Here is a 59246-nt window from a genome sequence, read left to right on the forward strand (position 1 = left end):
ACAAAGCATACTAGAGTTTTATGATACCTCTCTGTCAGTGGGCACATAATTGATAAGCGGTGCAGCCTCCCTCACACTTGAGTGGGCTACTTCAGGGCTGTCCGTGGTCGCTGTGGTGGTTCCAGCGTGGCAGCACATAGTGTTGGCAAAGGTGCAAGTCATTTCTGTTTTTGAGGCTTGCGGCTGCAACACCCGCAAAGGGCAAGGTTCTTTGCTGCAATGAAAAAGTAGAGTGTGCAGAAATAAAGTATATTGCACCCTTGATTGTCACAGTAGCATCCTCCGTGGTGGTCTTGAACAACTCTCGACTGACGCGCCCCTTGGCCCGCAGCAGATGAAAAACGCTTAGCTGGTACCGCCCGTCGCCGTAATGATAGATGGATGGATGGATATGGCTGTGCCCTTTAGATCGGGCGGTGGCTAGCGCCACCAAGCCGTAATACTTAATGAACTTAAAATTATATTTATTTTTTCCCTTAAAAAGTGAGTTTGAGGATTCGTACTTTGCAGTGAAGAGTTTAATTTTCACTCGTGCCTGGACTTTAGCCACCAATCAGATAACCTCCTTCTAGTTAAGTCTACCCGCTTAAAGTTTATTTTGCCCTCTCGGTCCCTAAACCCCAGTGCTTTGAAAAACTCTGCGCCATCATCCTGAACTATAGGGTGAAGCCCTTTACAGAACATTATCAAGTGTTCGGCAGTTTCTTCTTCCTCTCCACACGCACTGCATACTGTGTATTTGGCCCGATATGTCTTGGTTCGCAGTACTCCCGTCCTGGCCTCAAACAGTAGAGAACTACCCCGAGTATTATCATAGATCCTTTCCTTGGCAATTTCCTGCTTAAAAGTTCGATAGATCTCTAGTGCGGACTTCTTAATCATGCCCATTTTCCACATGTCAGTTTCCGTTTCCTTCACTTTCTTCTTAACCGATAGTTCTTTTTGGTTTGGCCACCTGCTGTTTTCTAAGTATTTACCAGTCAACTTCCTGGTTCGCTTCCTCCATTTAGTATTGACATTCTTCATGTACAAGTAGCTGAAAACCTTCCTAGCCCAACGCTCCTCCTTCATTTCTCTCAATCGCTTCTCAAATTTTATCTTGCTGCCAGCTTCCCTGCCCTCAAATGATGTCCATCCCATATCACCTTGTACTCCCTGATTTGGTGTATTCCCGTGAGCTCCTAAAGCAAGCCTACCTATTCCACGTTGCTTAATTTCTAATCTTGCTTGAACTTCTGATAGTGTTGGTCGCGAGCGCCACCGCGCAGAGCTTGTTTAAAACTGCAGGCAAGCCAACTTTGCTGGGAGCGTGAGCCATTCCTCAGGCATCTTTCTAGAGGAGGCGTTGCTCAAACCGTAGAGTTTCCCACAATACTTACTAGAGGGAACTCTGGCGCTTGTGCTTATGGGAGCTGCAACGCATGGCGCTTCAACGAGCATGGGAATGATGGGTAGTACTATAGTGTACTAGATTAGGGGTAGTGGTCCGAGGAGCGGCCCCGCGGTGAAGCGTTTCTCCCAGACATACACAGGTGGCGCCACTGCGCCTTTCAACTGGGCACTTCTGCGCGCATTCGCGTCGGATGAATTCTTTCGCACGCCTGAGAAACAGCGTGTTCTCTAACAGAAAAGATTAGAAGGACGGGGAAATGAACAGAATCGCTTCCTTTTTTTTTCGTTCCGCAAGAACGCAAATTCTAATTAATCTGTTAAGTACACCCGTGAGCAAAAGTATACGGACCATGGGAGCGCGTGCCGAAATCGCTGTCTACGCCATTTGTTCGCGAGCCGTCTGCTGTCGAGAGTATTTCTCTGGCGAATTCCGTTAGAGTAATGCTCTCGAAAGCAAACTGCTCGCAAATAAACGGCTTAGACAGTGTCTATTAAACAACAAAACAAAACGAGTGCGGCAGGCGCTCCCGTGGTCCGTATTCTTTTGCTCACGGGTACAGTGTCTGAACTAGCGCCGGTGGTGCAGCTGGATGATCGAAACTTCCATTAAAAATAACGCACGTAATGCGCGCGCACTCTTTGTGACAATATAAGCGTGGTTTGACAGAAAGCAGTTTATTTACATACATATACACAAAAATTCAATGATTTAAGGGTCCTGAACCAAACATCTCAGGAGAAATGAACTATGTACTCCTGCTCAGTTTCAGGTGTTTTGCCCTTTGCCTTTTTGTGGCATTGGAGCTGTTGATGCCTTTCACTAGGAAATGGAGGCGCGTGAGAATGTAGAATGACACAATTTTCTCACTCACTTCTTTACCATGCTCAACGCAGCCTACAGAATTCCTGGGTAAAAAGTTTGCCTTCACTTGCGAGAGAACATCACAAACACTGTTCGCGTGCAATTCGCTCAAGCTAAAGCATTCAGTGAAAATGTTCTCTAGACAGGTGATGAAGTTGTGCAGCTCTCCGGAGGGGTACAACAACCCACCCCAGTCACAGTGCTCAGTGTAGCTAGAAGGAAGGCTCTCAGCAGCAGCTTTTACAGATTCCACAAGTAGATTATCCCTGCACAATGTACATTTCAGCTGAAGCACACATTTTCTAGCCACGTATCCGGCAACATAATATATCAACCTTTCATCACTCTTTTCAACAACAAAGGAGAAATGTTGCGAGCTACCTTTAGCTTTCTCCAGAGATACTTCGGCTTCATCGAGCCTACCCTCCGAAAGCATCTCATCAATTCTTTTGGGCTTCACGGGCACATTTTCTTTGTCATTAACACTCATGAGAGCACTTATCACATCCGGATTTGCATTCGCTCCATTCACACTCCTTGCTAAGTTGTAAAAAGAAAGCAAGTTTACAGTCACAAGAAATTGTTCTGGAGAGGGATGGGCGTTGCAACCACTAGATTGGCGAACAATGCCAAAAAAGTTTTCCAGAGGGTCAGTGCTGAGCCTTGAGGTCATCAGGTACCTATAGCCGATAGACTTGGTGAGGTACTTGAGCAGAAAAAGTGTGCTTGCGATGGTTACTCGGAGACCTGTAGCTGTTGAGTTGCTGAGAAATGCCCCTCCACATGCCTCCCACTTGTTGATATAATCAAGAAAACTGACAAGAGTGGCTTCAGCTGCGGAGTCTGGCCTCAGTGCTTGCGCTGTGAATCGTGAGGTCATGGCAGTGATGAGCTTGTTGATCCTCCTGCAAAAAAAATCAGAACAGCTAATTGTTGCAGCATTCGTTTTAGTTGCGAATAAACTGAACTAAGAAACAACAACTTACGAAAAGAACTCCTGTGTTGCAGTGATGCTGCCGCATACTTTTTCAATGTCTGCTTTATAGAATGTCATTCCTCTCAAAACAGACGTCCCAAACAGTTGGAAGGCCAGACAGACCCTCATCTTCTCGAAGGAGTTGGGATCTAGGTGTGCCTCAGTTAAACCGGGCATCACCTTGAGCGTGCGCACGCTGCAGTCGCGCAAAAATGCTTCACGCACAGCCCGAATGGACACCTGTAAAGCGAATAAAAGAGGGAACATGTGAGTTATGTAAGGCATGGTCGTAATTTCAGCAGCCCTAAACATTTGACTTACATGACCATCTGGTGTTGTGAAGCCAGTCTTGTGTAGTCCGTTTCTGAGGCATTTGATGAGATGGGGAAAATCCGACACAAAATGCAAGGCTCTTTTGCTGTCGACAGGATGCTCCGTCTTGCACACAACCTTTTTTGCAGAAGCACACACTCCAGCCAATTGCCACATCTTTCGATTCCATGCGGCCCCGTCACATGAAATGTGGTCCACAAACAAGCCAGCCTTTTCAGACACTATCACTGCTTCGATGATTATCTTGAAAAGTAAATCTCCTTTTATGTTGCCTTTGGTGGCGAAAACTCCTATTATTTGACTCCATTTTCCTGTGAAGGGGACGAACATGATTACCATGCCATGGTCACATGCCTGGTGTTTGTGCTCAGGTCTCGTGAAGGTCCCAAGGTCCACAAATCCTTGTATGTGGCCTGATGACATGACATTGAAGTGCTGCGATAGCTTGAGCTCGTCAACAAGCAGGCCGCCATGCCTTTGGAATGGAGACATAGTGCTGGTTTTCTTTTTTAATATGTCCATTGATCTGATATTAAAACCGAATGATGACCTGTACGTCTTTGTATATTTCTGCAGTGTTGTCTTACATGGCAGAACTAATATATTGTGCTTCCTAATATGCTCATAGAGTATAGGACTTTTCATCTTCATCAAAATGCACTCCAGAATCCATTCTTGACTGTAAATCATCCCCTTTCGGCTGGCCCTTTTCGACGCTGCAAAGCATTGGCGCACACTTTCTTGCTGTTTAGGTGGCAAGCGAGATATGCTTTCCTCGAGCACTTCAGCTCTTATACTTGCACACTGGGCCCTCATGTCATTCAGGCTGGCAGTAAGGCTGATTAGCCTAGCACGAGCACGGCGGTTCTTCTGACTCAGAAGTCGAAGCTTCTTGGCAGGCGTGACCTGCAGCGTTTTTCGTTTCAGCTCGCTCCGCCTCGTCAGTAGCGCCTTCCTAAGGTACTTGCACGATATGCATGGAGTTCCTGTGAAGTAAAACACTTGCATGAAACCAGGTGCGAGGGAAAAAAGTTCTGGCATTGCTACCTTTAGTGAAAGGCTCTTTACAATTACTACCTGTTTCACAACAGCAAGCACAGGTGCGGGTATTATGCAATCGAGGACCCGAAAATAGTAAACGAAAACAACTGTGCTTATTAACTTATGGGGCTTTATGTTCCAAAATCAGTACAGGCAATCCGTAGGGGAGGGCGCCGCAAATTTGACCTCCTGGGGTGTACCATGCATATTCATAATATTTCAAAGTATAAAATTAGTTTCTTACCTTCTTTAGGCACACTTCCTCTGCATTTGACACTGAAGACAATTCCATCCAAGTTGACTATCTGTTGCTTTAGCCGACTCGTAAGCGGCAAAGAAGAAAACTCCGGTGGTTCGCCTGCTCCTTTACAAATGTGCAGCAAGTCAGCATCACGTAACACCTGCTGCGCTTCTTCCACGGTGCGCGAGAACGATTCCGATGTTAGTGTGCGGCGTACATACGTCCGGCACACAACGTCGCCTTGCGTACTTCCAGAGTTCATGAAAACAGTCTTTTCTACCACGACAGCATGAGATTCGCTGTTGAAAGACGCCTGAACATAAGCAGCACCATCGTAATTGGCAAACTTGTGGGCAGCCCAGTGCTCCGTCGGTGGAGGCACATTCCATAAATCAAACGGCGTGACCTGTACGTCGATAGCCGGTCCGTCTGTTTGAAGCTCATTCTCTTCCAAGAATGGTTTCTTAGATGAGCCACAATTTGCTGGTTCTGCGGATGCCCGTTTCCGCGGGGGTCTTTCGCGTACTGGCGGTTTAGACAGGTATTTGGGAGCATTTGGCAGAATGGTCGGGACTGCGTCCGGTGAGAGCGACGGTTTTCCACGCGGTATTCTTACTTCTCTGCCACCAATGACATGAACATAGTCCCGGAGTATGTACTTTTCTTCAAAATGGAGTTCACACACAGCGTCAGATAGTTCCAGAGGCTTATCAGCACGGTGAAGGTTCCGCTGCCAAACACCACGCCTTTCGTCGTCCTCGGGGACACCAAACAACGACAGCTTCGGCGCGTTCTTCACGCCGCTGTACCCAGTTCTGCAACCGGGGGCGAAGCAGTAGTTCTTCCGACGAGGCTTCGTCATGTCCTTTCAATGGCCAGTGATAAAAGCATCGAACTGAATTTAAAAATGCAGCGACTAAACACAGAAGAAAGACTGAAGTGAGAGCGGCGACAGCCTACAAGCGAACTCGGCGGCGGCGGAGCGGCGGCAGATCCCAGGTGAAAGGCTCTGTGGCGCCACCTCGCGGCCACGAGTTTTTTCTGGATATTCTGCTTCCGACGCGCGCCTTGCCAGCGGCGCTCCTCGGACCACTACCCCTAATCTAGTACACTATAGGTAGTACACACATTTGTCTAGTTTTCGTACTTCTGGCCTGCCTTTGGCTCCGTGTGTGTTCGTGTGGCTTGGAGCTGTTTTCTTACGAAACAAGTATTAGCAAATGTTCAGTGGTTGCGCTTCAAAATTTATTTTTAAGACTTACTTTCCAAATTGGCTCACTAAGTTCAAAAGGGTTCAATCTTTCTTTCAAAACAAACCGAAACACAGCAATAAAGGGAACCGCAAGTATGATTTGCCGCCCGCAAGTACGACGACTAGGCAAATGTGTGTACTACCCATCATTCTCATTGTCACTGAACGATCGCAGCGCCAGAATGCCCTCTAGTTGAACTAAGCGCGGAAGGCAATGGTCGTCTGTTTGTCGTCTGCCGTGGTCGTCTGCTTCTCTCGTAACTACATATGGTCGATACGAACCTTGAACCATTCTATATTAAAGTACTGCTCCAATTTAAACAGTTTAGAATTTGCTTTTTTTATAAACATGTAGTTGTTTTTCAGTGTTTTTATTGAACTATGCTCAAACAAGTTTGACCGGGTTGTGCAGACGACAGCAAAATTATAATCTTTCAGACAGATCGCGATGCGCGAATATCAATAGTCTTGATTCCGATCGCGCATAATTTTGATTAAAAGTGCCCGTGTGTTATCATCCTGAGATTTTTTTTTTATGCACACGAACGGCACGAGTCTAATGATTCAATCCAATCCAAACTTTACGTTCCAATCCAAAGCTGGCACGGCATGGCGGTAGGTGTTCTGTGGCATGGCACGGTAATGTGGTAGTCGGCAGCGTCTGCGGCCGCTTCGTTTTAACAGATATTTTTATTCTAAAGCAACGTAAGCGCCTACCAAGCTCATGTTATCATTTACAGTGTAAGTAAGGCTGTAAGTGTATACTAGGCAAGGCAATGGCCACCCTGGCCGCATTGCTGAAAAGCTTTCGGGCTTTCGGTCGTTTGGAACCAGCATTGTCTCGTTCTGTTCGACTTCGACCGCTGGATAACATGAAGAGTTTGGAAGAAAAGATCAAAGGTAGGCAAAGACTCCGTTTTCTCAATTAATGCATATTTCAAAACAGAAGAGAACAGCTGCTTTTTGAAGTTATAACGGTCATTATGAAAGCAACAAGGAAGCACGTTTCATGGCTTTCGCAATGTGAATGTAAAAGCTGTTCAACGCTTCAACGTTTTGGAAGCAGTACTAAATGCCTTCAGTGCCTATCATGTTGCGCCGATTTGGTATGTGGTGTAGCATCCTTAAAGTTGTGAGCTCTGCTTTTTCTGAACCACTGAGTATCTTTAACGCTGTCAGCGATGTTACAGTTCCTCATCCTGGATGCGGGCGCCCGCAGATTATCCATTAAATACAGTGATAACCGTCTAGTGATAACCATTTCAAACTACAGAAAAATACATTTGAGTGATAACCGTTTCAAACTTTTTTTGTAGGCAGTGTGTTGTATAATGTCTCTTAAACCTTTCATTACTAATATTGTTGCTTCGTCTGTGTGCTAATTAGAAAAATAAAAAAAAAATTGGGGGACCCTTAAACTTCGCTTTTCAGAGTTGAACGCGATAGCGAGATCCGGTTCCTAGTGCGCCCTTCAACTGCTAAGTGCATACTTGTTAATATGTTTTGTTACACACAAACACACACACAAACAAGCGTGCAGTGACTGTGCAGTGTGGCTACTTCCCTCTGCTAGAACGGCGCTCTGCTGTAGTCGAGACATGTTTTTCACAATGTCTCACAGATGGGGCGCACACACAGGCACACAAAATCAGGGAATACAAGGTGATATGGGATGGACATCATTTGAGGGCTGGGAAGCTAGCAGCAAGATAAAATTTGACAAGCGATTGAGAGAAATGGGAAAGGAGCATTGAGCTAGGAAGGTTTTCAGCTACTTCTACATGAAGAATGTCGATACAAAATGGAGTAAGGAAACCAGGAATTTGATTGGTAAATACTTAGAAAACAGCAGGTGGCCAAACCAAAAAGAACTATCGGTTAAGAAGAAAGTGAAGAAAACGGAGACTGACATGTGGAGAATTGGCATGATTAAGAAGTCTGCACTAGAGATCTATCGAACTTTTAAGCAGGAAATTGCCAAGGAAAGGATCTATGATAATACTTGGCGTAGTTCTCTACTGTTTGAGGCCAGGACGGGAGTATTGCCAACCAAGACATATCGGGCCAAATACGAAGGGGTAGACACAGTATGCAGTGCGTGTGGAGAGGAAGAAGAAACTGCCGAACACGTGATAATGTTCTGTAAAGGGCTTCACCCTATAGTTTAGGATGATGGCGCAGAGTTTTTCAAAGCAGTGGGGTTTAGGGACAGGGAGGACAAAATAGACTTTAAGCGGGTAGAATTAACTAGAAGGAGGTTATCTGATTGGTGGCTAAAGTCAAGGCACGAGTGAAAATTAAACCCTTCACTGCAAAGTAGAAATCCTCAACCTCACTATTTAAAGGAAAAAAAAAAGATAAATCTAGTGGTCAGTTCACCAAGTATTACAGCTAGCTGGTGTTAGCCGCCGCCCCATCTAAAGGGTACAGCCACATCCATCCATCCACACGCGCGCGCTCCTGGTACATACGGGCTTTTCATCTAAAGCAAGTGTCGCATGGCCTCCAAGATACACGACGTGCGCTCGCCATCTCGGAGGCCCAAGTCTCACAATGCCTCAGAGATGGCAGCACATTATCTAGCGTTTGCTGTTTGCTTGATGAACGCATCTAGAAAAATGTATGTTTTCTGCTAGATGGACATAGTTATGCATTTTTAGAGCTGTTTGAAAGTTTCTGTGTGTTTTTAGCGGCGATGGCTGCACTATCGCGGCCTTTTTCGATGTAGTTTGATGGCCTCCCAAATGCGCTTACAAATCGCCGAATGGGCTCGTTTTCGTCGTGACACCTGTCGAACAAAATCCGTGAAGGAGACTCAACTACATGGCATTTATGTAGGGCTTTTTCCCGACACAGCTGCAAGTAACATCGTGGCTTTGTGGTAGGACACCTGCTTGCCACGCGAGTGCCCCAGGTTGTATTCTCAGAGGGACCGAGAATTATATTTTTTACTTTATTTGCTTCTTTCTCGATTTTTCGCTCACAGATGATTTTTTGCTCACAACCAACAGTGCCAACGTCGTTGGCGGAATTTCTGTGACACGAGCTCTCTAACGCTATTCTATTAATACAGCTGTGCACGCATCACAGCTCTGTGGGAGATCACACGATTGCGAGTTTAATTATAGCTGTGGCTGTTTTGTTTTGGTCAGGACGAAATGAAGAATTATTTATGTACTTTGACACAGTCATTGTCTATCCGAAGTACCTCACTTGGGCATCGTTCAAGTTTTATTTACTTTGTAGATTTGACACGTAATATTTTTAAATAGTTATTTTAAAACAGATTATATTGCATCTTTTTTATTTTCTCTTAGTTGTAATGTTGTAATATGTCTGTGAAAATTGTGTGCATTACTAGTGTATAACTGTAATTATAAATTGGCCAATTTTATGTTCACCTCAGGACAAAAGCCTGTACTCTCCCAGTGATCAGTAATTTACCTTGACCTGCGCGAGGTGACTCCGCTTTATTTCTGCAAACTTCTTAGTTTCATGATGCCACCTAACTCACTGCCACCCTTGGCGGCATTTCCCACCCGTGGGTATCCATTCTGTTGGCTAACGGACCAACAGTTCTTTCTGCCGTTTATTACAGGATCCACTGTCAGTCCTCTTTTTTTTTCTTTTTTGAATGTCCACTAGAATTCAGCATTTTGCCGATTTTGTGACAACACTGTTTTGCTATGTGTATAATCCATAATTTTTTTATTCTATTGTGCACTGTGTGGTCCTTCACTTTTCCTCCAGTTTCTGCATTATTAAGTTTTAATCCCATATGTTATAACTTGCAATAAACAATGGGTGTAGACCGTTTGCTTTAGAGAGAGTGGTAAATTGCCTGTCATAATTTGTGAATGTCTGCAATGTGTCCTCCGGCCTATCGTTATTTTTGGGTGAATTTCCTGTGTAGCAGTGTACGGACTACAGGATGGTGTGCCAAAATCTGCCTATCATTTTTCTATGCTACCCTTTGCTGTTTTGGTTGGGCTTTTGTAAGAGCCAGGACAAATATCGCCAGAACAAAGGCCTCGTGGGGGGGGGGGGGGAAGGCATTTCACAGCTTTTTCATTTTGGGAATGGCATATGTGCCGTGGCATTGTAGAAAAGGCAGATTGTCATCGAGAGCATTGCTCAGGTGAATGGGTGGCCAAAGTAGTGCTCTGAACAGCAGATGGCTCATCACTTGACAGTGCAGATGGCAATTTCGGCATGTATTACTGTGGTCTGTATACTTTTACTTGCAGGTGTACACACCTGCACAGATTCTAAAGTCTCTTTGGTCATTTTGAGTGCTTCTCAATTTACCACATTGTAAAGCAGCTTTGCGTGTGCCTTAAACCTGCAAGAGAGTTCCAAGGCAGTGTGCATAAACGCTAAGTGCTAAAAGCAGTACCCTTTCTTGACTTCGCTGTATTTCAGCAGTCACTCGACAGATTTTTTATATGTATTGAGCAGGTTCATCCAAGTTCATCAATACCCAACCCAGGAAATTCTGTAATTAACTAAGCGGTCTAACTGTTGGGTGCAGGGCCATGAAACACATGCACAGAAAGACACATTACATGAGAGGGGTGTCTCCTTGCAATTGATTTTTATTGCCTTTGCCAGTGCATATATGTGTGCCATAATCGCCCGAAAATCACTGTGACAATCATGTTTTGCCAGAACTGATGAACAGCGATAAAAACAATTTTAACAGTTTGTTTCACTGGCAGATAAATTCACATGGAGCTTGCTTGCAGGAACAAAAAAGCACTATGAACAACAAATAAAATGTAACAAAACATGGCGACAAAATCAAGACATAAGAGACAGAGATATGCGAGTGAAACCGACGAATGAATAAAACCTTTGAGATAATCAACCTCAGTGTCTGACAAAACAATGGAAGGGCTGCTAGCGGTTGTCCCCAGCTTTATAAATGAGAAAGCTTCTGCTATTTCACATTCAACTTTATTTTACACTTTCTTACGAAGCTGCTAGCAATAGAAATCAGCAGTACAGCTACAATGCTGGCGGTGCTCACCCAGATGTCCTGTTTGATTGCACACATTCAAATCATGTTCTTAAGCTTTCTCGTTAAACATCGGCTGGTCTGACCGATGTATTGGTGGCCACATCTCGGGGGAATGCTGTAAACAATGGGAAAAATGCACACTTTATACTTGTTTTGCTGTTTCATAGTGCATGCAAACACGGCGCTTCTCACTGTCAGTCAAAGCACACAACTTTGACAGTTTGCATGATGCAAAAAATAAAACTTGAACGTTATGTTTTTTGCGGTTCGCTTATAGGAGCACTGATAGAAAGCTTTCTCTTCTTGGATTTTTGGTTGCAATGGGTAGCTTATGACCAACTTATCACAGCTGGGAACTTCATTTGCCAGAGTGCAGAACGGTTATTTTTTAGAGACATTTTTAGAGTGCCCAGTCGCAGTTCCGGTTTCAAAGAGCACCGAGCTGGGCAGGAGCAGTTCTGGTGCGAAGGTAAACACGGCTGTCCATGTGACCACGCATTACTTTGACGTGTGCGCCGTGCGCATAAGTATGTGCGAGGCTGTGTTTCATTGACAGCCAGCACATGCAAAGCCATTGGCAAGCCTAAGGCACGTGCCAAGCAAACAGTCAACTCAAACTTGTAACGTACATTGGTTTACACTCCCGCCACGTTGATGTCGGTGTCATGAGGGCCTCCGCATCTTGCTCAGTTGTGTGGTGTACACTTCAAAATTGATTTTAAATATGTTCAAGGCTACATTTACTTTTGTCTTTTGTAGTGTGTCCCCATAAATGTATCTCACCAATCATCTCGCGTTCGAAATCTTGTGTCAGTGCTCGTTTAAAGGAGCACTGCCATCAAATTTCAAGATCGATATATGCCCATCATTTAATCACTTGGTATGCATAGGTCTTCTTGGCCGAATTTGAATGGCGTCCGTCACGTCAAAGTTATTTTATTTCAGCGTCAAACAGCGTAGAAAAGCTAAATAGAAAAAAAAAAACGAAGAATAGACTGCCCTGCGACATCGACACTAGTGCTACGTGTTCGGTGTGATACATTCCACAAATACCATCCTGAGTGACGATACGCTAGTAACGATGACGTCAACGATCTCTAAGTCTGTTTGGAGCCGACTCCAAGCCATGCTCGCCCTCCTTGCTGTGTTCGAGCGTGCGTGCAATTCGTGTTGCATCGACTGATTTGCATTGTGCTCCACTGCGTGTGAGTATGATCATTCAGAGCGACAATGCGTGCCAGACCAGAATGTCGGGGAACTGCTGCATAGTGAGAACCTGCACGTCGCGGCACAGAAAAAGCGGGAAGTGCATGGCGTTTCATGCCTTTCCAAGCCATGAATCTCATCGCAGCCTGTGGGTTGACTTCGTACGCGCCGTTGGACAGAGGGATTGGACGCCTGTCAACAACAGCCGCAATTGCTCCCTTTGCGGTGAGCTGCTACTGGGTAAATCCTGTGTTGGCGATGCAGGTCATTCTGCGGTTCTTTGGACCCAAGACAGCCTCTCTTTAAAATATGGCGGATAGTACGAAGTCTACAATCTTCTTCACAACAAATTTGGGCATTTCGTGCGGTGGCTCTACATCAGGGTCGGAGTGAATTAGAGGTAGCCAAGGACTACTGTAGCCTTGTCGTTTCCACCGCTCACACTGTGACCCAAACTCTTACCATCACTGTGCCCCCATGTTTCGACGAATGCCTCGAAGTGCCTTTTACAACGCAGGAACTAGACGCTGCAATTTCACTTTCCCGACGCTCATCGGCACCCGGGCCGGACGGAATTACGTATGCTGCACTTCGCCATCTTGATACAGAAGCACGACAGATCCTGTTATCTTACTACAACACCTCCTGGGAGTCGGGAAATGTTCCAGATAAGTGGATGTGCAGCCGCAGAATCGCACTGCTTAAACCGGGGAAGTGCCCTAATGAGCTTTCATCTTACCGGCCGATCGCCTTAAGCAGCTGCGTTGGCAAAGTCATGGAAAGAATGGTATTGTCAAGATTAGAGTAGCTCTTAGAGAGCAATAATTGCTTTCCTGCTTTCATGAATGGCTTTAGGAGAGGTCGATCAGCCATTGACGGGGTCAACTTGGTCTCCGATGTTGAACAGGAAAGATGTCAAGGCAGACTAGTGGCTGCTGTTTTTCTTGACATTAAAGGCGCCTATGACAATGTCTTACATTATGCCATCCTTGATGCGCTTGAGGATCTAGAAATCGGCGGACGACTGTATGCACGGATCGTGAGCTACCTTAGCGACCGTACCATGTATATGTGAACAAGCAATGGAGATACAGACCATTATAACGTTCACCGTGGTGTTCCCCAAGGGAGTGTTCTCAGTCCGACACTTTTTAACATCACCTTGATTGGACTTGCTACTGAACTTCCTGACACGGTGAAGGTGAGCACATATGCGGACGACATCTGCATCTGGGCTTCTGGAGCTACACGCCCTCAACTGCGTGCTCGATTGCAACGTGCAGTGACCATCACAGCAAGGTACCTACGTCGTCAGGGTCTCGCACTGTAAACTGAAAAATGCACAGTGCTTGCATTTACACAAAAACAAATGACAAGATACCCACTAACTGTGAATGGAAGAGAAATTCGTGCTGTTGCGCAACACAAATTCCTGGGTCTTATCCTCGACCGAAATATATCGTGGCAAAACACGTCACAGCCTTGAAGTCGAATCTCAAGAGTTTTGTCCACGTTCTTCGGGTCATGGCTGGAGCAAGATGGGGCCCTTTCGAGGCAGCTCTTCTGCAACTGTACCAATCTTTATTCGTAGGGTACTTACGATACAGCATGCCCGTGCTTTCAAGCATGAAGCCCAGTTGTGCACGCACGCTAGAAAGCATCCAAGCTCAAGTGTTGCGCACATGTTCGGGCTTACCTCAATGCACATCAACCAAGGGAACTCTCGCCGAAGCTCGCGCTTGTCCAATCAAGGTATATGTGCTCTGCGAGCCTCTTCGAGTCCACCTTCGCCTGTTGACTCGACACAGGCAACATCCCCTATCAGCGCTCCCTGCCAGCCACCGAGACGGCAGTTATTCAAGAGCTATATCGCGGCTTGAGAACATCATACTGCCAAGACTCTCTCCCCCTCGTGTTCCTGAGACACCTCCATGGCTCCTGCCTAGACCACTTGTCATACTTCAGATTCCTGGGATTATGAAGAAGTCCCTTGTATCATCGATCGTCCTAAAGCAACTTACACTGCTGCACATTTATACTATGTACGACGGTGTGGCGCACGTATATACTGATGGATCTACCATGTCGCGTACCTCTGCCGCAGCCTTTGTCATCACGCAGATGAAGATAGCTCGACGTTTCAAGATAGACCACAAGACCACATCAACAGCCGCAAAACTTGTTGCTATTCGGGAAGCAATACGTTTTATGTCGACAGAACCCGCTCGTAAATGGACGATAGTGTGTGATGCCAAAGCTGCTCTTCAAACCATCGATGGCTTCATGAGACAAGCTCCATATCATACTTTATCGATTGAAATAGCAGAGCTTCTTGGCATTGCTACAAAAAATGTACATCATGTAACATTTCAATGGATACCTGCTCATTGTGGCATAATGGGCTATAAAGAGGCGGACGCTGAAGCTAAGAGAGCTTTAAATAGTGCCCCGGAAGTGTGCATCGCATTTTCTCGACAAGATACTAACATCCTACTTCGACGCGTAATGCGCAACTCCATCTTAGAGCACTGGCAGAAACCAGAACACCAGCACAAATGGGACCCGGAAATGAAGTTCCGTATGCCTCACAAGTTAAAGCGAAGCATCTCATGCATTATCCACCGCATTCGCCTCGGTGTGGCTTACACGAGACAATACACCCACTTGATTGGCTGTAATAACACAGGTTCCAATCGTGGTCACTGTCAGTTGCCAGAAACGCTCGAACATATATTTTGCGACTGTCCAGCATATGCAAGTGAACGTCAGCAACTGATATCTTTGATTGGCCGCTACATTAGTCGACCATTAACCGATGAGGTTGTGTTAGGTCCTTGGCCTGACGCCAGCAGCACACATGTGGTTATACGAGCCGTCATCGCTTTCTTAGAAGCCACTGGACTGGATGCACGTCTGTAGAGTTACCGAGCCTAATAAGAACATATCATCTCTCTACCTTACCATCGTCATACATCACTCTTTCACTTCACTCCCCAGTCACCTTTCCCCAGTGTAGAGTAGCAGGCCAGAGCAAACTATAGCTCAGGTTGACCTCTCTACCTTTCTGTAAATAAATTCTCTCTCTCTCGCTGTGTTGGCGAACCAGTTGGGTTCCACTGGCCGTACGAAGCCTCTTCTCAAGGCTGGGGCTATTCCTACCGTGTGCCCTGCTGTAGCTGAAAGCAGCGAATCACTGGCCAAACGTCTGCAACATGACGTGCGTAGTTCGTGTTCTTGTGCTCTGACAGTACGGCCGGAACTGATAAATACATTGCATTTAATGCGGAGATTGTTAAGCAAGGATCGGCGCGAATCGCGGCGATACCCAATTCCAGGTCGCTGTCATCATCACTTGCCGATGTTTACTGAGAAGACGGCGGGGACGACGATGTTGGCGAAAGAGGCAGGTCGACGCCTTCAGAGACACAGCTGGACTGACTGTACGTGCGCTCCTAGTAGACGAAACGCCAGTGTGACGTCACCATTTTTTGTGAAAGCGGCATCAGCTGTGCAGGGTAGCGTGCCAGCACTACAATTTGGTGGGCTTTCCACCTATTTTGAACCGCGTTCGATAGCGAATATATTAATCAATATTATAGATACTCATTCGTCACTCAGGTGCGTTTTAGGTCGTGAATCGCTACTAGGGGGTCGATAGCTACTCGTTGAAGCTAAAATCTTGACATGAGTGAATTTGATGTCAGTGCTCCTTTAATATCATGCGACAACTGGTGTATATATGAGATAACCTCCATTGGGGGTGGACAAATGTGAGCCTTGTTAGGCTTGTTGTTTTCGAATGTTTAATATTTTGCTGGAGGGACTTGCATACGGCAGTCATAAGTTTTGGGGGTAACCCACACGCTTTAGTCTCAGAACTTGGCCACAAAAATTTTCTGAAAGAGCGTGACTACAAGTCTTATTGGTTGCTGAGTTCAAACAATTCATAGGGGTACTACGCTGGACAAGTTTTGTCAAAACTTTTCAAATGAAGTTGAGCGCAAAATTGTGGAAGCTTTTTTTCATCCATAAAACAGGGGATAACTGCGTTGGCAGGTCTTCCATCATTTCGTCAGACCCTGTGATTGATTATCTCAAAAAGTTTTTATTCAATCATCGGTTTCACTCTCACATCTCGGTTTCAGATGCCTTTAAATTTTGTCGTCATGTTTGTTTTTCTTTTCTTTTTTTCTCCCAAAGTGCCCATCTGTTATGTTTTCTTTGTTGCTTATCATGCTTTTCCATCCCTGCATGCATTCTCCATGTGAATTTCTCTGCCAGTAAAATGAATTGTTAAGATTGTTTTTATCGCTGTCTGTCGATTCCGGCAAAACAAGATTGTCAGAGTAATTTTTAGCGATCATGTCACACATATATATGTGCACTGGTGAAGGCAATGAAAATCAGTTGTAAGGCAGCACTCGTTACATCTATTGCATGGGTTTCTGTCCATAGGTTTTATAAGCACTGCACCCCGAAAGTTTGCCCCGCCACGGTGGTCTAGTGGCTAAGGTACACAGCTGCTGACCCGCAGGTCATGGGAACGAATTCCGGTAACATTTTCGATGAAGGGGGAAATGCTGTAGGCCCGTGTGCTCAGATTCGGGTGCACATTAAAAAACCAGAGGTGGTCCCTCCACTACGGCATCCCTCATAATCATATGGTGGTTTTGGGGTGTTTTATAAACCCCACATATCAATGAATCATCACCCCAAAAGTTGGACCCAAAATTAACTTGCCCAAACTAAAGTTCTGTTAACTGGACGGCTTGTTCAATCCTAAAAAGGTGCTTGGATCTACAAATGAAACGCTGATGGTTGTGACAGCTGAACTAAATGTAGGCTCAAGGACTGAAGAAACTCAAGACAAAATTTCTTATCCTAAGCCTAATAATTTAAGTTGTGATAACAATGTCGAAAGCTGTTTCTTGGCTCTAAGAGGAAGTAAGTCACCGAGTGATTTAAAAAGGTTTAACATAGCACAAAACCACGTATGATTACGAGGGATGCTGTAGCAGAAAGCTTCTAAGATTTTATTTATTATTTCAAGGAAATCACTATTTTATTGTAATAAAAATAGTGTTATAATATATTTATTAGCATGTTTTAGTGAAATCAATTTTCATTAAGATATAATTGTATATTTATGCTGAGTCACTCATGGTGTGTGTGTATGTATGTATATATATATATATATATATATATATATATATATATATATATATATATATATATATATATATATATATAGATAGATAGATAACCTGCAGTGGGCGGATCCTGCCCACAGCAAGTTATCTTTGCACCCACTTTTCTTCATATTTACATTACAATTTGGTGTAATATCTTCCCCTATACTTTCCTTGGCATTATTGCCTGTTTGATCACACACACACACACACACACACACACACACACACACACACACACGCACACGCACACACACGCACACGCACACACACACATTTTGTGAATTTGTTTTTCCGTTATAATAGAAATTGTACTTTTAATGTGGCTCACAGAAAGTGGCAGATCAGACGACTCGTCAAACACTAGTACCTTTTGCAAAGTGATTGTATGTGACAGTACATTGCAAAATGAAGTTAAATGCAGACATATTTATTACTCACGAGGCTCAGTTCATTCAAATGTCAATATGTCTTGCTCTTTGTCAGCTAGTGACTCAACTAACAAAAACAAGGGACATACACAGTCATGTATGGAGTGTCTCAGAGGGCTCATTCACGTTGAGATAGCTTACTTTCTCAATAGTTGTTATTGGTCATGCCGCTCAACCTGCCGCTTAACCTGCCGCAGTGGTCTAGTGGTTGTAGTGGTCGACTGGTGACCTACAGGTCACGGGATTGAATGCTGACAATGGTAACCTCATTTTTGGTGGAGAAGATGAAGGCCAATGTACCAAGATTTATGTGCACATAGAAAGCACCAGGTGGCCAAAATTTCAAGAGCCCTCCATTATGGCGTCTTTTATAATCATATCGTAGTTTTGAGACATTAAATCGCAACAACAATCGGCAGTCAGTCATTCTTGTGAACTGTTTTGGACTTGTGAATAACGAGACAGTTGCAGTAAAATCACTGATGTCTTCTAAACGTTAAGGCATTTCTTAATCTATTTCTATTCATGTTCGCCTTGACATGTTTACATCTGATCTGAATATGGTGGGTTTGTAACTGTCAATAAACGAATCCTGGGCAGTTTAAACAAAGAAATACAGGAAACATTCGTAGCCATTTATGCATAAAAAACTGATTTTTGAAGCTAAAAAGAGGGCTTCCACAAAGGTTCGACAAGAACGGTGAGTATTGTTCTTTGACGACATACGAATAGTGGAAAGAGTGTAATATGTGCTCTTGAGCTAGTGACTGGTTCAGTACATGCACATGCACTTGGCGTCAATCCCACGCGGCTATAAACAATAACCAAAAATCATGTCAAAATAGGGCAAAAAACCCAAGAAAGTGCACAACACAAGCGCTTGTGTCGTGAAGTTTTTTGTGTTTTTGTACTTTTTGTGCACTGATCCTGATGAGTATGTTCCAACTAGCTCAATTAGCTATTCTTGTTCATGTGTTTTAGCCATTAATATACTAATCTCGGGCAGAGAACAGTGTGCACAAGTTGAAATGAAGCAGTGGCATTCTGCTGCTGGCTGGAAAAACTGGGGCAGTCAGGGAACACTGGCTCTAGGGTAAACTTAGACGAGTGTTGTGATTTGTGTGAATAGTCACAATACCTCTGTGACAACTGTTAATGAGATTGTGTGTTTAGTGGCATATTAAGTCATCTCATATGCCACATTACCATTGTTTTAAGAGATATAAAAACACATTGACTGCTTAATGCTAGTGATAGTATGGTGCCTTCTCATAACTTACTTTATCCTGAATATTACATTTATTAAATAGACCAAACTAATACTGCATAAAACATGCTTAGTAACCGTTACAGCAATATGTTTTAAAAACATGCTGTGATAGGCAAATTACGACGCTCACTCCAACTGTCATAAACATATTTAAGGCCAGTTAAAATATAATTGCATTGAAACACGTAAAGTCTTATACCAAGTTTATACTCAGAGTGCAGGGATAGGGAAGCCAGACATGAAGTATGGTCATAAAAAAGAACATTCACTCCATCTATTTTATGCTCAAGTGGTTTAAAGGTAAATTTTAACAGTTGCATGGGTGTGAGAATATGTCTGGCTAACTTTTTTTTTTTTCAGTGATTTTATACATATATAAATACTTAGAAATTTTGCTTAAAGGAGTTTCTCGTGGTGCCATTCAAGCATCATTCTAGATATGGAAGATCACATGCTGCATTTCCAAGCGTTGCTGGCAAAAACACCAAGTTAACTCTTAGTCTGAATGCAGTGTTTGTCAATGTGAATGATTTGCTGGTAACTAAAGTAAGTATATGCAGCTTCCACAACATTGCATGCATTGTATGAAATGGCATATAACCATTTGATATGCTATTTCGACGGTGGCATATGTATGGCAGTTGTTGTCAGGACAGTGTTTGTCTAAGTTTTTGCCAGTTTACCTAAGTTTTTCATATGACTCATGGGTAAGTCTGCTGGATAGAAGACTATAAAATGGTAAGGCTGCCAGTAGTTTCCTCTGACATGTACCTTTACTTGCTAGCACATAAGGCCATGTAGCCTAGGCACTTAAGAATATTTGAGGGAATCATATTTCTGTATATAGTGTATAAAGTAATCGACCAAACTTTTAAAAAGAAAATGGTGCACATCACTTTTTTTTCCCCATTTAAAAATTTTTTGCTGTATGTTATGTACTGACAATACTTATATTTGTTATCATGCAGCTCTGAATACAAAAGATTCGGTATTTGAAGAACGTGTAAACATTGGTTTTAAGTTCACACCACCGAGCATTAGTAGACAAGAATGGAAAAAGCAGAAAAAGCTGCTTCAGGAAAACAAGAACAATTATGAGCTGGCCGAAAAATCACGTACTGGAACTTGTAAGTACTATTCATTTATAGAGTCACAGTTCAACTTAATTGCTTTGCCTCAGAATAATGCTTGTATTGAAATTATTTTAGTGAAGATACAGTATGACGAAGCCAGGCAAGAGTGGAAAAAAACGCATGCACCAAAACACGTGAAAGAGATTGCAGACCACTACGGTGTCTTCAGAGACCTCTATGAGTTTGGATTTTTTCATCCTGTCATTCCCTTGGATATTTTATATGAGCAGAATGCAGAGTACTTCAGTCCTGTGTACTACGGCAACATCATCCTTCCTTCTGAGGTAAATACTTGAGTTTTGCATCTTTCGTTATTTCTTCTAATTTCATGACTGATTGGCAAGCTAGGACTTTTGTTATGGACTTTTATAAAAATTCAAAGAAGGCAGAAGTTCAGGGGAGGCTGAAAGCTTGAAGTGATGAAAAATACTTGGACATGTGGGCGTCTCTGTAGGCAGTGTCTCGGCAAGTGCCTTCGTCTTCAAGGTAGCAGCTGTTTACGTTAGCATAGTTATGTGTATGCTTTGTAACATATGCAGAATGTACAAAGCATACACATGCAGGCGTTAAGGTAGGCAGTTTCTACTGAAAGGACAAACAAAAGCACTTGTCGAGGCGTTGGCTCCAGAGACGCCCTCCTGTGTCAAGGTTTTTCCAAAGTGTAAATGAACGAACATCACGTCAGGTTTTGTCATTGTTTATTGAGAGAACTCACCTGTCTTCAAAGTCACAGAAATAAGGAGTGGTAAATTTAACTAGATTGTGGTTAGTTTTATTTTTTCCATAAGTGGTAGTTATATTATGGTTTCTCAGGAAAAATTAATTGCTTAGCTATAAATTAAAATGATGCTGCCCTATATTGGTACCAAAGAGGGAACCTTCCTTGTTATGAGAAGCTTTTTTTAATAAAAAGTGATGCGAAAATTGGGGAAATTTTGTCGTAGGGGCTTTTTAACATATGTGTCACTTTTAAGGAGCCTGTATATGTCAATCACTTGTCTAAACCTTACAGCCAGCTTAATTAAACAAAATTGCTTCACTCAGTTAGGTAACTTTAAGGGTTGGTTCCAAACTACTTATTTGCTGTAGTATTTACTATAGTTAGTATAGTACACTTATTTGCTATACTTATTTACCACATTACTTTTTATGTAAAGCTGCCCTTCTGTACTTTTGAATGTCAACAATAACAGCACTGTGATTCATGCAAACCTAAATTTTAAAATTTCAAAGTTGGACTGCCTCTCCCCTCTCCAACAGCTGGTATCTTGCAGAACCTATTAAAACAATCTATCAATGATAGAGTGAGTATTCACACTTGAGTAACAATGCAAAAAGAAAGAGGAGGATGTACTTGTAGGTCAGCTAAGGGCCATAGTAGGGGCTAGTTGGTTGTACATGGTTGACTCTTGCGACGTGTAGAATTGAACACTAAAAGACACCCTGAAGCACAGGTACAGGTAGGACACACACGAGCGTGAACTAACAACTGTTTATTCGATGGAAATATGACAAACATATATAGACGGAGCACATCTATCTCTCACCCAGGCACCTTTGGCGGTATACTCTCTCTCAGAGACGCCATAATTGCCCCGCTGCTGTGGTCTATTGGCTAAGGTACTCGGCTGCTGACCCGCACGTCGCGGGTTCAAATCCCGGCTGCGGCGTCTGCATTTCCGTTGGAGGCGGAAATGTCGTAGGCCCGTGTGCTCAGATTTGGGTTCACGTTAAAGAACCCCAGGTGGTCAAAATTTCTGGAGCCCTCCACTACGACGTCTCTCATAACCACATGGTGGTTTTGGGACGTTAAACCCTACAAATCAATCAGAGACGCCATAATTTGTTTGGAACTGCCAAGGCGCGCCTCGCTAGCAAAGCAAGCAGTTGCTCTGGGAGTTTACAATGCGAAAAAGCGCCTGTTCACGCTGCGCGTGCTTATAAAACGTTATTTAGGTACCACTGCGCTGTCGTCTGATGCGACAACTAGCGCAAGAGAAAGAGATTGCTGAGCACTGCCTGCGAAGTTCACAGTGCATCGGAGGAATCGTGCTGGTGCAGTGTTTTATGATTGCACAGATTTCCGTCCACTGCAAAAAACGCTGAGCTCCGCCGCTTTAGGATATAATCGTAATCAGTAGGAAAGACTACGAGCCCAGTGAACTGTACGAGTAAGTATACTTATGGCGTTTATACAAGCGCAAGTCCAGCTGTTCCACTTTACAGCAGCGATTTGCATGCAGTATGCCTGTAGCATGCGGCACGAAACTTGCCGTACTTTTTGGCAGGCCGCATGTCAATAATAGCATATATGTAATATGACTCACGCGTGAATGCAGGCACAGCGAATGTTTTGTACAACTGTAACGGCCTACTGTCGTGATGCAAAGAGATATGAACGGTGCGGAAAGCATGGCTTTTGACTCGGCTGAGCTGCGACATGCCTTGACTTGTCACTAGGCGAATACACATGTGCTTTCGGCCGGCGTCACCGTAGCATTTTAAGATCCTGTTCTGGCTGGCACTTTCGTATTGCGTGTGTGTTCTGAGTGCCCAGCAGGACTGGCAATTGATACACATAAAGTGCATGAGCATAAGTTCGAGCCATATTCTAGCGCTACGTTGACGCCGGCTTAAATTTTGCCTTGTCACAGCCACGGCACGCTGCAATTCGACTGAGTCGAAAGCAACGCTTTCCAATGTGCGAGTTTCTTTCAATCGCGATAGCACGTCCCTGATGAAGTTGCTTCCGCAGTCTGCAATGCACGTGCTGCAGACATTCTGGACTGTCGTGGAAGGTCTCCTCGACGTTTCACACAAAATCAGCATAAAATTCCAGCACAGGAACAGCGCGAAACATGCTTGCAGCCGTACTCGGGTTGTAAAGTTTCGCATTTGAGTTGCAGCGCGTCTGCTCGCGTGGCAGTTGAGGGTGTTGCTTCGCCGTGCTTGCAACAGATGGGGCCACGCACTTTTCAATATGGCAGCAAGCACTGAGCTCACTGTGTTCTGGTGTATAGAGTGAAAGGAAAAAGAGCGTAAACCTGCGCACTGTATTACAAGAAAGCGCCCATCTGTGTTTGTGGAAACTGTCCTTCGTGTCGCTTCACAGGAAGAGGAGGAAGACACCCAGTGTTACATCAACAGGGCACATGAACGTTTCTGATGTAGAGCTACCGCAAAAGGTACGGTTTATCCTAGACAACGGTCCGAAATTCGCGATACAACTTTATTGGAAACCTTCAAAACTTTTGAGCTTCGTTCACGAAGTGGCACGCAGGGTTTCAGAATATGTAAAAAATGCTTGCATTGTAGAAAACATCAATTGTGTCAACAAACACACTATGCGCAGACAGGGAGGTGAAAATTGGAAAAACGGGTTAAAATTTTTAAAAGACCAGAAACTGACGTTACAATTGTTGTATAAGATGGGAACATTTGTAGTTATGTCGGCAGAACAGCCAGCACTTGGATAAGGCTAGGAAAGCGGTTCAAAAGAGCTTTTCAAAAGTGGATCTCGATGGTGCATCGTTTAACGTTCAAAAGAAAGTCGTCAGCTTGTGTAAACGACTGGGACTGCAGAAACTGGAAAAAGACATTAGGGGTTGCAACGGGACGACATTGAGGCCCTTCTTCACTACTAAAACACACAAGCAAGACAATCCTTTTCGGATTATCGTGTAAGATAAAGGCACTTGGCAGCTCATTCTAGCTAGATTTCTCAAAGGAATGTTGGAACCCATGGCGGTGGAAGACCCTTTCGGTGGGAGCAACTCAAATGGTGTTATTGAATTCCTAAATAACGGACAGTCGGTTACGTGCATATCTATAGACGTCAAGGACATGTATTGCGACATCCCACAAACTGAAGCCATTAGAACGGGGCAGGAATGTATAGATGCTCACGGGGTTATGTTTCAAAATGAGTGTGGGACTAGTGTTCGTGGTTTTTTGGATTTGCTGCGCATTTACCTATAATCGCTGTATGTGGAATTTCATAAATCCATTTTTGTTCAGAGGGACGGTATTTGCATCGGATTGCACCTGGTGCCGATCTTATCGAATTTGTACATGGCGAAAGGAGACAATGCTTTGTAATCCCGATTGCAAGGGTATGGGGCTGTGGCATGTCTCCGTTATGTTGAAGATTTTTTATTATGTTTTCCTATGTCAGCATAAAACCCGACAATATTGTCGCAATGTTTAAAATGACATATTGTGGTCTAGATTTCACTTACGAGCCGCCCACAAGTTCTGGCATAAAATTTTTACGCATCATGATTTCGCAAGGTGAGGGACACACGTGCTGGGAATATGATGGTGAGGGACACACGTGCTGGAATATGAGCTATAGCTCGGGTCACTCCAAGCGTGTGAAAAGACGTGTCGCGTACGCATGCATGTTAAACAGCTGCCAAAAGTCGTGTGACCACGTGGTAGCGCGAAGTTTGATGAAGCAAGTTGATAGATTTAGGGACAGCGATTACCCTGATACCTTGGTCACTGCCTTGGCTGAGAGGCTCTTAAAAACCGTCAGAAATACGTATAAAAGCAACGTAGGATAAAAAAAAGTCAAAAGAGAGGCCTATTGTTATGCCATACATTCACGGCATCTCGCACGGACTGAAAAAAATTTTAAATAGGCATGGTATACCCATGACCTTCACGGTACCTCACAAATTAATTTCACTTTGTCAGCAGGTAAACGGCAACAACCAGAACAATCATACATGTTCTTTTGAACATGTCAACAAGTTTGTACCATGTGAAAAAAATGTGGTATACGATGCTCCTTTGTCATGCGGAAATTAGTACGTTAGGCAAACTGGTAGGTGTCTTAATTCACCTTTATGCAAGCGTGATTACAACTGCAAGCACATTAGTCACCCTGGTAACTTAGCTACTCATTGCATGAAGTGTCATTGTAAACCACATTTCGAAAAAACCGGTGTTTATCATGATCCAAAGACACTAAGGAAAGAGAAATCATTGAAGCTTTCATGATGCGCAGGCTTGGAGAAGACAGCTGTGTTATTGTGCTATCTATTCATTTGTCTATCGATGAATATGCTTTTTTACATAGAAATTTTCGATAGTTTACAAGGCCAGATTTGATTTCGCGCAGATGGGTGCTTTCTTGTGTGCAGTCCGCAGGTTTACGTTCTTTTTTTTATTTCTCTTTCACTCTATATATGTTTGTCATATTTCCATCGAATAAACAGTTGTTAGTTCACGCTCGTGCGTGTCCCTGTACCTGTGCTTCAGAGTGTCTTTTAGTGTTCAATTCTAGTGCATCCCGAGTGTCAATCTTGTAGGTCAGCATTGTGAGGTACAATTATTTTCCTTGCAGGCTGTAAAGGCTCCCAGAGTGCATTTTGATTCTGAACCTGACATGCTTTGGACTTTAGTCTTGACAAGCTTGGATTCTCATTTACAAGAGAATGACAAAGAATATCTGCATTGGTTTATGTAAGTATATATTAATATCTTCTTCCTCCTCTGCAAGTTTGCCACTGTGTTTATCCTGTTTGCCAAGGCCAAGAATGCAGTTGGCGAGGAATGTATTGTGTGTAACTGTATCCAATACACATTTCAGTGAAAATATAACCACAACAACTCTATCTAGAAGTCACTAAGGCTACCTGTGGCTCCTAACTAGAGCTCGTGATTAGTGTGCTACAGCTGTTAATGACTGTGTTTACACCTTACTCAGAGCTGTTTTTCACTGCTGCAAAGACAGTCTTGCTCCTGACATAGCAGAAACTCTTTGTAGTCAAGCGATTGCTGTAACTGTTTCAGGCTTATTTTGATGCTTGCTATTTCAGCACACATGTAAGTATGATTTGACAGGTGTAAATTCTGTGAAAATAAACCCGTACATACCTGTACCCGCCGCGCAACCCGACTACACCGCTCGGTGATCATCCCTGGCGGCGCCGACGTACCACACAAAGACCGATTTACAAGCTACACAGAATGCATGCAACACTACAGAGAAGCAAGGCGTGTCTTTCCAGCACGTCACCCGAGTCTAAACAGGCAAAAAGCATCGGAATACTGACAGCTACAGACAAACTCTTACCCGAACCCTGTGCACCTCCACAGGAGCTACCCACACTTATACCCGGACAATAAATGTAAGCTATGTGTAACAGAAAAAGCGTCTTATAAACATATATTATGGGAATGCCCCAACTTATCAACAAGTTCTTTTGAGGCCCACCGGGAACAGTGGCGACTTGTGCTACTCAGCTCGGAGGTTCAAGACCAAAAATGGGCTATCCAGCGGGCCAGGGAGGCTGTACAGAGATAAGGTCTCCCGGTACCTCCTTGTGCGGTCTAGCCCGGACAACAAACTTGCCGGATATGGAAATAAAATTTATTCATTCATTTATTCATTCATTCATACCTGTACATATCACTAGTATTATAAGTAATGTGTAATTATGTGTAATTTTTACACAGTTTTATATCCTCATGGGATTTATATTGGAGCACTTTCTTTTGACCTGATTATGAGGGGGTTACAGTTAAATTGGTTGTAGCAGTGTTCATTTCCCACTCTGGCATGCCTGATGGGTGTGATGCAAGACCAAGACATTTCTACAGAAGTGCCAGTAAACGGCACTCCCCATATCATGCTCGCTGGTAGGGACAGTACAAAATGTGAGGCCCTGTTGGTGAAAGCAAGGCAGCAAGGTGTACCTGTGTAGTCTCACGTGCACTACGGTGGCAGTTGTAGACAATTTTGTGTATGGCAGCATTTCTAGTGTGCTCTCTGTTGAGAAGGATGTGATGTGTCAAATGCATGCTTTGCACATGAGAAGCGGATGTAAAGTCATCACAGAACCCAATTAGAATATCTACCGGCCTCATGATGGCAAGCAGCAATGGCAAGCTGCATCAGAGCGTATGATTTGCCTGATTCACACTTATTCAGGACCATGAGCCGTAAAGAATGATTGGTCAGCTAAAAAGAAAGAAAGCTCTGAACGCTTCACTATACTGTCTGAGTGTGCCCAGTCCGGCCACTCCTTGTGAGAGTCTCCAGACAAAGACATGTTTATGGGGTATAATGCAACTTTCTGGCCATTAGTAACTCTGTGATCGTGTCTCTCTGGTCTTATTATTCATGCACAGAAACTTTTCTTGTTGAGAATGTGTTGCCAGAATTGTTTAGTTTGTTGTTTATTAGTATAACCATGATACACTTTACAGTGCATCTTCAAACACAAATTCTAATGTAAGTTCCCTCGACTTAATGTTGTAACAAGCTGTCTGTAGAGCACTAATCAGTCTTGTTCTTTTATCCTTTCAGCATCTTATACTAATCATTCTTGTTTCACTTATCCTTTCAGCACTTTATAACACTGTATAGGCTTTAATTGAAGTGTGTGTCGCACACATTCTCTGGGAATTTGAGGTTATAGGCAAAGAAAATGCAGTCTCCCCAAATGAAGCTGCGGTGCGGGGATTGACCGCACTACACAACTCAAGTCTCCCGAGATCCTTTCTACTTGTCTCTTCACTATCTCAAGGGCTTGCTAAATCCAGCAAGCCCGTGAGGTAGTGAGAAGACATGTTCTCCAGACACTTCCTCAGGGGTGGCCTAGGCCCAGGCCATGAATTTGTCGGAGTTCTCAATGAAGTTGTTACCACCATCCCACGATGAAAAATTTCCCCACGTCCTGTAATTTCTTGACCTTGGCAGTTATTAAACAACAATAATGAAAAAACAGTTATACAAAGACTACTGGATCTTCAGCTTTTTGGGTGGTTAGGCAAAGAACAAGGCATGGTATTGACAAGATAAGATGATATTGTTATGTTAGTGTGAGTTAGTACGGAAAACTGTTACTGGTAGCCAGCTAGCTGCAGGGCCCTCCGCCAGGGTGCTGCAAAGTGCAAAGTTCCAGCACATCTAGTTCATGAGGTCGCCTGTTCCAATGATGTAAAGCAACATATGTGGTATTGAAATTTATTCCACTCACTACCAGTGGTCATGCAAAAATATCTGTTGTGTTCACTTGAAATACTAGCAACATTGTGGGCTCTGAGGTATGCCCATCCATCTAATGCACCATGTTCCAGTTGATAATAGCTAGTGATGAATGTGTCTTTGTGCCGCATTACAACTAATATCACAACATTGACAGGTTGGCATGATATGACTGCTCAGTGAGTATTGTTATAGTCAAAGTCATCACCTTCACCTGCGTGTCATTTTCACAACAAGCACTCAGTTTATTCTGTATTGTTATGCGAGGGTTATGAGATAAATGATCTCAATGTTTTCTTTGGTGCAGCCTTGCATTGTTATGCCCACGTTAAGAGCTGAAATTAGGGCTCTCTTGACTTCTGCAGATATAATCATTTGCGAGAATGATTCTGGATCTTGTTCTATCATTGTTACGTACAAAAATGCACTAATCCACTTTTTTGAAATTTCTCGCGGCATCATGACCTGACTTGCTCAGTTATTTCACATTCTGCATGATATAACCAGGCAGTGCAGACCCTTTCATATGCAGAGGTCAAAACTTTGCAGACTGCTATCCCATCTATTCCTAAGCCATCCTTACCTTCAAACTTTTGACCATCACTGTACCAGCCTACCATTGCCAATGCTCAGCTGTCCACAGAATACTGTATGTAATGCAGATCTTGATATTTTCGTTACTCACAGTTGTATTATTTTTCCTATTTGCGATATTGTGACAGTTATGCATTGTTGGAGCTTGTTGCTTCTCCTCTCTTTTCAACTTACCTTGTTCTTTATTGTATGTAAAGTGTCTTCATATTCATTGCCCTTTCATATTTCATGCGTGGTGCTATGGTATTGTGCTCTTTCATAGACTTTTTCTTGTGTAATGCACCTTATTTTTGTATTTATTTACTTCTGTAAACTGTCATTGTTACCTTGTACATTTTTTTAGCTTTATGCAAGTGCCAGTGCTGAGGTTTTAGTTGTTCTTTGGCATGTTGAATAAGCAAATGATTTATTGCTTGGTTATTAATTGGTTGTTTTCCAGTGGCAACATCAAAGGAAGCCAGGTAACAGCCGGTGATGTATTATGTGACTACCTGCAGCCTTTTCTTCCTCGTGGTGCTGGCTATCATCGATTTGTATTTGTCCTGTACAAGCAAGAAAAGTTGATTGACTACTCTAAACGGAAATGGCCTGCAAAAAGGTGAGAGGCTGCCTTATTAGTTGCTAGTAAGTGATATTTGGATTTGGGACAGCTTTTCTGGTATCATCCAACTAAATTCAGCAACTTGCACTCAGTGTCGTACGAACTCTTTCACGAGTTGGGGTAGGGGGGAACGAAGGCAAGCGTGTGTGTGTGTGTATACACACACACACACACCACACACACACACACACACACACACACACACACACACACACACACACACACACACACACACGCACACACACATACACACTCACTCACACACACACATACACACTCACTCACACACACACACACACACACACACACACACACACACACACACACACACACACACACACACACACACACACACACACACACACACACACACACACACACACACACACATACATGCCGCCATGGCTACAGATGGCGCTGACTGACACTCCTGTGCTTAAATTCACATATAAACCCAATCCCGTGCTTAAATTCACATATAAACCCAATAAAGTGGCTGGGAGGATGGAACACGTTATTCGAAGGTCGCAGTTTCGGTTTTGGTTCCTGCCCACGGCAAGTTATCTTTTCACCCACTTTTCTTTCTTCGCATTTACATTAGAAATTCAGTCTAATAACTTTCCCTATACTTTCTTTGGCGTTATTATCTGTTAGACCTCATTAATATTGTGTCAAAACACGGAAAAACGAGCCCTTAAATGTACACTTCTTTCCCTTATATATATATATATATATATATATATATATATATATATCACGAACATCTCGCAGCTCTAGTCGCCCGTCCACCGAACCCTACCTACCATTCTTCCTGGCGGACCCCACGTCCTATTTGCTACTACTGTGTAATTCGAGGACACATTTCCCGGGTCTGTCGACGTCGGCAGCAGGATGAACGACGTGGTTATGCCGCTTTTGAACGAGATGACACATGTGCTCGAGGTTACTACCGTTATACCGGCAGTCCTTCCAACCACCGATCACCGTCTCCTGTGCGCATTTCCAACACGACCAACAATACACGTGCATCCCGACCACGCTCCGCTTCGCCACTCCGACGCTCTGTTTCACCACTTCGGCCTGTCTCTCAACTGGCTGCCTAGCGATCGGAAAACTAAACAGTGCAGTTTTTGGAGGGAAAACTGCATCGCGGCGAAATGACCCAAGTCCTCCTGAACGACCGTCAAACATGTTATTGGTAACTGTGGAAGGTGTGCGGGTGTTGGCTTTGGTGGACACTAGAGCAACTATTTCAGTTATGCGTGCTGACTTGTGTTCTCGATTGCGGAAAGTGAAGACACCCTACCTGGGTCATCTTTGATTGGGGCCAATGGAGCAGTAATTAGACCATCGGCCCAATGTACAGCGCGTGTCTTCATTGATGGTATTCTTCATCACATCACCTTCGCTGTCTTAATTTCATGTGCTCATGAACTAATTTTAGGTAGGGACTTTCTCTCATCAGCATCTGCATTAATTTCTTGCCGTCAACGTGTAGTCGAAATGACCGAGACCGATCACTGCAGCGAACGCGTCGACGAAAAACCATTGCGTTTCTTCACAGCTTCCGAATCCATACTGTTCCCGGGTCAAGAGCAACTCATCACCATCACTTCTCCGAATAGTCCCAATGGTGACGTCCTTATCACCCCTTCCAGCAGCTGTCTAGCTCGCGGCGTTGTAGTCCCCTCCAGCCTGGTGCGGTTCAAAGACAGTGCTGCGATAATCCTTGGCCTGAACCCTACCCCAGAGCCCGTCCTCCTACCCCAAGGTTCTGCAGTGTCATGTTATGTGGATACACAACCGGTATCTGTGGTCTCTCTTGACGCCTTGACAGCTCAGCCACAACAGGCCCAGTCTGTTACTTCCTCCTCCTTTGCTCCCGGGATAAATCCTGACCTTTCTGCTTCTCAGCGTGAGGCGTTGCTGAATTTGCTCAGGAAACACCAGGCCTCCTTCGATGCCAATGCTTCGGCACTAGGACAGACCACAGTTGCACATCATCGCATCGACACTGAAGGTCAGACTGTTGTACGCCGTCGTCCCTACTGAGTCTCCTTGGCCGAGCGCAAAATCATCGAGGAGAACGTGACCAATATGCTAAACAGAAACATCATACGACCCTCTACCAGTTCTTGGTCATCACCCGTTGTGTTGGTACAAAAGAAGGATGGATCGGTACGATTTTGTGTTGATTACCGCGCGCTCAACAAGATTACCCGAAAGGATGTATATCCGATGCCCCGTATAGATGATGCACTTGACTCATTGCAAGGCGCCCAATACTTCTCCACCCTTGACCTTCGGTCCGGGTATTGGCAAATACCAATGGACGAAGCAGACAAATAAAAGACCGCCTTTTCTACGCCGGACGGTCTTTACGAGTTTAACGTAATGCCATTCGGTCTATGTAATGCTCCCGCCACATTTGAAAGGATGATTGACACTGTTCTTCGTGGCCTCAAGTGGAAAACTTGTCTATGCTACCTCGATGATATCGTCGTGTTTTCTTCCACTTTTGATGATCATCTGCAACGCCTAGATCAAGTGCTCACATGTCTCTCCAACGCTGGACTTTAACTAAACACAAGGAAGTGCCATTTTGGCAACAGAGCTATAAAAGTTCTAGGACATCTCGTTACTAAAGATGGCATCCAGCCCGATCCGGACAAAATTTCCGCAGTCCTCAACTTTCCGCGACCGTTCCGTTCCAAAGAACTACGCAGTTTCCTTGGACTCGCATCGTACTTTCGCCGCTTCATTCGCAACTTTGCCACTATTGCCGCTCCTCTCCACAAGCTCCTTGCTAGTACTGGTTCCTTCGATTGGAATGATCAATGCGAAGCCTCATTTCAAGAACTCAAGCAGGCACTGACATCCCCACCGGTGCTTTGTTATTTCGATGACAAGGCACCTACGATATGGGCTTATCCACGCCCCGGGCGAGAAGTACTACACAGGGTGCCGCAGCACATCTCTGTGGGCAAAGGTGATTCACGGGGACACCAGGACAGAGGGCCCGGTTGCTCGAGCGACGAAAAAGGCACTCACGTTGGCTTCGGAGAGATACGGGTTGGTGTTGCCTGGCCACGCTCTAGTCTAGGACACTGCACTGCTTTTTGGCCTAGCGTTCGGAAAGGGGGGAGGGAGAGGGACAAAAGGTAAGCGTTTGCCGCGGGCACAAGGCGCCGTTGGCGAAGTCCGAACGAGCTCCAAACAAAGGGTGCCAAAGAACGGAAAAGAAATGGGTGCTTACCCCTTGTCGTCCCGGAGAGGTTCCCTCTCGCTCCTGACGCGGGTGTGAAACATCCCGAGAGATTTTGCGCACGGTGCCACAGTCGACATCCGCTACTAGGTGAGAGAAGTTAAATGTGTGGGAATCGAGGCTAGCCCGCCGCCTTTGCGAAAGGTTTCCCGCCTCTTTCTCTATTCTTATGTCCCGACATGACTCCCCTCCTCCGTGGTCTGCCGCGCTAGGAGAGCGGAGAGGGACGTTTAACCCCTCTCACCTGGTAGCAGATGTGAACTGTGGCACTGCGCGCGGAGTCTCCAGAGACGTTTTACGCACGCGCGTCGAGAGCGAGAGAGACCTCTCTGGGGACAACATGGGGGTTTTACGCTCCAAAATTTATGTTCCGGTCTTGCAGACCCCATCATGGCAAAAATGAACGACGAAGCAACTTGTTTTTTCTCTCAAACAGTATTCTTGTTTGTGGGAGATCTCGTCTAACAATAACAGTAAGACTAATCTGAAGAATGGTGTGTGGGAGATGTTAGTAAAACAGATAATGGAGCGCTACCATCTCTATGGAGTGATATTTAGTTTTGTTTTAAAGTGGTTATTATACAAGAGTTGTGACATCGCCCACTTTTGTTGTTGTTGCGGCTGCTGCTACTGCTCTACTTGTTCAGCCTGATGAAGATGTCTTATGTCTTATTTTATAAAGAAATTTTTTTAACGGGCCTCTTTATTCAAGTGGACACTTAAAATATATATGTAGTCATAGAATCCAAAAGCTGTTTTTTATTTTCAGAAGCATGACATACTTCACATTTTACTTTATCGGCTGCACTGATGCAGCGGAATCTTGGGCTGAGTTCGCGTAGTGAAGACAGAAATGGTCTTCTATTACCTTGGGTTTCGAAATTATAAAAAACGCTTTTACAGATAATTGTCAAATATGAATAGGCTAGATCTCTTCCGTTCTCAGTTGTTTTCATGAGAGAAATGTTATGATAGCTTAATTCCTTCTTTACAGAAAGCCAACCTACATCGAAAGATACTTTAATAAAATTCCTATCTACTGTCTCAATATTAGTATTTGATGAGTCAGAGAGGCTGTGAGGAATTTCGTAGTCGGAAAAAAAAAAAAAGCAATGCTGTTGTCAATGGCGCTGTCCGGAATGTCGCTTTAGGCGAGTTCATCTTTGAAAAAAAAAAAAAAAAAAAAAAAAAAAGGCGCTTGTGGTGGCTAGTCAAACCAAGGGCAACGCCGCGTCTGCAATCCACAAAAAAAAAAGACATATAAACAAGAAAGTTTCTAAAAGCAGCAAAGCGGCAGAGGGGAGGGGTGCGAAACGGGCACTTCCCTCAAACCATACCAGGACTCTCCTCACCCAAGATAAACCAGCGCTTTCCTTCTTCTCCAGTCAAAACACAACGCGGCTCCAATTCCCCCCTGCCCCCTCCTTCAAGACAAAAGCTTGCCAATATCTATGGCTGGGGGTCAAGATGCTCCTACCCCATTGTATGATGGGGACTCTGGCCACACTGATCTCCCCCACTATTTCGTCCGTGTGAGTGAGGGACATTTGGGGGGACTTATCCTCGTCTGTTGATGTCACTAGGCTCCGCCTTTATCCCCCATGGATTTCTCTCTCGTGTGAATCCTGCTTGATGCCCGCGCGCGAAACGTCCCAAGAGACTCCGTGCGCAGCGCCACAGTCGACATCCGCTACCGGGTGAGAGAGGTTAAACGTCACTCCTAGCGCGGAAGACTATGGAGGACAGGAGGCTCATGTCAGGACATGAGAACGCAGAAAGAGGCGGCAAAGCTCGTGCAAAAGCGGCAGGTTAGCTTCGATTCCCACGAACGTTAAATTTTAAAAGCCTTATTGTATTTGGCTTAATGCGAGAAGAACTAAGAGTTGCAAGGCTGATACAACAGGGCAATGCAAAAAGAACCGGAATGGAAGCAATCTCACTCACTGGCTTTTTCTGTGTCTTGTCACACTGTTACACCTGCTTTTCACCAAGCTGTATCAGATAGGGGTGTGTGAACATTTGAAATTTCGAATGGTTTTTTAATATTGTTTGCTATTCCATTCAATTTACACTGGAATTTGACTGTTTGAAGCATTCATGCTTCCTAAAATAAATCAATATCTGATAGGCAGTGGCCCCCTTCATGCTTCATCGCATCACACTTGCGTTGTGGCAAAGCTGACTTTTCAGACTCTGCTATGTCTGGGAATGTATTGATAGACTTGAGAAAACACTGGTTCCAACATGGAGACGGCAGGAGTGGTAGAGGTAGGAGTTTAGTTAATGCCATTTTGAGCCTAACATTTGTGCAGAAATAAATGGTTGCTGAAGATTTTCAGCATCCGAAACTTCAGATGTTCTTATATGTATATGTCTATGAGGCCGGTTAACAACTCTGGACTCAAAGGGAGCACGCTCTTGTCCGCACTCTTCTTAGTTGGACTTCCACAAAAGTTGAAAGAGTAGGAGAGGCTGAGGAACGTGCATTACTTGTAAAGGGTTGTCAACATCACTTTGATTGCATCAAACCATGTAAATAAATACAATTTGGTCTATGCATTCCGACATTCTTAATAAGACGGCTAGGAAACACCACCCTTCTAGTGCTTGGTCAAGCTAACCAGAAGAAAAGCTTTCATGTTGCCATTTCAAGAGAATATGCTTAAGAATCCTCTCCAACTTTTTTTCTGTAATTTTACTTTGTAGTATATGAATATTAATCAATTTGCTTATTATTTGAATAATATTCAATCTTTAATATTGAAATTGGCTTCACACCCAAAATTTTGCAATTTGCTCAGTTCTAGTATCAACCCACACAAATTTAGCATGTTGAAAGTAACTATAGTTGGCAGGCAAGAAGTTGCAAGCAAGAAGCAACAAGATTTTTTTCATGCATTTTGTGTAGGTGTGCATTTTGTTACTGTTGGCAACCTGCAGCACATTTTATGGCTATATGCATTGCCTTACAGCATTTTAGTGTCAAAATCAATTAGTTTTTTAGTTCACCTGTAAAGGGCGCACTGCCACATGCTAACTTTATACTGTGGTGAAGCACATATGTTTTGGCAGGGCAGGCTGTATCTGGCTGCTTGAGAATAGAGTGCAGGCTGTTCGAATTTTCTGCCATTTTCTTATCGGGAAAAGATTAGTTTCGCAGATATGATTACCACCTAGACAGTTTGCAGTGATCCCACTCCTGCGCCAAAGTGCGCCAAATCAAATTTACCGTGCCATCCTGGTAATATCAATGGAAATTGCACCAAACTGCGCCAAAGTCGAAGTTGGAAGCATCTATCACCGGGGATATCCACGCCGGCACGCCAAAACATGTGCACCTTTTTCTTGGGGCCACCAATGTCACAATCACGTACCTAGAGTTATTCCGGTGAATAAACAGCGGTGGTGCATGCATCCTAAATAATCCACGATGCTATGCTTGGTGCTGATGCAACTTTTGTCGTGCAAATTTGCTTGATGGCGTAACACAGAGACTCGTGACGTCTAGTCCAATTGGTAGTGTGAAACTGTGGCGGTGATTCATCGGCGGACATCGTCCGTTCCAGGAACGCTGCTGATAGCTCGTCTAAATAGATGCGGGGCATGTAATTGAAGGGATTTTCAGGAATAACTTCACGCTTGCCTCCAGAATATCTTAAACATCTACTTCTGGACCTCGGGATCTAATTTTCTGTGCTTTACAAAAGACCGCGTGAACGATTGGAATGCGTTGACGTCTACTTCTGCACATCGTAATCTAATTTTCTGTGCTTCAAAGAAGACCACGGGAACAATAAAAATGCGTTGACACTTTTTCTCTAATGTACTTTATTCCTGGATATTCATTCAGAAGAGCTTTTTAGTAATGCCTTCCTGCAGCACATCCTTGTTTGTAATCGCTGTTGCAGTAAAAACCCCCAAAAGATCCTGCCCTTTCGAACTCGATATTGCTAAGGTCTGAATACAAAATTTCCGCGTGCTTTTTGTTTAATTTTATCTCAATAATGAAAGCATGCGTCCCGGTCAGAGCAGCGGCAATTCGGTTTTAATGCGCCCAACTTCCAGTAGTGTGGCCATCGCTGATGGCTTTGGTGTCGGAAGACCCACTGTGAAGTGGGTACGCCCCTTACACGTACGCCCCTTTCTTTCTAGGATTGGTAGCATACGGTTAAAAAAAAAAAAAAATTAAGCATCACGGCATCGCATTCATTGCTTAATTTTTTTTTAGAGGTGGGGGTGGGGAAGGCTGCATCGCTCGAATGGCGCAGTCGCTGATGCGCGCTATATCTGAAGGCATAATGAGACTGCTCGAAAACTGTCTGTGCTACTAACTTCTGCTTCACGTTTTGGATAACTGGCAGCACGAAAACTGCTTCGGTAACTGGAGTAGGTAATCATTGTCTCTTTAGCCAGCGTTCTTTTCACTTACACAATATTGTCCACGCTCATCACTTCATCGTCCTCTGTCTTCTTGCCCGGCCTTGCCCGGCCAATGTCGCTAGGTGAAAATAACAGAATACAGCACGACGGTGCGACCAGAAAAAACGAGGTCTGTATTAACAGAACAAAAGAGCAGCCGCTTCGACTTCTTCGTCCTCGGAGGAACCGTGGGTGCGGTCCACGCTCATCACTCCATCGTCCTCTGTCTTCTTGCCCGGCCTTTAGCCATGACATTAGCCTCCCATTCAAGAAAGCATCGTCCCGATGCTTTATAATCAAAGCGGTTCGTACTTGTTGGAAACACATGAGTTCATTCGGAGAAATAAGGCTTCATGCGTACCACGTGCACAACTTCTGGAGCATACCTTTGACGCCTTGAAGAGTGTGCAGTATCAGGAACAACCTCATAATTAATGTCACTGAGACGTCGCAGAACTTTATAGGGACCGAAGTACCGTCTTAACAGTTTTTCTGAGAGGCCACGGTGCCGAATAGGTGTCCATATCCAAACTTTCTCTCCTGGCTCGTAGGAGACTGGTCGGTGACGAAGGTTGTACCGTCTTGAATCGTAGTCCTGCTGGCGATTAATACGTAGGCGTGCAAGTTGTCGGGCTTCTTCGGCCAGCTGAGTAATATAATCAGCATCCGTTTCAGCGTCTTCGCACTCGTGCGGCAGCATAGCATCCAGCATAGTGGTGACTTCATGACCATGAAGAAAGCGGAATGGCGTTGCTCTTGTTGTTTCTTGGTAAGCCGTGTTATAGGCGGACGTGACATACGGCAGGATCTCATCCCAGTTTTTATGCTCCACATCGACATACATGCAGAGCATATCCGCTAGTGTCTTGTTGAGACGCTCCGTAAGACCATTCGCTTGCGGATGATACGCCGTTGTTCGCCGGTGGGATGTGCCACTAAGTCTTAAAACTGTCTGTAATAGTTCGGCTGCGAATGCAGTTCCCCTGTCAGTTATTACCTCTGATGGAGCACCATGCCTCAGCACCACATTCTCTACGAAAAATCGGGCTGCTTCACTTGCCGTGCCCCTCTCCAAAGCCTTGGTTTCGGCGTAACGAGTGAGGTAGTCGGTGGCTACTATAATCCTTCTGCGACCTGCTGATGAGGTTGGAAATGGGCCCAAAAGATCCATTCCGACTTGAGCGAATGGAGTAACAGGCATGTCAATAGTATGGAGGAGGCCTGCTGGTTTGACGGGTGGAACTTTTCTGCGCTGGCAATCAAGGCACGTCCGAACATAGTATTGAACGGTCGCCGTCAGTCTTGGCCAGTAGTATTTCTGCCTCACTCTGCACAACGTACGCGTGTAACCCAGGTGGCCGGATGTTGGTTCATCGTGGCATGCCTGTAATACTTCGCTCCTTAGAGATGTTGGGACGACGAGTAAGTATTCGTCCCAACATCTATATTGTTCTTACTTTCTTTAGGCAGTCGGCGAGTTTACGGCTGATAATAGAGAAGTCCGCACCAGTATCTACCAGTGCTGTTATTGGGCGTCCGTCTATACAAATGTATAGATTGGCGCTTACGATTTCCGTTGATGTCGGTGACGTCGTATCGTCCTTGGTATCGTGCTTCGTACGATCTCATTCATCGTATCACGTCGTAGAGAAGATGTTGGGGGTGTGATAGCATCTCGACGGGCGGCAACCTTCCCCCCAAAGGTCGCAGCTGTTAGTTTCCCCGACGAGGGCTAGGAGATCTGCCCCGGAACACCTTGGAGTAACTGCGCTGCGGCGGCGAGTTCGGTGCAGGTGAAGGAGAACGGGGTCGACAATACGGCACTTCGGGTTGCTGTGCTTGCGGGCCTGCACTGCTGTCACGGCGGTTATCGAAATAGGCACGAGGGGAGGTTTGTAGAAAGTTATGATGTCTACGGTCACGGTACGGGCAATTCCGGAAAATATGGCCGGCTTCTCCGCAATGAAAGCAAAGTGGTCGACGGTGCTCCACAAGTCCGTCTTACGGATGAATGGTCGACTGGTGGGCATACTTTGCGACCAAGATGCAGATGTCGGCGGAGAGTACATTGGCGCCGTTTGCATAGGCACGTTGGACTGTGGATACGGCTGTGGCGGATTGGGAGCTGGGGCCCACGCCTCGTAAGGCCCTTGGCTCACGTCACGATAAGCCAGTGGTGACGAGTTGTAGGACACTGGAGTGTGTCGACGGACAGCTGATGCGTAGCTCACAGACCGCTGGTCTGAGGGCGATTCGGGCAACGAAAATGCCTGACGGAGTTCTTGCCGCACAACTTCTGCAACGCAAGCCATGGTATTTTCTTGCGGAGTCACAAGGAGGTTTCGGATCTCCTCCCGAACGACCTCACGAATGAGTTCGCGCAGAGAACACTCACTACCGGCACTCAAAGCAGAGAGACTGGGAGATGTTTTGCTTGGTTGGTAGCCTTTTTGACAAATTCGGCTACGCTTGTTGGTGGGTTGCATAGGAGACCGGCAAACAGCTCTTCCTTGACGCCTCTCATCAAATGTCAGAGTTTTTTACCTTCAAGCATCTCGGGGTCGGCCCGCTGAAATAGGCGGGTCATGTCTTTCGCAAACATGGCGACGCTCTCGTTTAGTTTCTGTATGCGTGCCTCGATGAGCTGCAAAGCAGAATCACGGCGGTCGGTGTTTGCGAATGTCCCGAGAATTTGCTGCCGAAATTCTTCCCATGAAGACAGCGTTGACTCGCGGTTCTCGCACCACGTACGAGCGCTGTCTGCCAAAGCAAAGTAGACGCGCGATAGTTTTTGTTCAGTGGACCAGCGGTTGGCTTTGGGGACTCGCTCATACTGGGCTAACCAGTCCTCGACGTCTTCATAAAGCTCACCGTGGAAGGTTTCAGGAATTAGAGGCTGTGGAAGGTTTCAGGAATTAGAGGCTGATTAACAGTAAGCTGTGAAGGCCCTCCGGTAGCCATTTCTCCTGGTACGGTGTGTTGCTGGAGAAGTTCGAGCGGGATCGCCTCGGGACTGAGGCGTCGCTGTCGGCGACTGTAGCGGTGGACAGGGGTATCCACTGAAGGAACGGATTGCGGTTGTGGACTCGATGTGCTAGGGTGCGGAGGTGTCCCAAGCATCAGTTGGAGAAGTCCAGCACCTCCACCAATGTCGCTAGGTGAAAATAACAGAATACAGGACGTAGGTGCGACCAGAAAAAACGAGGTCTGTATTAACAGAACAAAAGAGCAGCCGCTTCGACTTCTTCTTTCTCGGAGGAACCGTGGGTGCTGTCCACGCTCATCACTTCATCGTCCTCTGTCTTCTTGCCCGGCCTTTAGCCATGACAATATCGAGTCCAAAAGATACCATTTGTTACTATCACATAAGCTCTTAGCAATGAATGCGATACTAACAAATTGTATTTTTGTACCAAACAATAAGGCTCGACATCACCCGCGAGGTGCACTAGCGCCGGGGTTGCCATTTTGGAAGTCCGCATACTCGGTGCACGTGCAGAAAGCTTTTTGCACGCACTGTGTTCGATGTCCGTACAGCGATTTGGATGACTCGAGACCTCCGGAACGCCCCTTGCACGCCAACACACATACAGATAGAATCAGACTTGTCTAGAGCACCCAGCCGGCTGCTCCAGCTGCCGTACTTTTTTTTTTGTTTTCATAAATACGTAAAGGGAGACGCTGTAATGATGCCAAACACGATCATACTGCGTGTTCAGTCCTTGTGCACGAGCATCAACAGAAGGTTGTAGCTAACGTGAGACAGAAGCCGCGGCCAACAACATTGTCGACAGGCACGCTTTCCGCTGCTCTAGATAAGTGGGATTTTATCGTGGAATTTAGTAACGGCTAACAGTGTATACAAATGGACATCCAAAATGGTATGACTATGGTGTAGTCACCTTGTGATCAAGGCTCGGTACACACTCCTATATGGCCACTTCAGAAAGTGATATGCTTTCGCCCAGTCACTGAGCTTTGAGAGTGGAAGGTAGAAGGGTATACCAGCTGTCTTTAATGCCTGCCGAAATAGGGAGCGTGCTAGTGTTCACACCCTTAAAGTCAAAGTTCATATAATAAGCCCCCCCCCCCCCCCCCTGCGGTCCTAGTTCCTTTCTGCTCCTTGAAAGCTGGCGGCGTGTTCCTCTCTGCTTGAGGAACAATCGATGGCAGGCCTGCCACGCGGGGTGATGTTATCGCATCTGTCCTTCATGCAAAGGAGTTATGTTCGCTCGTTTATCTCTGCTTTAGCTGCATTCGTCAACCCCGCTTGCGCGCTTTTACCTGCGTGCAAATCCCGATGCGCGGGAGGATGGTATTTTTTGGACAGTACCGAAAACATGACTGTGACGGTCAGTAGCGTAGCCGGGAGGGGAGGGGCATCGAAAAGGTCCCCCCCCCCCCCAAAAAAAAAATTTTTTTTCGCCATGGAACATATCGCTCAAAACGACCATTTGCCTCTGCCGCCCATTCAAATCAAAGTCCCCCCCCCCCCCCCCCCTAAAAAATGAAACATTTTTCTTCCTATTCCCCTAGTAATGCCAAAATCCAGTCGAGAATGTCGATATAGTTGCCATCGCAATAAAAACAAAATGGCTTTCACCTTCAAATTGTCTTTGGTGAATGCATTAAGTGCCCCTTCAGGTTTTTTTTCTATTTGCACTGCTTTCTAGAGGACACTATGGGGGTTTTTGGTGTATAGAGAAACGCCCTAGCCACATAAAACACCCCTGTGAAAGGCCCCGCCGCGGTGGTCTAGTGGCTAAGGTACTCGGCTGCTGACCCGCAGGTCGCGGGTTCAAATCCCGGCTGCGGCGGCTGCATTTCCGATGGAGGCGGAAATGTTGTAGGCCCGTGTACTCAGATTTGGGTGCACGTTAAAGAACCCCAGGTGGTCGAAATTTCCGGAGCCCTCCACTACGGCGTCCCTCATAATCATATGGTGGTTTTGGGACGTTGACCCCCACAAATCTAATCACCCCTGTGAAAGGAAAACGAAGTTTGTTTAATTGTTCAGTTTTAGCACAGAGAAATCAGTGCTGGAGGAGGTTGGCTTTATGAGACTAGCTAAATGACGTTATGTTATTCCCAGCAATATAATCAGTTGGGAATAAAAATAACCTTTTTTTGTATCCTTGAATTTGTCTTAGAGAAATGCAGTTGAGACTGTGTGAGTCTCTAGTGTTTGTCTACCAAATCTGCTAATAACCACATGGGTGCATTCATAATGTTATTTCGTGAAGTACTATTTTATTCAACCAATATTTTGTTCATTTGCTACGAAAATAATCATTTAACAAGTTTTTCTAGAATGCTCATAAGCATGACATTATTTGTGCATCATCAACTGAAATAGGGATTGCTCTTAAGATGGCTGGCATCATGAGGTTTGCAATTAATCAAAATATTTCTAGCTCTTCACAAGAGCCCCAAAATAATTATTTATGTCTTTGACTGTAAAGGCTACTTGCTTCTCCTTCAGGATGAAAAGTTAACTGCTCGGGATTGCTCCAAATTAAGACTTCGGTGGTATCACTGAAGTATGCCCCCCCCCCCCCCCCTATTTTTCTTTAATTCTCAAGTTTTGTAAGGGGCTGTTCAAAAATACATGTAAGGTTATTATGTGGCCATTTCATATATTTGATCTATGTTCACACTCCGATATTTCAGATGAGATTGTTGGGTGTAAAAAATTATATTTGTATATTTAGCTTTGTGCATTTCTTTTCTACAGTACAAGCCTGAAGGAAAGGACCTTTAAAACGTATGACTTTTACAAGGAGTTTGAAAGCATGTTGACACCTGCTGGACTAGCATTTTTTCAGTGCACGTGGGAAGACAGCCTGGTAGATTTTTTCCACCATATTTTGCGTGAGTATTTAAATTTATTTAAAAATATTGCTGTTTCATTATGAGACATGGCAGAAGTGGGCACTAATATTAAGCCTGTGCGGTCAGCAGCTCTTTCCCACCTTCTGTGCCTTTTGTTCACTCTGGTGCGAAACAAAAAGACTTGAAGCTCAAATAAAATAGGTTTACTTACTCTTCTACAAATGACCCATAATGTAGTGAAAAAATGTGTCAGCTGCGAAAGAACTAATTCAGCCGTGACCAACCACAGACCACTGCGACCGTGTTGGGCAAGGGCTAACAATGGACCGCAATGTGTTAAGGCACCTTGCATGCCCATGCAAGGTGAAACATGAATATTTAATAAAATACAAGGCATACAAAGTGTAAAAGGATTAACATGAGAGCAAGCGATGTGCAGTAGGTGACTTAAAAAAATGAAGCATATTGTCTGCTATTATTACATTATTAAAAGAGCAAAAGTTAAACAAAAAAAAAGCTGACCCAACATGTGCCTAGAAATATAAGCCACGACATCCGGTTAAAGGGACTGAGAACTGATTTCTCTTGACCCAGTTTTTTGCGGTGCAAAGGAAAGCTCGTAGTTGGCCCTGCCATGGTTGCTTCCAGAAGAGCGTAAATATTTTGTAAGGGCAATTTTTTGAATCTCAGAACCTCTGAAAAAGTTCCTCCTCTAGACAGGCTGAGAAGTGATAGGGGTGCTTATAGCCCTTCTCCAACTGTTCATTAATCTTGTGCTTTAACAGGAGTTTGAAGCTACGGTTAAAGGGACCGACAACTGTCCAGAACATGAAATGAAACGACTCCACTGATAGATTGTTTGTCGCAGTGACTGAAACCAACCCCGTTTTTTTTTTTTTTTTTTTTGAGAGGTGGATTTATATTTTCATTAATTCTTTTTATTTTTCAATTGAAAGTTGCAAGAAATGACCTGTGGCACCTCTGGTGTCAAAAACATGAACGATCCAATGTACTGGGCACGTGATCATTAATTGCTGTGTGCCCCGCCGCGGTGGTCAAGTGGCTAAGGTACTGGGCTGACTTGCAGGTTGCGCGCGAGGTTGAATCCCGGCTGTGGCAGCTGCATTTTCGATGGAGGCGAACATGCTGTAGGCTCGTGCGCTCAGATTTGGGTGCTTCTTAAAGAACCCCACGTGATCAAAATTTCTGGAGCTCTCTACTACGGCGTCTCTCATAATCATATGGTGCTTTTGGAGCGTTAAACCCCACATATTAATCAATCATTGATTGCTGTACACAGTTGACGATTTATTAGTATTGAAATATTGTTTGTGTCTTTATATTAAACGATCTTCAGCATGCTCTTTCAGCATGCTCCTGCAACCTTGCACGCAGTTTCAACAACTCTTCAGCATGCTCCTGCAACCTTGCACGCAGTTTCCAGGTCACAAATATTTTGGAGCAACACAGTTTTGCTATGTGCTCTTTGTCTCACAAATGACGTGCACTGCTACTTGGCACGGCCATGTATATACGTAGTGATGTTTCGGTGACTTGGTATGGCTTGTGTATTGAGAGTAACGGTGTCGTGACAAGTCTACCATGACACAGGTGCAAGCAACCTTGGGTGCAGGCGCACACAATGCAGTACAAATGCAGGGAATGCCACATTATCTCATTGTAATAGCTTGTTATTTTCAAAAATAGTTGAATAGTTTAAAATAAAGGTGGTTATGCATAGTCACAGGAACGCCTTCAAAAGCAGAATGACGACGTTCGAAACTCACCGCCTGATACCCACCGGTAAAATTGGGCGCAAGCGTACCCTGGCCAGGCACCCGGCTTTTTTCAGGGTGTTGCTCTTGGGAGAGGCCTCACAAACGATATCGCTATCAATTCTCAGCATTGCTGGAGGAAACATACATGTGTGTTTGAAGAGCCTTTCAGACAGGAAAATACTGTTTGTGAAATAACTACGTGCTTTTGGGATTAACTACTGCAGCTACAAATACTATGAAGGGTGAGCTTTCTGTCGCGCCATAAAAAAATGGGTAGAGAAAATACAGTCGTCAGTCCCCTTGACCACTTTCATTTTGATATTTTCAATCATTTTTTATTATAAAAAGCAGGCAGAATAAGCTCTCTAAACACTTGTCATCACATGAGATCTCTTTTCCCACCTCGCAAGTGAAGTGCTACTGGTACGTCTCGAACTTGTCAGAAGGTTAGTATGTACCACTAGTCCCTCAGCCAACAACTTTCATGCTGCAGCTCATGAGTATTGGGTCAGATGAACGTGGCACCACAAGCAAGAGCCTATCTTCACATTTTAAGTTAGTAAGGATTGAAAAGAAAAATGGTGTACTGCATTTCAAAGCTAATGTAAAGACTGTGTGCTAACTGTGTACACTTGTAGATGGTCATGTGATTGGACCCAAGCCTCTTTACATTTTTGCCACATGGTGCACCCAAAGCCATTTTTGATTACTTTAGTAGGAAGTCTGGCTTGCGAATTAGAAGAGCCAAGTTGTGCTCTATCAGGCCTAGTGAGCCACGAAGGCCAGTTGGGCCCTGGACTAAGGGACTTGCCCACCTTCGCCCTAATTCTCTGCAGTAAAATAAAGTTTCTACCAGAGGCTTGGTCTTTTTGTTCTGACGTGGGAGCGGCCCGCAACATGCTAAAGCATGTTCTGGAAGACCAAATAAAGTCCATCCATCCACCCACCCACCACCGCCGCCGCCGCTACTACTGCAACTACTACTACTACTACTACTACTACTACTACTACTACTACTACTACTACTACTACTACTACTACTATTACTACTACTACTGAACAGATGAAAGTATTAATTTGGATTTAATGAGAAAAGCAAGGCTCATTTTAGCCAAAGCGTTAGACAATATTTTTATTAGTGCGGTTATCTCAGTATTCTGAGCAGTTGTCTATCCCTTCAATATAGTCTCTTTTTATTATCCCATAAAGAGGTCTTTATATTGATGTGTCATCATAGCAAGCATTAGTTAGCACTTTTGGTTTTGTATATGAGCAGTGAAGATGTTTTTGCCTAGTATGCAATCCCATTTGTCTACTGCAATTTTATATAATCTGTTTTCAGAGATGCGAGTGCCCACCTTTGAATATATTCACCCTCCAGAATATGTCCCGAAGCAAGTCCTGTACCCTCACAAGCAGCCTTTTAATATGTAAGCTGTTTGAAAAATGTCATCTTTACCTGATGAATGTGAATTGTTTTATGTGGAACTTTGTGCAAGATTGGCGCCTCTGAGAGGAATATTGTATTGTGATATGTTTTGTTTCTATAGTTAATGTGGCATTTAGTGCAGTTTGCTTTTGCTGCTATAGTAAAAGCTCATTGATTCAAACTTACTGTTAATTCAAATTGATGTCCTGATCCCGGCATAGCCCTGTGAATTTTTATGGGCAAAATGCAATAATTCAAACGCGTCGATATCCACCACTCAATTTTGAACTTGGAGCCTCCTGGCTTCTATCGCTTCTCGCAGAAGTCTGCCCAGAGTGATCATCACAATGTGTTGCAAAACGAAACCAAACCAAGTTTACTAGAGATGCAAAACAACGACGCAGCAGCATTTCACCATATATGAGACTTCAGACGCGGTGCTGGTGCTCTTGGGCCAGCTTCAAATGATGCTCATTATCGCAACAGAAGTGCAAGCAAATGCAAATTTTTGATTACTTTTCATTTTGATTGCATTAACTCTGCTATAAATGAACATGTTCTGGAGCATAAATAGCGTAATATATTTTGACAGTAAGGCTCAGCCGTCACATGAACACATGCCGCCGCTTGTTTCTGGCGTTTCACTGACTGATTAATTAATCTGCCCAGAGTGATCATCACAATGTGTTGCAAAACCAAACCAAACCAAGTTTACTAGAGATGCAAAACAACGATGCAGCAGCATTTCACCATATATGAGACTTCAGACGCTGTGCTGGTGCTCTTGGGCCAGCTGCAAATGATGCTCATTGTCACAACAGAAGTGCATGCAAATGCAAATTCTTGATTACTTTTCATTTTGATTGCATTAACTCTGCTATGTAAATGAACATGTTTTGGAGCATAAATAGCGTAATATATTTTGACAGTAAGGATCAGCCGTCACATGAACACATGCCGCCGCTTGTTTCTGGCGTTTCACTGACTTATTAATTAATCTTGTTTACTGTTACAGCTTGAAGAACCTATTTGACAAAAAAAACCTGCCACAAATGTGTAGTATTGGCCAATTCACAATAACGAGTCCTGAAGTGGCTTTTTTTGGGTTGTGCCTGCGCAGTGTGGTGCACTGTGCATTTGTTCTATCGTCCACCTGTTAATTTTAACTACACTTAGTTCAAGCAACTTTATAGTGCCATTCGAGTTGAAATTGATTAGCTTTTACTAGTTCAAGCAACTTTATAGTCCCATTCGAGTTGAAATTTATTAGCTTTTACTGTACAAAGCATCCTTTTTTTTAGTAAGGTGAAAGGTTTGCCAAGTTGGTTGTTCATATTCAAACTGAAAAACAGGGCCAACTACAATGACACTAAAGATGCGTGTAAAAATTCATGTCAAATGCTATCCACTGGCGTCTGTCTGGTCAAGAAGGAACACAGAGTTTAAGCAGAGAGACACTGACCAGAGTAGTGAGTAAAAAGTGAAAGCTTTTTGCTCACTGCCTTGTTTCTGTTTCAACCAAAAGGACTTGAAACATTGTATGCGGCCACCCATTAGAAAAGTAATTAGATAGTGCACTTACAAGTATGAGGCCGGACAAAACTACTATGAGCACCATCACTATTGTGAAAGTGTATTTTATTGGCTATCACTGCAGTGGGCCTTTTGCGACGCATAGTGGTAATGTCGTCATGCAGTGGCCACGAGAAACAATTCGACAGGTGCCGCCATGCGGCTGCCCGCCCTGAATGCATTTCCGCCGTGCGCAAGACTTGCAAACCAATGAGCAGCGTGTGAGGACAGTTAAAAAACATAGTATTGGCTTCTGCTTTGTGTTGAATTTTAGTTTTTTTCCTTCCTTTGAAGCTAAGTTTCTGCTTTCATGCGCTGTTGAAAGCAGGGACGAGCAGGAAATGTGCTTGGAAGTGCGCATTGCAGAAATGGCCAGAGATAAAACCTTTGCTGTACAGGCACAGTAAACAGCCTGTATTAAAGGAGCCTACCGTCCTGTTGTAGTATGGTCCATGGGACTCTTTAAATTGTTTACGTGTTTTCGAACCTCACAAGACGGGCTAGCACGGCTGTTCGTTCTGGATATTTCTTTCGGCTTTACACATGTTTTGTTATGCTGTTGTACAATAGCCGGCCTTTCTTTTGGTACCTCTTGCCGGGAGAAAAGCACGGAAAATTACATCCACTGCTTTGCAATATTCTCCTTGTCTACACTCTTCTGCACACAGCCCAATGTTATCAATGAAAGGGATGCGCCTGCTTTTCTCAGCAACTTGCGGCCGCGCACGAAAGCATTTGGAAACTGCAGGTACCCATAGCAAATAAGTTGCCGCGGGGTGAAAGGTGAGATTTGGGGGGAGCGGAGTAAGCACTCTTATGGGTGAATAGAGGATATAACAGAGAGAGGAGCACAACGAAAGCAGGTAAAACGCTTTTTATTGTTCTCTCTCAACGTCAGAGCTTCAGAATGTGAAAAATAGAGAGTGCCCAAGTTGAAGAGTTTGAAACGATATTTCTTTCCACTTGAGTTTGTCACGGCGTGCAAGAAGTACCGGCAGCGGCATTTAGGCTGTAGCACAGCTTTTGTCATCAGTTGGATGGAGCACGCTGGTGAATTCTTTACTAATGGAGGATACTAAAACAGTTCGAACGGCTGGCTGAAGCTCCTCGGTAGTATAAAAAGTGCAGCTCGAAGCTCACTAGGTGTCTAGTAGAGTGTGCTTCATGCAAGAGGAAATGAATCGTGAGATGTTCTGAAAGGGACACATGCCCAACGTCGTGTACAATGTGTCGGTAACATTCAGGTGCAAACATCGTCGAAGGATTTAGCTTTCATTCATAAACCAATGAATATTACATTGCACACACTGTGATTTTGGCTGCTCACTGTACCTAGCAGTATGAGTAACCTTTCCCCTTGGTATCTGGAGCGCACCAGCATTACGCCACAGAGAAATTTTTGGGATTTGTGTGCTTACCACCCTTTTTGTTGCTGTCTATTAGCTTTTTGAATACAAGTGACACATTTAAAAAAAAGAAGTTAAGAACAACGTCCGCATGCTGTTAATGAAAAGGACAGAGAATTTACGTTTGTGTGCATTTGCATTTTCGACACGATTGTGTTGCACTCATGCGGTGCTTCTCTGCCATCATACACAGCCTTGTATTGTAGACTTCCTAGAGTACATACTATTAAGGGGCCCCAGTGAGAAACAAAGTGTTGGTGTCGCACTAAATTTCTGACAGCAGTGATGTCCAACACTAGTTTCATGCTAATGGCGGTGAGGGTAAGGGACCATGGACCTGATGCCACGCTACTGGCTACCAACTCAGCCGTGCGTGCTCCTTTCATATTGTTGTTTCGAACCTCCAGTGCTAGGAGCTAGCTGCCCATGCGCAGTTGGGTGTCACAAAAGCACCATTGTATCTCATGTTGCAGACAGTTATGAGCAGTAATTTTTATTTATACTCTCTTCATTTATCATGCCCTGTGGCGTATAGATATCTTGACAAATACCGAGACCCTAGGGAAGTTCGGGAAGAAGTTTATCTGAAGCGTCTGAAGTCTCTCAATCCTTTGGAGGATGAGCCACCTATGCCAAACTACCCGAACATCTACAAGATTCCAAAAGGCACACCTAGCTGGCTGGTTGATGAAATGAGGAAAGAGAGATTTCGTATTGGTGAGTGCCGATGGTTCAGAATTCTGGGCTGCTATTTGTTTTCTGAAGTGCAACAATTGTCTTAAGTTTGTGACTGGCATGGTGATATATTTGAAAATGGATAGTATTTGCAAAGTATAATTGTTCTGTGAAACTATGTATCATAACTGATACCGCTTACATTACTGATGTTTTCAAAATGATTCTTTCAAGTTTTAACTACCATAAAATTCTGAGCTACCGCTTACATTACTTAGTTTTTGCTGAAAATGATGCTTTCAAGTTTTAACTACCATAAAAATCTGAGCTAGTGCCCTCATACTTTTTTCAGGAAATTTAAAATATGTGGCCTCTTCTCCCCTCCTATCATTTTCTCTGTTCCATTCACTGCTTATTCGCCTGACGAGGGTGAATGAAAACAGTGAATGTGAATGAAAACAGTGAATGCGTGTTCATTGAATAAAGCATTTCATTAGAAGCACGGGTGTGAATTCTTTATTCTTAGCGGCTTATCCACTGCCATCTTGAATTTTGATCCATGACCGAGCAAGGGCAGTTCCTCCAAATCTTGTAGAATTATCCCTTTGGGGGCTCTTGTTCAGAATTTTGCAGTGCAAAGGTGTTTCATATAAGTGAGGCGTAAACCCGCAAAGATTCATGGGAGTCGCCGTCTGCATCGGCTTTCAGTTCAAGATATTCGTGGCGCGCTGTTTCGCTGGCTGCGTTTTTGGAGCTGTAGACACGTCTTTTCTTTTGATTGTGTTGCAATCTAATTGCCAGCACAATCATGGTTGGTTGTGCAGCTGTCGGTTGCACGAGTTCGAGCACCAAAGAGAAAAATATGTTCAAATTTCTTTGGAACGAAGATAGAAAATTGAAGTGGGTTTTGTGGTAATAAGGAGAGCCTTTGGATGCCTAGCGTCAGGTAGGTGATTTGTCCCAAATCCTACATGAATGGTTTCGTTTGTCTGACACATTCGGTATCTACATATAGGTATTTCCAGCAAAGATCCACGGCAGGTGGACTATGTGTCGTCTATATTTTGGCTCGACGAAAAAGAAACAGGCATCAAAACGGAAGCACGAAAGACATTTGAGTGTGTAGTTTTTCATCAGCACAACCACAATCACCATCTACGCAGCAACAATAAGCATATGGCATTTAGCTAAAACGCACGGCTGTTGCGAAAGGTGCAGCCAGCTCTGACACTGAAAATAGCGTGACACAGCAGCCAACAGACACACGACATCAGACCAGCAGTAACGTTGTGGAATCCATGGACACAGCAATTGTCAATGACAACAACTACAGCGATGTATACACAATCAGCCAGTCGTTCTCAAGGCGACGACGTCACACCAGTGGTAGAAAATAATGTGTCAGTAATGCTATGTAAACAAGAAGAAGTGCCCCACTATTCCTTTTATAGAACATGTATACAATGTGTTGCTGGTAATTTCAAGTGTTCCTCCAAGCATTTCTTTTGTAGTAGTCAATTTATTCATACTTGATCTGGTGCATATGCGAGCAGAACAGGTAACTATGCATAAAAAAACACAGCACCTAACTATGAAGTGAGCATCGTCTCGGCCAGCCTGTTCATCAATGCAATGCAATATGTGAACGCTAAACAATCTCGACTCCGCTGAAAACTTACTGCTGACATATTTCACTTTCAAAGCTTTGTCAGCTGGCATTCTAGTTATGGTCATCCATGGACAAACAACTGAACATTTTGCCAGGCTGTTGCCACTGAACACGTAGTTTTATCAACGTAAGATACCCCTCGCACGTGGTGAACATTGATACAAGCTGCGGTGCAGCTACGAATACAAAAACAGCTGAGTGCCCCCGGAAAAACGTAGCAATAAGAATGTTAGTGGGTGATGTGCGTTGATATGCAAGTGTAAAATTACCGTATTTACTCGCATAATCCTCGCACTTTTTTTGCCGGAAAACTGATAAAAAGTTGGGGAGTGCGAGAAAACTTTCTGCAAAATTGTACAGAGCGAAAAAGAAAATGAAGTGGCCGCAAATCGGGATTCTCACACCAACAACTAACAGCAAGCTTTAAGAAGTACTAATTAAAACTTACCTCAACAATAAAAGCAGAGGTTCAACACAAGACAAGATTAAATTGAGACACAAAAAGTGGAAGCAAATAGTCGAGAATTAGAATACCATACGTAAAGCTTGCGGACGTTGCGAACGTAGAGGTAGCGTTCGTCGCTCAACAGGAGCCCTCAAAAGGTAAGCGTGGGACGTTGGGACGTTATTATTGGGCTGATGGCTATTTAACAGAATTGTCCGCAGTTTCCTTCTTAAGAAATAAAGTTTATCATCAATCCCAAGGGCCTACCGGCGGCCCTGTTGCCGTTCTTTAGTGCATTATTTATCACTTGCAACTTGAAGGCAGCCGTACAGCTTCAGTATCGCCTCATAACTTGACAAGGTTACAGACGCAGCATACAAAACACGCCGCAACGCGCACTGGCCACTTCGGCTTCGCTTGAGTTGGATTGAATCTCTGTGCAATAGTACGCTTGATGCTTAAGAGATGGCGCCAGATGACGTGCGCTATCATCAGTGGCTGGAAAGAGCAGACGACATTATTGCAGCAGTTTTTGGGAGTGCGATAATTACTCGAGGAAAAAAAGAAATCGTATTTTTGTTGGGCGATGTGGCGGGTGCGAGAATTGTGCGAGTGCGAGGATCACGCGAGTAAATACGGTAGTTCAAAGACGTGACAAGAGGCATGCCCTTCATTATTTCAAAGAAACAAAGAATCATGATGGCACGTACAGTCTGTTGTTTGCCACGTGAAATGAAAATATTATTTTGCAATGACAGCACATGCTTCCCTTTCGTGGTCAGTCTCGTTTTTCCGTGTTTTGATACAATAATAATGAGATCTAACTGACAATAATGCCAAGGAATGTATAGGGGAAGTTATTAGAACCAATGTAAAGTAAATAAGAAGAAAGAAAAGTGGGTGAAAAAATAAGTTGCCGTGAGCAGGAATCGAACCTACGACCTCCTATTAACGCGTTCGATGCTCGGCGTTTGAGCTATCATGCCGGCTATTTCCCCAGCCACTTTATTGGGTTTATATGTGAATTTAAACGTGGGAGTGTCAGTCAGCGCCACCTGTAGTCATGGTGGCGAGTGGTACACTCTTTTTATGAGCCTGTATGGCGTCGCGTAGCACGTGAACTTATTACGAGCTGGCAGCTGACTAATAGTCCCTCGTATATATATATATATATATATATATATATATATATATATACACATACATACACAATAACACACTAATAGCAACACACATAAAATTGTTATAAATTTACCTGGTAATCAGTACAAAATAGTTATTGTGGTGGAAGACTGCGATGTGCAAGCAATGCTGGTCTTATAATTGCAAATGGCATTGTTTTTTTTTAAATTGCTTGTGTCATATCAGCTGGGATGGTCTGTGCAAGAAATGTGTCTCAGGTTCTATTGGCCAATACATATTCAACAAATATAAATGCATTGCTTTGGAAGCATGTGTGCCATGGCTCACTTTTTCAGCGCACTATTTTTGCAAACCCTCATGCAGGGAAGTACAAGGATCTGCGGCCCTTCAGTATTTACCCAGAAGAAGAGTATGAAGATCCAAAGGTGAAAGCTTGGAGAGAGCAGGAAGAGTTTGAGCGCAAGTGGGCTGCGACACATGATGCCAATACGCCATCTGCTTGACTGGTTCTGCCACTTACATGGATCAATGCTTCGTTCATGTGTAGATGTTTTCATCCGGACTTCATAAGAGACACTGGCCCATTTTAAGCTAGGCATGCTATATTTACCCATGTGAGGCCCACACTTCTTTATTTTTCCTGATTTTTTTTCACGAAATAAGTAGCTGCTTGTTGATAAATGCACCTCAGAGCTGTACATTTCAGATATACAGGGTCGACCACATCTGAAGTGAAGACATCATTAGCATTCTGGCTAGCAAAAATAGAAAGTTTACTTCAAATAGAAAATTTTTATTTTACGTGTGATCGTGGTGTTGACAAGCACAGTAATAATTTGATAATTTATGTATTAAAAATCGACTTATATGAGTACTTGAGTATGAACTAGGTGTTTACTTTGAATGTGGACGACACCATACTTAATAAAAAAGAAGAACAGAAGAAGCACTGCACTCCATGTTAAATTATGCATGCTTTATTCATTTGTGTGAGGCCTGCAGTTTACTTTCATTTTTCAGCATTTTTTGCTGGGAGCTAATCATTGATAAGTGCACCTCGAAGCTGGTTATATTCTATGATGTTTACACTATTTAAAATTCTCATTACCTTGAAAGTTTGCCTTAGTCTCATCTACACTGTAACACTTGATTCTCTCCAACAGTTCTCAACCACATACAATCCTACATGCCACATACACTGAAACATTGATATAAAGAATATGGATATAACGAAATATCTATTATATAGAAGCAAATAAATACTCTTGCAATAGATGCAATGTTAAGCAAGTACATTATAACGAATTTCAAATATAGTAAACCTATTTTTTGTGAGATGTAACTTTGTTATAGTGAGGTTTGAGTGTATTCCATATGCTTATGTAGCGATGTCCCCATGTGCCCAAGTTAATATTGCAGTGAACTCTCCCTTGAGTGAACGTCAAGGGACCCAAGGAAATAGTTAACTTAAGTGAAAGTTCACTAAACTGAATGCTCACTAGAATAGAGAACTGCATTGGACGTAGTGGGGTATCATGTCAAAAGTACAATTTTTTTTGTAAAGAATTTTATAATTATCTTTTGGATTCACGCCTTAATTGTAAGAAGAGAGGAAGTTGTCCAGAGAGTCTATGCTTGTATGCATTGCCTCTGGTGCAGCTAATTGTTTTATCACAAAGTTTCAAAACTTTCTAATTAATATATCCCACAGCCTCGGTTAAAGATACAGGATTTTAACGTGCCTCGGCCATTAGAACTTGCTCATTGCGCTCTTCTTTTGGTTTCAGACGAACACTGAAAAAAATTTTTTTTTCTAAATCTGCTCGATCTGCACAGGTACTCGTTTTCATGCACGTTGCTCGTTTTTGTCAGCTGCAGAGCCACTTTGCCTCAGCGGTGTTGTATGCACAAGTATGTTCCACTGCCTATGTATGGGCGATTTGGCGGTTGCACGCATAGGCTACGCCAATACTGAGGAGCGCAAAACTTCATTGAACTGACTTCAAAAATAAGTCTGATGTGCCGATCTACAGGGTGTCTACCAACCTGGAAAACCGGGAAAATTCAGGGAATTTGGACCGTTCTGGAAAGGTAAGGGAATTTCTGAAAAATCTGGCCTGGTCATGGAAACTGATGTTAGTCTGTGCAACCGTCACAAAACTAAGCATAACCATTGATCAACTCCTTCGGCTGCAACTGCGGTGAACAGCTAGATGCATGGAAAAAAAAAGGCAGTGCATACATAACTTTAGCTCCTTAGTGTACATACAGTGATGGAAGTGCTGTCTCAATTGCTCCAAACTGCTGCAAAAAAAAAAAAATGCAGCTTCATGCTGCTCTAAAGTGCAACATTTGTTAGTAATTGCTCCAAAATGACATTGGGGAACCTAAGTGGACACTAAAGAGGAACAGTAGTGTTGTTTAGATTGACAAACTGCACTCTGAAAACTCTAATGTCACGTGTTTCACTATCATAAGTTCATATTGGTGGAGAAAATCAAGGTTGAAGTATCTTTTAACTTCGCCGAAATTGCCACGCATGATGTTAGCAGCTTCAAAATGTATCTTTAGTATTTTCGTGGCATTGGCTCGATGAAATTTTTTTAAACATCGTATCTATGGCTCCCAGAGATGACAGTTTACCTCATTTTTATCGATTGGAAGCTATATAGGACCTAGTAGACGCCTTCAGGATTTCTTACATTATGGTGTTTGTTGCGGCAATCTCAAAATGGTGTCACTACACGCATTCTCTTTTCACACGTCTTGCTTACTGAGCGTCATGTCGAGATAAGAGTGATATAATTCAGGATTGTGAAATCGTTCTTTACTAGAAGCGAAAAATCGTTTTGCTCTTGAGTGTCCTTTGGAACAATGAAGGTAAAGAATCATAAGCATGTGACCATCCATTGAGCTTAAATGAAAACAAAAGTAAGCTGTATACTGTCGTCTAGTATACAGCTTGTATAGTAGTTGTATATTTGTACCTTACAAGCAGCCTGTTGTAGTGAAATAGTGCAAGACTTCTCAGGCGTACCAGCCACTGCTGTGGCAACTTTGACATGTGCTCATTAAGCACCAAGTTCTTGATGGATACTCTAGAGATACAAAGGCTCTTCTTGGCCTAGACCTAGAGAAGGCCTTTGACAACATCAAGCACAAATTCATCTTGGAGACTGTGGCAAAACTCGAGCTTGGGCCCAGGCTACATCAAGTCCTTCTTGTCTGGAAGAAAAGCGAGGCTGCGCATTGAGAACTTCTTCTCTGAAGACGTACCACTCGGACATCGAGGCACGCCCCAGGGGTCTGTGATTTCTCCGGTGCTGTTCAATCTCTGCATGATCGGACTGTCAAAAAGACTGGCTAGCGTGGACGGCATCAAGGATACCATCTACGCCGACGACATCACAATCTGGTGCGTTGGCAGCAGCGAAGGCCGGGTGCAAGATGCCCTTCAAGAAGCAGTCACCGAGGTGAAATCGTACTTGCGCCAAACGGGACTCAGATGCTCACCTGCCAAGTCGGAGCTTCTGCTCTATCGAAAAGAACAAGGTGGCTGACCTAAGGGATGGAAACCCGTTGAAGAAAGCGATATACACATTTACACGAGTGACGGGGAAGAAATCCCGAGAGTAGACACGATCCGGATCCTCGGCATGTTTATTGAAGCGAAGAGTGGCAACGACACCGCTCTGCGGAAGATTGTCGCCAAGACTGACAACGCTTTTTGGCTCGTCAAAAGAGTCTCCGGGAGACATAGAGGTCTTAAAGAAGACAATTTGTTAAGGCTCATCAATGCGTTTGTGCTCTGCCACTTTACCTACACTGTTGCCATGCATAACTGGCTTAGGTCGGAGTGGGACAAGCTCGACGTGATTATCAGAAAGATTGTCAAGAAAGCACGCACACACACCGAGAACTTGCTCGCGCTTGGTGTGCACAACTCTGCTGCCGAGATAGCGGAAGCGCAGCAACGCTCGCAGCTGGCTCGCTTGTCCACTACGACAGCTGGTCGGCGCATACTTAGCGAGCTAGGTTTTAACCCTATGGAGCTGGAAACAAATAGCGTGCATATATCAAAACATATACAGAAAAACGTCATTGTTGCCCCAATACTCCGCAACACTCACCCTGTACACAACGATGATGATGAAAAACATTTATTATAAAAGAGAGAGGTACGGGGCCAAAGCATGACCCTGCTACATGGTCGGCGTCCTTAGTCCGGGACACCGCATGACGAGGCCCCTACTCGCGCCCGTCTCACCAGAGCCCGTTGAGACTCTAGTGATGAGCAGTTGAGGAGGGCAGTCTCCCATGCCTCTCGGGAAAGGGTAGGGGAAGGGGGTAGGTGGGGATTTTTGGGACATGCCCATACCATGTGGAAGATATCACACGTCTCCCCACAGTGTGGGCACCGCCCATCTGTGTTCGCATACACAACGAGGAAGGTCGTCGGGCAAGGGCGACGGCTCTGCTGATGCAACTGGGAAAAGATGGCGTAAATGCAAGTTTCGTTGACGCTGCAGCATATCGAAACTGCAAAAAGTTTGCAGCGGTGGTCGTGGACCAGATGGGCTCGACTACCAACTGCGCCACGGTACGCACCAAGAACCCCCAGGTGGCCGAACAAGTGGCCATCGCACTCGCTCTGCTAAATGATCGGTGCGAAAAGGTGTACAGCGACTCCAAAGCAGCAGTCAGAGCCTTTCAAAAGGGCCGCATATCAACACAGGCAGCCAAGATCTTGAACAGCTCCACCAGCGATATGATTGTCCCTCACACCATACATCGGTTCCCCGCGCATGTCGGCTCCGTAAACGGCGTTGCACTGAACCCGAACGAGTCGGCCCACACAGCAGCGCGCACACTCACTGACTGCGCTGCTCTCGACCTGGGCGACGGTTCCAGTGCCAACGACGCGGGGCATAAAGACACACCTACTACACACGAGATTACGAAGTATTACTACATGGCGAGGCGGGCATTCCCAATGCCACATTCAAAACTCAATAGAGCACAGGCCGTCTCGTTGCGCTTACTTCAAACCCATTCGTACTCGTCGTTAGCATACCAAAACGCAATTTATCCTCACAAATTCCCCGATGCCGCCTGCGCCGCTTGCGGGCAGACTGCTACATTAGCACACATGCTCTGGGAGTGCGGGTCACTTGGACCGACTTATAGCAAACTCGAGTGGGATGCGCTTCTGCACAGCGCAGAACTTCAGGACCAAATCCTGGCCATCCAGTGTGCCCGCGACAGGGCCGTCAGGTTAGACCTGCCGGTCCCCACGTGGGAGTAGCCCGGTGACGCGTGGCAACCTCAGCATCTGCACTGGATCGTAGTAAAGTTGTTCTCTCTCTCTCTTTCTTTGACATGTGACTGATTACATTTAGCACTTTCATCAGCTTTGACCTCATTTATGTTGCAAGGACAAGCATTTTAAATGCTAATTCATTTAGCTTATTTGATTTTTGAAATTGCCAATGCTGGCAACTTTTGCTAAATATGAAAACAACACTTGGTGTTCAAACTATGCATCTACCTAATTATGATTCTTGCAATTTGCAGTGATTATTGTATGTGCTATATATGTAATAGTAAATATTATTGTATATAAGAGGCTTAAATGATGCATTAAACTCCACGAGTCATTTGAATATTTTGCTTTCTGTTCCAAAAACAATCAAAGCTGCTCCAAAGCACCATTTTTCCTGCTCCAAAAATAATACAAAGTTTATTGAAGTTTCGGCACCCTCCACAGAGCCTTGTTCATAATAGCCGTAATAAAGGCAAAGTGCATTTAAGTGCGCCCTAGTACATGATGTGAACACCGAGAGTATATTGTTGAAAGCGTCCCATCACTCCTGCTCAGCATATGTGCAGTTGTCTGTATGTGTAGGGATTCTAGGTGCTGGCATGATGCATGCTTTTCTTTGGCCCGAACATGCACGTGCTTGACCAGTCAATTTGGTGGCCTATAGATTCCACATGTTAAGCGAGGGTATGTGAGGTCACTTGTAGTTTCCTGACCTGATGTTATATTCGTGTTGTTCAACTCTTTTCTTGG

The 59246-nt window shown here is 44.2% G+C and overlaps 1 protein-coding gene across 1 annotated transcript; it reads left to right on the plus strand.

Annotated features, from left to right (window-relative positions):
- The first annotated feature begins 6683 nt into the window (after positions 1-6683).
- On the plus strand, positions 6684-54119 carry mRpL38 (mitochondrial ribosomal protein L38). The gene is made up of 9 exons (XM_075877518.1): positions 6684-6997; positions 20182-20340; positions 20422-20630; positions 25697-25815; positions 29379-29537; positions 42959-43095; positions 46177-46264; positions 49777-49958; positions 53537-54119. Exons 1-9 carry the CDS (start codon positions 6874-6876, stop codon positions 53674-53676), a joined length of 1317 nt encoding a protein of 438 aa, XP_075733633.1. The 5' UTR covers positions 6684-6873; the 3' UTR covers positions 53677-54119.
- The last annotated feature ends 5127 nt before the right edge of the window (positions 54120-59246 follow it).

This window comes from Rhipicephalus microplus, chromosome X (assembly GCF_043290135.1).
Source record: "Rhipicephalus microplus isolate Deutch F79 chromosome X, USDA_Rmic, whole genome shotgun sequence".
Taxonomy (NCBI): Eukaryota; Metazoa; Arthropoda; class Arachnida; order Ixodida; family Ixodidae; genus Rhipicephalus; species Rhipicephalus microplus.

Bases quoted from the DNA above. Each gene is read 5' to 3' on its own strand.
- mRpL38 (XM_075877518.1), top strand. From the start codon at position 6,874: ATGGCCACCCTGGCCGCATTGCTGAAAAGCTTTCGGGCTTTCGGTCGT. The intron at 20,341-20,421 runs GTAAGTACTATT...AAATTATTTTAG, and splicing joins AAAATCACGTACTGGAACTT to TGAAGATACAGTATGACGAA. The intron at 29,538-42,958 runs GTGAGAGGCTGC...TCTTTTCTACAG, and splicing joins CGGAAATGGCCTGCAAAAAG to TACAAGCCTGAAGGAAAGGA.